The 63308-nt window shown below is 38.9% G+C and overlaps 2 protein-coding genes across 2 annotated transcripts; one reads left to right on the top strand and one right to left on the bottom strand.

The window, feature by feature from the left end:
* Nucleotides 1-6845: 6845 nt before the first annotated feature.
* On the top strand, nt 6846-16387 carry LOC108674548 (phospholipase A-2-activating protein). Its single transcript, XM_018162509.2, has 12 exons — nt 6846-7069; nt 7327-7511; nt 7973-8187; nt 9007-9170; nt 9522-9698; nt 10437-10583; nt 11126-11340; nt 11689-11875; nt 12071-12278; nt 12648-12928; nt 14957-15129; nt 15712-16387. The coding sequence occupies exons 1-12, from the start codon at nt 6924-6926 to the stop codon at nt 15951-15953; spliced, it is 2340 nt and encodes a 779-aa protein (XP_018017998.1). The 5' UTR covers nt 6846-6923; the 3' UTR covers nt 15954-16387.
* Nucleotides 16388-16588: 201 nt separating this feature from the next.
* LOC108674547 (peroxidase) lies at nt 16589-30838 on the bottom strand. The gene is made up of 17 exons (XM_018162508.2): nt 30722-30838; nt 28835-29193; nt 27917-28107; nt 26619-26778; nt 26071-26204; nt 25594-25730; nt 24841-25049; nt 24064-24234; nt 23024-23249; nt 21963-22117; nt 20989-21186; nt 20573-20720; nt 20187-20343; nt 19213-19383; nt 18213-18356; nt 17634-17794; nt 16589-16954 (listed from the first exon to the last, which is right to left on the bottom strand). Exons 2-17 carry the CDS (start codon nt 29007-29009, stop codon nt 16870-16872), a joined length of 2622 nt encoding a protein of 873 aa, XP_018017997.1. The 5' UTR covers nt 29010-29193; nt 30722-30838; the 3' UTR covers nt 16589-16869.
* Nucleotides 30839-63308: the final 32470 nt, after the last annotated feature.

Here is a 63308-nt window from a genome sequence, read left to right as displayed (position 1 = left end):
TTCTACCAGCAGTATAGTCAAATGGGGTAAGACAGGATCGCAGCCTTCATGGGGTAAGAAAGGACCAGCCCATGGCATGCATTCTAATTGCACTGAATTCAATTTGACAAAATAATATGTTAGAGCAATCATTGCCTGTCATTTCAGTGTTTGTGGCAACCCTCTTCTGCAAATAATGAATTTCTGGCTAATTTTTAAAGAAAACCTATTTAAAGAAGGGTCACAAAATAGTTAACCCTGTTTGGGAAATAAGCTCTATCTAATGACAAAAAATTTTTTGGCCAGGTTTGTGGATGTAGGCAGGTAACCTCAAGTAATAGGCAACTTTTTAGACATACTAGGCATTCCTACCTGCTACCATCACTTTAGTCAAAATTTTTATCTTTTGCTCAAACTTCATTATAACTTGTTAGCTTTTTAAATTAGAGAAATTTAGTGCAGTATTTTAAATTGCATCAAAGGGATATAGAAAATAGGGATGTCTCTTCCCATTAGTGAGCTGCAGAACGAGTATGTGCAAAATTGGCTGGGGGAAAAATCACTGTGTGAAACATGAAAAATAATTATGATCACAACTCTGTGAGAGGGCAAGAGTTAAGTTTGAAGAAGTGCACCACAAATGCAGTTAGCAAGAAAGCACATGATGTCTGATAGGTACCCAAGTTATTATCCATTGGTTTTATTACCAATTTGATCAATTTTTCAGACAATGACACTAATGGAATATCATGAAGCATTTAGCGGTGCTCTACAATGAACCAAAGCCAACCCACTATTACTATGCTGAAAGTTTTCTCGTGCAAAAACTTCAATGTGACTGATATTAGAGTTGACTTCCTGCAACACAAAACAGTAACAAGTGGTTGTTTAATCAAATAATGCATGTCTAGATGGATAATATTGAATATCAGATTTGTACTTTTATTAAAAACCTTGTAACATAAGAATTACCAGTTGGTCCTGTCTTACCCCATGCCTGGTCCCATCTTACCCCAGTGGGTCAGGGGTAAGATGGGACCAGCATCTTATCCCATCAGGGTTAAGATGGGACCAGCTCACCATTTTTAATCTGTATAGAAAACTATGTTAGATGCAAAACATCTGAGTTGTAGCTTAGAAGCCCATTGCATAACTACACCTTGTGATAGGTTTATGGTTTTTAGTTATTCTTGGTATAGATGCTACAGGCTTGTTAGTGATTTCGGTCCTGTCTTACCCCATCTGACTATATTAGATGCGTGCCCGGGTTCCCAGTGTGGGTAATGAGCGTTAAAGTCCCCCACTATTAATGATGAAGGTGCTACTTGATTTAGGTAATGTTCATACTCTGGGAGTGATATTGCTTTGTTAGGATTATACAAGTTGATGATTGAGATTGGAGGATTGTTTTTCAAAAGTATTTTTACTCCCTGTACCTCTAACAAGGATGGCAAGAAGGGCTGCAGTGTAAGGGGCAGATAGGATACATCACTTCTAATAAGGATTGCCAGACCCCCTCCCATGGCCCCATCCTCCCTATGTTTGTAGATTGGTGTGTAGTTAATAAATTTTGGTTCATGCCCTGCAGATAGCCATGTTTCACATAGGCAGATTACATGAGGTTTTGTTGTGTATATATGTAGTTTAAAGTTGCTTAGTTTGTTCCTTAGACTTCTACAATTCCACTGGACTATTTTTATTTCTTTTTGGGAAGGCATTTTGTGGAAAAGTTTTGAGATGGCAGTTTTTTACAGGTATTTCCAGCATCTTTCGTCTTGCCACATGATGACTTAGATGCTGTGTTCAAAGCAGCATCTTTACCTTTGATGGTATTCAACTTGTCCTTGTCCAGGTTTCTGCCAATTCTTGGTGAAGGGTTGAAGGGCACTTCAATAACTTCTGGAGTAAGAGGAGCTGGAATAATCTGTGATCCAGGACTGTGTAATCTTGATATTTTGCGTGGTCTGCTCCTTACTGAGGGGCTGTTTTGGTTTGGCAGAAGTGTCTTGTTGAGTGGTTGGTCAGGTATCTCAGGATCAATAACAGGAGGTTGCATATGAACTTCTATTGCTGCTGAAGTTTGATTTTTGAAATTAGGAAGCAAGTTGTTGTGGGGGAGATTGGCAGATACGTTGACTGTTTTAGGTTTAGTTCCACATTGTTGATTTTGCATTGTCTGGGCTGGTACTGTAAAAGTTTCATCAACTATCTGGGTAATTTGATCAGAGATATTTGGGTTATCAGAGTTTTGGCATAGGTTTATAAATTTTGAAAGGAGTTCAATGAGTTTAGAGACTGAATTTTCTTGAGAGTGAGTCTGTGGGATGTTTTCATCAGTTTGCGTGGATACTGAAATTTTTTCTGAGCTGGCTTGTGTTTTCAAACTCTTCATGCGATTGACCTGAGGTACTGAGGTAGTTGCTGAAGGGTTGAGTGGTGAACTCAGGGATGTGCTTCTAGCTGTGTTGCTGGTTGTGGTGATAGTTGTAGTCTCTTTTACATGTTTAAGGGCATCTCTATATGACATCTTTTTTGTAGAACGAGTCTTCTCAACTAACACTTTGAATTTCATTCGAGGGCAACCCCCATAGTTAGCAGTATGTGTGCCACCACAGTTGCAGCATTTTGGGGTCTGACTCCTGGAAGTAGGGCAGTCTTTTACATTATGAGGTCCCCCACAACCTACACATCGGGAGGGGCCTCTGCAGTTGCTGGCATTATGATTGAATCCCTGACATTTATAACACTGCCACGGCTTACTCACAAATGCTTCCACCTTGAAGCATTGGTAACCAAGATAGAGGTAGGAGGGTAGATGATCTGATGCAAAAAGTACCTTGAACATAGCTGTCTTTATTTTATCCTTGCCTTTGTAAATTCTAACTGCTGAGGCACCATTGTATCCGGCCAGGTGTAACTCCTGGGTGAGCTCTTCCTCTGAGGTCTCATCGCCAAAAGGTCCTATTACTCCAGCTGACACAGNCAATTTTTTCGTTTTGCCTTCGTTTGTGAGTTATACGGCTATACGTAAACGGCTCTTTGTTAAACCAGCCGTTAGAAAAGCCGATCGTTTCTCCTATATCTGTATAACTTGCGAACGAAAGCGAATAAGGAAGTGTGAAATCAAGAATGATGGTAAAATGAAAAAAAATCTCGCAAACGACGGTAAAATAAAATTTTTTTCATCTAAAAAACACATTTGGTAGTTAGGAATGTATATTCAGAATCATAGTGGCAAAGCAGAGAGTTTTTTAGACTCTTCCTCAAGTTCATTTTTGAGTCCTATAAGTAGACCAGTATAGTATCTTGGATACCAGAATTATCATACATAAGAAATCTGTTAAAATCTTGAGTAAATGAGGACTTTAAAAATGAACTGATTCTAAAAAATCTCTGGTTTGCCACTATGTTCAGAATTTCGTTCAAATCTGTTTGGTAGTTTGGAAGAAATTCTTTGATCACTGCGAATTTCGGCCTGTATCGCAATATAACTCACAAATGAAGGTGATGTTTAAAAAATTTTTGCAAGCTAAACGTCACCGTTAAGTTCTAATGAATACATGTTCCGAGTTTTATTGAACTGCATTCATTAGTTTGGGAGATATTCCTTGATAACTGAATTTGGAGATTGGTCGTGAGACCGGCCACGAGTCCGGCCGTAAATTTGCCCGAAACGTCCTAGGTTTCTAGTGCTGTTTCAATTTATATCGTGTCAACATTTTATTTTAAAAGCTAATAGTCTAAACTTGGTCTCAAAATTATCCCTATATATATTACTTTGAAAAAATAATTCAAAGTAATTTCAAAATCTTCATCTATAGTAATGGAAAAAAAAACTTTATTTAGCGGCAAAAAAATTTTTATCTGGACTATAAACAGTTATTCGCAAAGAACTTGATAACGCAAACACTTAGCAAAACGTAAATCCGTACACTTCTTCCCAGTGAAACTGTCGACAGGCGGTACAGCCTACAGGTAACAGGCGGTAGAGAACACGGACCAATATCTGCCATTCTTAGCGAGAAACCCGCTATGGGCCCGTGACCCGCAGTGGGCTCGCTGCCCCATGTTACCCTATATGTGTCTGTGGGGGGCGCTAGAAATTCACTAGGGAGCCAAAGGGGGCGCTAGCCTGAAAAAGTTTGGGAACCACTGTTTTAACCCAAAACATCACTTCTTTAAACATGCCGTTAGCCTTACGGCTTGGGTCCGCAAACCACGCTAGACTGCACCGTACATGTGAACTGTTCCGCACGAGACGTCGAGACCGCCTGGCAGCCTCATCACCTACGAACTTCGCGAAACGTGAACCCAGCAGCACTGCAGCAGTGCAGCACTGTGACTGCTCCCCAGCATCTTCAGGTCTCGGACAAATTTACTGCCGGACCTGCGGCCGGAAAGGGTTTCTTAGTGTTTTTATGGGGTTTTCAAGTTTTTTTTGTGTTTTTAATGGAACCTGTAAGTAACTGAACGTGAACCTAACCTGCGAGGTTTCCGTTGATTGGCTAGTTTTTTCTATGTTTGGAGTCCGGCGGCCGCGCAGGCCGTAAATTTGTCCGAGACGTGCATCTTCTTCGGTCTTCCTCCCCGATTAGTCTCTCCCCCATGCCACCAAGGCTGGCTCTGGCTGAAAAACTTTTCTCGCTGAATGATCATTTGAACTTGTGTGCATGATGCTTGTAATTTGCTTTTCAATTTTGTCTAATTTTCCAACCACACGAAGAACATAAGTCTTTGATGATAAGTTCTTAACTTCTTGCATGACGAGGCTGTTACAGTGTTAGTGTTTTAGAAGTAGCGACTAGCGAGTACCGTAAATAATTCAATCCTAGACGCTTCAAAGTCAAACTGCCAACAATGACATAGAGTAGACGCTTGGAACTTGGAAGAATGCACTTGTTTAAACAAAAAAAAAAAAAAGGGGAGCAAGGGCTTTTTAAACAGTCCAATTTACTAGCTAGTCTCTACCCTACAGTCTACGGTACACCTGTTCTTTACGAGGTTAATTATTAGTGATTTAGTAAATTTGTGCCACAGTGCCAGTACCAAGTTCAACTTTTCACCCTCAGCTCAGTCAGCTGTTGGCGATTGTTGCTTATACTTATAACTTAGCCTATACTATAGTGATGACTTTGAGGCTCCAGACTGTTATTTTTTCAATTGGTTTGTTGTGCATTTTATATTGTTTGTATCATGTTCCAATTCCATAACTGATACGGACCAATAACCAACAAAACAACATTAAAATTGAAAGTATTCTCACTCCCGGGCTCCCCTCAGTCCCCTGGGCCTGGCCTTTACCATCCCCTGTTTCTTTTATATTTCCATTAACTTTTTACTTGCATCTAAAACTTACACAAACCATCTCTGCACTCTAAAATCTAAATCTTGTCTCAATACCTTGAATCCTGTACCTGTCAGTCTGTCTCCTCTTTTTTCCCCCCTCGTTATGCCAAAAATTAATATTAAAATGAATGCGTGACATGTGCCATGTGGCAAGGTGGCAGCTAGCTGATACAAAGGCCTGTTGTCTGTCACCACACTCCAAATGCAACCATTATTCATTTTTATATACAATGAATTAGCTATATTATAATGTGTCAATAAATTAAACAAGAGATTTTCTAAACAGGTGTGATCATCTGACAGATGTCAGACTGACCCTTTCTTTCACAAATTCACACAATCACACGTCAGACAGATGATCACAGATCAATGGTGTAAAATTACCAGTTACCAGTATGTAGTACTGTAGTAGTAGTGTATCCAATATCATGAAAGTGGCTGTTCTTCTTTTCCTGCAAGTTTAACTCTATACAGGTACAGCCCAATGAGCCTGTTGCCACATTTACGCCATCCTTTAAAAACATTATTTTCAATACGGTAGTTTCTTTTTATTAAGCCTTTAAGGTGACTGAGTAGGTTAAAGCTGAGGTGGAAAATTGGGCAGAAGCCACCCATGAATTGGACAAAACAGCAGTGAATCTGGCCAGTTTAACTTGCTCCTGTAGCCTTTTCCTAATTTATTCAGTGAAAAGACTTTACAGTAAGAAAAACAATTATTGTTTGTCCAACAAATTGTCCATGAAATGATTGTTTTTGATGTCAGAGTAGCAAGTTGAGACTTCTAGATTGAGAAAAAGAACATGTTTTGACCTATTTAAAACATCTAGCAACAATTCCTGATAACAACATTGCCTACTATGAGAGAGCATGTTTGAAAGGTGGTTGTATGGTACACCTAGGACAGGTGGCCATAGAGGGCTAATGAATAGCAGTTTGGTTCCATTTGCTGATCTGCAGGGTGTAATTCTTGGAATGATAGTTCATGTATTTAAGATCAATCTAGCGTGGTAACTTGCTCAGTTCCAAAAAATCACCTGAATTATATAAGAAAATTCTAGTTTTAGGGTTTTTGATCATGATGTAATTTGATATGTATACCCATTCATACATTAGCACTCCTGAGTCTTGAACAGGAATTGAATATATTGCATTTTAAGCCCAAACCAGAGCTTCTGCACCATTTTTAAAGTCACAAGTTTGTTACTAGATGAATTTTATACCTCCTTTTTTATATACCTCCAATTGTGCTAATAGATTTGCACAATCCAATAGATTTGCACAATTTGGCTGCAAGATACTAAATGTATTGAAATTTTGTCATTTTGGTTCATAATATTGCTTTAAGAACTAAATAAGTAGAAAAATTCCAATTTACTTCTTGAAGTTGACATTGAACTCATTTTCAAGGTCAATTCGCATAAACTTGTGTAGGTATTTTATTTTGAAATCTTTTGGCTTGGAATATTGTGTACATGATTTTTGATTTGTCTGAGGAATATTTTAATCCAAAACATGCATAGCTTGTCATGATAATTTTTTTTACATGATAATTTCTTTTGCCATGTGCTTTTTAGATCCTAAGCATAGTTCTACTATCAATGGCTTTGGCTTCTGAAGAATATAGACTACATTGCACACTACGGGGTCATCAGTCAGATGTGAGATCTGTTGCTACCACTGCTGCAGGGAAGATCCTCACTGCTTCTAGAGACAAATCTGCAAGACTGTGGCTGCCTCAGAGTGGGTAAGATTGAGTCCAGGAAGATTTATTGTGCAAGATAATGACATGTGTTTATACTTTATACACCTTGTTTCCTATTTTCATTTTGCCATTCTATGTTTAGTATAACTGAAACTAATGATGATGTTTTCCACCAATAACTAATATTCATTATACTTCATACTTCTTTCAAATGATCTTTTCTATACTCTGATTATTTTAAAGATGAAATTATTTCTAGGTGCACGTAGTTTATTTGTTAATGAATTTAAATCTTGCAGGGGATATGTAAGTGAGACAGAGTACACTGGCCACACTGGCTATGTAACTAGCATTTGCTCGCTACATCCAAGTGATCAGTGGCCAGATGGGCTCACATTCACAGGGTCACGAGACAGCACAATATTAGTCTACAACCCTTCCTGTGTTTCGGCACTTCAGCAACTCAAAGGACATACAGATACAGGTAATTTACCTAGTTTTCAATTTGGTTTGGTCACAAGTTTGTATGAAATTATTTGCACATGTCTGATTTTTATCAGTAAAATTCTTTAATAAATTTCAGTTCAGTAGTTTTTTGAATAGATGAAGTTCAGGCCCCTGCTGGTTATCCTTTAGGTATATACTTTATGAATATGATTAAAATTATTGCAATTGAAATAGGCTTTGATTTCTGCATTATTGAATTCATTTTTTAGCTCTTTATATACGGTATGTAGCCTGATTCATGTATATATGTTAGGTTTCAATTTGAATTTAACATTCCATTATATTACTGACAACCTTTATTAAAATGTCGTTGTAAAATTTACATTCCAGCTGTGCTGAACATGTAATGAACTCCTGAAATTTTGTGCACTTTAGCCTTAATTTGCCCGCTACTTCAATTTTTCTGATATATCACTAATTCTATTCAATGTATTTCAGTTTCATGCCTGGTCAGCAGTGGAGGCTTGCTGGTGTCAGGGTCATGGGACCATACGGCTAGGTTGTGGAGCACAACAGCAGCTGATGCTTTCCCTTGCATTGCTGAGCTGAAGGCTCATGCAGGGCCCTTGTGGGCTGTGGCTTTGCTACCTGAAGGAGGTGGTCTACTCACTGCAGCTGCTGATAAACTCGTTTATCTCTGGCACCAAAACAAGGTCAATATTAAAAACAGTTTGAGTGATTTCTTGGAACGTGAATCCTTTCAATTTTGTCAAAATTCATAGTAACTTTTTTATCTCCGCTGTTTATAGAAGTTCATGCTAAAGTTTAAACTGAGTTAATGCTCCTTTAATGTCAATGTTGGTCATACATATACTTATGTTCATTATGCTGTACAACAAATTAAATCTAATATTTGTTTGGATCAAAAAAGTTTTTTCTGGAAAGAAATTTTAGTTCATTAGGATATTGTACGTTGCAGTAAAAGAATGATGAAAGTTGATCACTTGAATGCCTTGAAGGAATTTCATTAGATTTTGAAATTAGTTAGTAGCATAGTTGACAAGTATGAGAGGTGAGTTCAAACTAAACTGAATGAAAAAACAACTATTTGCTTATTAGGCTTATTGGGCTTATGGGCTTGTTTTATAGCTATTGCACTATTTGGGTCTAATTAGCTCTAGATATCGACTTAGATAGCGTTCTAATTACTGATGCTGATGCCATTTTATAACAAACTAGAGAACTTTTCTAGTTGTGAGAGATTTGAAGAGGACTTTTTTCTATCCTTCCCACAAAATTGCCTTCAAAGTTGAACTTTTTTTGTGCACAAATTACACATATTATTCTTCTCAGCATCTGTCTTGACATTAAGAAAACACTCGGAGAAAAGCGGCTGTTCTAAATGTCTTCTGAGGTTGCATTTCATTTTCTGAGGTTAATATTAATATCACTGGAACTTTGTCTAAATATGTTGCCAAATCATTGGCATTTATCTGCATATCTGAGATCGTGTCACATGTATCTATGTCCAGGTTGCTGGTAAGTTCAGTGGTCACACTGACTGCGTTCGTGACCTCGCAGTAATCAATGCTTCTAGCTTCCTCTCCTGCTCCAATGATGCATCCATCAGGCGCTGGAACATTGAAACTAGCCAATGCATTGACATCTTCTATGGCCATACAAACTTTGTTTATTCGTGAGTCTGTTTGTTTAGAATGCATGAAAGTCTTTTATATGAAAAAAATTATTTTCCATCTTTTTTGTATTGTGGTGAATATATCGACTTTTCAACCACAGCCCATTAAAAATCGCGTTATATAGCTCACTATTTCTTGACCAGCCTTCTTTTTTACTACATAACAACCCCGTCCATTTGTGAATTAGAAAATGTTGAATTACAGAGAATTAAAATTTCGTTTATTGTAGCAACATTTGATTGCTGTATATCGAAATTTTGATGGCTGTAGCATCATTGTTCATATGGATTGTAAGGAATGTTGTTTTGAATATCAGCACCATCTAAGAATTGTTCACCTACTGACGACAGCTTGAGTTTGATCAGCGACACAAGCGGGTCTTTCCGAGGCTTCGTGAGCGGCTCCGAGGACCGGACGCTGCGGGTGTGGAGCGCCAGCGGTAACTGCAGACAAACTGTGCACCTGCCTTGCCAGAGCGCCTGGAGCGTCGCCGTGCTACCCAACACAGACGTCGTTGTCGGATGCAGGTTTGGGGTGAAGTCTTTGCACAGGCGTGAACATGAGAACTATTGCAGATTACAGCTACCGTACTAGAAATGTAATTTGATTTTAGGGGATGCTTGATGTTGAGTGCTGTGAATACAATTTGTGGCGGGAATTTGAATTAATAATAAAGTGTTTTGGATAGGTTTAAATGTATTATTTTTTGGAATAATATATATATAATACCTATATATGTGGAGAAGAAATCAAGAATTAAGAATTACATAATAACTGCATTATTTTGAACGTGTGTAATTGACAAGAGTGCCACTGCGCACTCTTGTCAATTACATAATAACTGCACACATTCATAATAAGAAATCAAGAATGATGTTATTAAATGAATGTGATTACTGCGAGGTCACGAACGCAGTCAGTGTGACCACAGAATTTACCAGCAACCTGGATATAGATACATGTGACACGATCACAGATATGCAGATAAATGCCAATGATTTAGCAACATATTTAGACAAAGTTCCAGTGATATTAATATTAACCTTAGAAAATGAATCTTACGATGCAATGCAACCTCAGAAGACATTTAGAACAGCCGCTTTTCTCCTAGTGTTTTCTTAATGTCAATATATTCATTATATATAAAATATATAATGAATATATTATTAAGACTTTCCCTCCCTTGGAGTTCAAATTTAGTCTCATGGTACCGTGAAATAATTATTGTTATTTGTTATTGTGAATAATTTGGTCATTTGACCCAGCGACGGCACATGTCGCATCTTCACGGCGTCTTGCGAGAGAGCAGCAGCAGCAGAGGAGCTACAGGCGTATGCTGACGAAGTCGCTGCCGCCGTCAGACCTGCTGCTGCTGAGCTCGGAGATATCCAGAAGGATAAACTTCCCGACAAGTAATGATTTGAATTATATCATATATCTCTTAAATCACCACCATCTTCGTGCTAGTATTGCAGATAAATTTTAGTTGAATATTTCGTTAACTATTAGGAATCCGAAACTTCTGCCGCCCTGTGCAATGAAAAATGAATGTGAAAAACATATTTCATCAATTCTCCAGGAGGTGTGTCGAGCATTTACAGGTCAAATAATGTCAAGAATAGCTACATTGAAGGCAGTACCTTGCCAAAGATATATACGCATCATTCAACTGTTAGAGAAATATTGTTTCTGAAATACCTGAAAGAAGACTTCCTTTTCTCCACTTTAATATTAACATGCGATTAACAATCTGCATGTAAAATTTTTAATATAATGATGATGGGTTCAATCAGAATAAGTTCGGGTATTTTACAATTATATGTATTTCTTTTTGCTTTAGATCGACGTTGTTCCATAGGAGTGCAATAGACACGGTTGATATTGTGATTCAATGAAATTTCAATTTTATATTCACATGATATTGATGCACATGATATATTTTTTTTTGTATTAGATCGGCGTTGTTACGTCCAGGACAGAAAGACGGTCACACGATCATGGTGCGGGAGGAGGGCAAGGTGATGTGCTACAGCTGGAGTGTGCTGAAGGGGACCTGGGAGGCTGTAGGCGAGGTCGTGGGAGGCACTGGCGGCTCCTCTGCCACTTCAGGCAAGGTACTCCACCAAGGCAAGGAATACGACTATGTCTTCAGTGTGGAGCTCGACGAAGGTGAGTTAATTGCAAATGATCGTGATCCATTATCAGTGAAAAATATAGTTTTAATAAGATTTAGCTCAATTATCCAAGTTTTGAGGAGTAATATGTCTGATAGATTCATGAATATTTGAGCATTTTCTTTTCAACCGCGGAATCATATAAATTAGTTATGCAAAACTAAAAATATCTCCCATGTTTCTTAGAATAAAAGAATAAAGAAAATAATGTGAATAATAAAGATATGCAATCTGTTGATGGTCATATATATCCTTGAATTTTAAATTCTTTTCACTTGATTCACACAGAACCACATAAATTTGATAGAATACACTTTCATTTGGTGCATTTATTGTTGGTCAGGAGGCTCCCTGAAACTGCCTTACAACAACTCCGAGGACCCATACATGGTGGCGCAGAAATTCATCGACACACACCAGCTGCCGCAGGACCACCTGGATCAGGTGGCGCAGTTCATCATCACGAACAGCAAGTCTGCTCCATCTGCAGCACCTGCGTCGTCTTTTGACCCGTTCACGGGAGGCAATAGGTGTTTAGCTTTGGATTTATGATAATAATGGCTATCTGCTCTCAGCCTGTTGATAATAATGCAATCCTTATGCTTTATAATCTTTTCATTGAGATCAAACTGTTTTCGCGTCTGAATTCGTTATGTTTGTTCTTTCAGGCAGAGTCTAAGTTATTAGCTAAGTATTATTTTGTGTATAAGGTTAAATTTGAGCAGGTATATTCCGGGGAGTGGGACGAGCAACGGCACCAGCAACAGCCCCAGTGGGGGTGACCCTTACACCTCAGTCTCCTCCTATAGCGGGGCTGGGCGCCCCCACGCTTCATCTCACTATCCTCAGCAGAAGCCACTGCTGTTCGAGGCCTGCAACGAGCAGGGCATCACGGCCAAGTTCAAGGAAACCAACAAACTTGTTGCAGAACAGGTTGATTAGCAGTTAAATTTGTTGACTTTAACTCCAGACGGTATCGATTTGACTGTATTTTACTGTGGAAGGACAAGGTTTTCAAAAAACAATGTAGGACCTGATAGCACATTTCATTAACTACTCTTCATTTAGCCAACACATTTCTTTGAGACAGTCTTGTGATCCTAATTTTGAGTGACTCTAACTGGTTCAACGTATTTGTTTTCAATTTCTTAATTATTTTCTTAGTTTCTCATCTAGTTCATGGATTTATAAATTATGTTTTCAAACAAAGGCTGCTGATGGCATCATGGCAGTGCTGCTGTTACTTGCCACTAACCTTCTTGTCGCGAGACTTATCACGTTGATGTCTTCTTGTGTTCGCAGGTAAGATTATCAGAAAGTGAAGTTGATGATCTCCTTAAAGGCGTTTTTGGATCAGAAAACGCAACGATTGTTAAGACTGAGAGCTTGGGGCCGTTAGAGAAAGCCTTGCAGTGGAGCAACGCTGAGGTGTGGCCGTCCTTAGACCTGTTGCGGCTGAGCCTTCGCTCCCGTGAGCTCCAGGAGCGCTGGATAGCCGGCAATAAAGGCTCTGGCATCGTCAACCTGCTGCTGATGCTGTTGAAGCCTCCCTCTCCAGCCAACACGCAGCTCCTGGCTCTCAGGTACTACCAAACCTGTGACATCAACTTGAGAAAGGTTACTCGCGCCGGACAAATACGGCATTACTTGAAAGGCTTTTTATATTATTGAATGAACATATCAATTTTTGGTCATTAATGCATGGAACTTAAGTATCGCCATTGCTATCAAAGAGAACTTAACCCATTAATGACGAGAATTATTTACTGAATTTTTTGGGGGTTCCTTGTGAGAATATTATCAATTGTGATGGTAATAAACAAAAAATATGTCCATATTTTTATTTTTCGTTGTATGTGAAAAAATATAGCTTGGTTCCATATGGAACCGCTCGGCATTAACATAACGTTTCTTCAAACAATACTTTTTCCGATAGTAAATCAAGCAAGGTTATTCATAATGGATAATAGGTAATATACGTATTCATAATGGACAATACTGATGATGAACCAAACGTGGCAGAGTACAATTTAAATTTTAGCATAGAATGCTTCTATTCATTCAAAATGAATAGGAAGGTTGCCCATTTTATGAATGTTTGTGGGTGCGTTGTCAACATTGTTTACGAAGCACTGCATTTGCAGTGCTTCTGATGTCTCTTTGTTAGCCAATGTTGTCGATTGTTGTATTGCACTTCGTCAAGGATCGAAGTAGAAGGGTGCATTATAGACCCTGATTGTTTTATTTAGGGTCTCCTGCATTATTGCATTTCCTAACCGATCTTTTTGAAAATTTATTGCAATAGCCATTCTTTTTTTCAAAAGTTTTTTGAGAAGCCAAATGAAACCAGAATAGATATCTTATATAATATGTTGGCTTGGGACCAATAGTATCATGTTTATGGGACCAATCCATGTTCCAGCCCATGAATAAGTTTCTTTTTCTATTAGATTCGCCGATTAGCTTCTATTGCAGAAAAATATCATCTGATTTATCTGCAGCCCAAAGTTTATAACTAAATCTCATGGGCTAGCCACGTATATGTCTTATTATGATGTGGCCATGTCGACCACAGTTGACTTTCTTCTCTGTCGATAGTCATTGTTATCACATACGGTGATTACTGTTGCTACAATGACTATTCTCGATAGGCGAGCAGCAGAATTGCTAGTGGCTGCGTCATCTGAGTTATCTGAATCTCAGTATGTTTCGTTTGTTGCTGCTTCTGTGAAAGGTTCAGTAGCAAATATTTGATCTTCGTGTTATTCTTCTCTCGAAATCTCAATTCTTTCATGTGATGATCTGCCAAAAAAAAAATTAGAAAAAAAGTGACTTGGGATGAACAATCGTATAGTGTTCAACGTACCTACTTCCAAATATTTCAAATTTCGGGATATATATTCCTAACAGCTCTAAAGATAATGGTTCACTAATAAATAACAGAAAAACTTATATCTAAGATCTAAATAAATAATTTCTAAGTACAAACAAGTTTTTGAAATACAATGCGTAACTATATCACATAGTAATCTACTAGGAAAATGAGATGACCGAAATGCTTACACTACTGCCGAGCGGTTCCATTTGGAACCAGACAAAATATTTCATGATCTAAAAGACTTTAGAAACATTATATCACGTAATGCCATATACAGGATTAAAAGTACTCTCTTTATCGATAAAATTCTGCATCTAACTTATAAATAATATATTCTTAGAACGAACTGCTTACCATTCTCTGCAATGATGTCAAGCCCTTCTGTCTGACACCCGGTACTTACAATATTTTAATGTTAACTGAGCAGAGAGTAGTCGGCGCAGCAGAACCAAACTTTGCCAGAACATGGACAAGATGTGTATCAAACCTACGCATCCACTAGTATATTGATTTGACCATACAATTTTATTATGAATCCATTTTTTTCTGCTGGTTCCAAATGGAACCGCTCGGCATTAATGGGTTAAGATGGTACTTTCATATGTCGTTGACGTTTAACGATATTGTAGCCTTTATTTTATACATATTGTGTTTTTGTACCGTACGAAAATAAAATGTTTATTAATGTTACAGATAGCTAACATTATCCAAATGTTAACTATCTCCCTATCAGGTGCTTGGCCAATCTTGCCGCTCATGAACCAGGCAGTCAACAACTGTCAAATTCCGCGGATGTGATCGTGTCAACTGTCACCGAGTTGGCTTCTTTTCCCAACAAAAATCTCGAGATCGCCGCTGCAACTTTACTACTTAACATTGCCGTCATACTCACTTTAAAAACTAATGGTAAGGCAGTGAGGTTTTTCTACAAAATATCATCGTGTATAACTGTATATGATTAATTTAACGAATTACTTTAGGTTGTTTTTTATTTCGATTGTTTTATTTTGTGTATAATCTATTCTGCTGTAATAATTAAAAATATTGACAAATTCAATGTTGTCTAACTGTCCATCTTTCGTTCAGGTTTTTCTTTTATTTTTTGATCAGAATTGACAGTATATTAATCATTTTGAAATTAGGAGTTTCCTATTTACAAATATATATCTACATATCACTTGGTCTCGTCGTGATACAAATGCTCTATTTCAGTTTCTGAATGAATTATGTCATAGGTACGTAGTTACTGAAGTAACTTCAATGACCCACCAACTCACAAGAGCTTCTTTTACTTTGGACCTTGCGTGATTTAACATTCTGTATATTCAGTGTAACTCACGTTAGCAGGCCTTTGGATTCAAATTCCTTCCGAAATAATTCAAGCATAGGCTATACTCTATCTAAATTATTATATAGGCTGCACCAAATAGCTAGATAAAGATTTGATGTTGAGTTCGGATAAACATTTTACTTATTGTCATTGTGCAGATTTATCCGAGCTGTGCCAAGTGCTGAGCGGCTTGTGCACGCTGCTGCTCACTTGTCGTGATGAGGAGGCGCAGTACAGAGCACTGGTAGGTGCAGGCACTGTGCTCGCCAGGGGCAGCCCCGAGTGCTCCCAGTTCGCCAACTCTTTGGACCTGAGACCGCTGCTGGACACCCTCAGCACCTCCGCTACTCCTAAAGTCAAAGAGTGTGCCTTGCATTTGACCTCAGCTCTCCCTGCATGAGTTGTGTCAACTTGAACACTGCTTCATAGAACATCCAGTTTAGATCCTTCTTATCGGTGATACGGCGTCGTTTTTTGGGGGGAGTGTGTTTTTTTTTGCCTCTGTATTTAAAGCCTCACAATTTGCACTTTCCTTTGGATTAAACTACTCACGTGTGATCATGGTCACTAGCATCAATGTCATGGTAAATTTACTAGTTTTTCTTCTTACCTGTTAATTATTGGCAAGTAGCAGCATACTCACTGATACCCAGTGAACTAACTCGCAGTGGAAGTGAATATACCCAGTTGATATTTTAAACTTAGATTGTTTCAATTTGTTCGGAAGTGGATTGTTCACTGTCAACTGTAGGAGTCTCGTGGCGTTCCTTCAAGTTACATTAATGATCCTGTGTTGATTGATAACGCAATTCCAATATACGTTTTCAAGTGAAATTCTTTCGATTACCCATTCATATTCGAGGTTTTCGTCAGAAAAAATAGACTTTCCTCCATTTATATCATTAAGATTTATAATGCAAGTTCAGGATTTTCCTTCATGGGAATTATGATTGAACTAAATACATTTGCCGATGATTTGGATTTAGTAAGACTTGTCACCAGCGGCAAGGAAATTAATCAGAGAAAGTCTTTCAATATGTGCAAGATATTATTGATATTGATTTCAGGCAAAATTACATACCTGTTGTTGATAATATAACTACCTCTTTTGAGGCTCTATGAATCTTTTCCGGATATTTTCGCAATTGAATGTTCGAACGCTTATCTAACATGAAACATGGAAATAAATTTAGAACCCGATTTAGTGCAGCAACACTATTCGATCAAACCTAAGCAGTTACGCGCGCTATAGTTCCATGTGATCTACAACGTGGCCTGCAAGAACTGCGTCGTCCTTTTTAGGGTAACTCCGGCACTCAGAGCGACACGGGCTCGTTGCGCCAGGGCTCGAGACTCATCCTGGGGATGAGGACCTCGTCTTTGCAGGAGACCCGCTGGTTTCTGGTGGAGGAGGCAGAAATACAATAAATATATTATGGCGATATGGTTTTCTATTAAATTATTTATCATGTATTATGTTCTTGGTAAGTGTTGCGTGCAAGCGAAGGACCCACTTTTATACGAAATTAAGATCGAGCCGTCCAGAGTATTTACAAATATAAGTAATTGCTGTTTGAAGGAAGCGCAGCCGTGGGTAACAAAATTGACTCGTAAACAGGCCCTGGGCCCAACGCCAACCATCAGCATGCAATATCTACACATAGCCTCAGATCAATGAGCTGTGGGTAACTTCGGCTAACAGTAAACCCGCTTCGCACAACACAGCCACTGCTTCACAGCGCCGGAGCACAACTGGCCCTACCGCAACATGCGGCGCAGGTTAGGTTAGGATAGGTTACGTTAGGAGTTGCTGTTGCGGTAGGGCCTGCTGCGCTCCGGCCAGTTGTGCTCCGGCCTGTATGCGCTCCGGCCTGTGACTGAACTGCGCTGTTGTGGTGGGCGCTTTGTGTCAAAAGTCGTGAAGATGCCCGGCTGCGTTACGCTCGGGAAGGTATATGAATCGCACTGTGGACTTGGGCTATGCTGACCTCTAGCTATCCACCCCTGTTTGAATGACCATTGAATTAGAGTTCTTAACTATAACTAAAACTATAAATTAATTTATAGCGTGATGACTCACGGAAGGTTGGCTTGGATAAAGGCCAGTGGTTGGATTGTCTGTATATCATCGGAGTTGTCGCATATGATCCGCGACATGCTCGTCTTGCGGATTTGATCCAACTGCGCTTCCGAGAAAGAAGACGGCAAGCCTCCATTCTCGTAGAAGAAACGATCTCCGAGCTGCAAAAATAAGGATCCATGTTCAAAATTATTGCATGTATCATTTTCCTGGATACCAAATATGCACCCAATGGCCCATTTGCATTGAAAAATTATTATTATGTATTTAAATTAAAGAAGTATGGACGAACAAATTCTTATTGAAATTAGTATTTTTACTGCAAACGGCTGCTCTTTCTACTTTCCACTGAATAAAGAAACTATTCCGAAAATTACTATCGAGTATTATTACCCACTAATATTATCCATCAGCTGAAACTTTCCCAGTGCACAGGCACCTTTAGCTCTCAACCTTTCGACTCCAGCAAAGAATGAGAATAGTAATTTGATACATTTTAGCGATGTAAATATTTCTTCTTGCTTAAAGTCTAGACGGACTAGAACCATGTCTGAGCTTATGATAGCCACTGCCACCTACTTTGAGTCTAGCGAATTGATCTCCAACGATGCAAAGGAACGTGTGGCCGAGCAGTGAGCCAGCTTTGGGCGTCTCCATCAGTCCTCCAATGAACAAATCGACGTCGTCCACGTTATCGTACAGCGTTGCCAACCTCTCCACGTTCTGGTCAATGTTGAGGAAAACTTAAAACAGTGAATCAAGCTATTTTCATTTATCATGAGAGGATACAATTTAAAATCGAATAATAAAACTCGGGAAGTATTTTATCTGAAATAGCGGTTTCAGCATTTACTAGGCCGTAAACCTATCGAAGGTTCTTAATATCGCAGAACATTCGCAGCTGGTTGCGGTTTCGCTCTCGCAACTCACTTCTCCAATTTTGCATTGCTTAACAGCCCGGCCTCCTCGCCGATTCTAACCATAAACAGACTAACCAACACCAGGGGCCACGGCAACAAACTAAAAAAACTGCGCTGCAACTTCTCCACGCGACAAAATTTCTTCTCGCTTCGAATCACCGACATGTAGAACAGCCTCCCCGATGACATCGTTGGCGCTCCAAGTATGAACGCGTTCAAGAACAAACTAGAATCACTAGATAAAGCTATAGAAAAATATATGTTCAGATTTGAAATGCCTAGCACCATATCGAACCCGGTGGAAGTCTAGTAGCTACTTGAAACAATCGTCAGTCATGGAAAGATCCGGTCAAATGAAACGATATTATATATTAGATCTTCTGTGAACAAGGAACGAAAAGGAAAAGAATCGGCGACAGGCCACATCAGGCCTACATTTCAGCGCCGAGATCAATATGTTATGTTATGTACATAGCTGGGATCAAACCCGCACCTCTTTACTCCAATCCTGGTACTCTGAGTCTCTGAACATAGTGCAACATCAATTGAACCACTTAATTATTATTCACATATTAGCACAAATGTTTGCAAGTAAGCATAAGTCAAAACTAAAACGACCAAGAAAAGTATTTCCGTAATGAGCGATACTGAATATGTACCTCAGGCTGAATGACGTCAGTGAAGTCAGAGAACTGCTGAGCGGTGGGCAGGTGGCAGATTTTCCGCCACTGGTTGTACGCGGGTAAGCCGTGGTCGCGGCCGCGCTGGATGTTCAGCGCTATCAAGTCCATACCGAACGAACCATTTTGAGCGAACAGGCGGTTTGTCAACTGCAAGGGGAAACATTTCTCACTGGAACCATTTAGAATCGATCCCGGATAATTTGAAGAGCAATACCAAAAGAATTAATTTAGATTGTGCGAATGTGAACTATATTTTTCACAAGTGCCACTGGTGAAGTGAGAACGTAATTCTGAACGCAATCCCCGAATCTAGTAATCACTATTACCTCAGTCCCGAATCCTATCAACCCGAAACATGTTATATTAAATCCCATTACCCTGAATTCATTGCCCCGAATTCCCTCTTCCCGTTTAAGGGCCCGTACCAACAGGTGATGGGTATCATTGAACTCCCTTGGTATCATTGAACCCCATAGGTGATACGTATCATTGAGGGGGCCCTTGGTATCATTGAACTCCCATTAAACTTCAGGGTTGAAATGTAAAATGAAGTTTTTGGTAATAATCGAGTTGAATTTACACTTTCCAAAGTCAAAATTACGTTTCAACTTTCTAATCCGACTCCACCTCCTCATATTTCAATGTTTCATGATTCCTCAGTTAAAAATAAAAATTTTCACAGGTAAAATTGCAACACGATAAATATTGTGCATATGCATGCAAATAGTGAATACTCGTATAATTACGGTACGAAGCTTTACTGCAGCTACGAAAGTTTTACATACGAAAGTTTTAATTTTGATGATATTACCCATGAACGTTTACAAGTATGAGGGCCTCACTCGGTCATTGCTTAGTACCAACAGATTGCTGAAACAATTCTTTTCTGCAAGCTATACTATGGAGTAAACTGACTACACTTGATCTTAAGAATAATTGTCAGCACTCACCTCCTCCGTGAAGATGTTGTCGAATTTTTGGCTGGGTTGGATAGACAGGCCTCGTAACATGGAGTCCAGCGTACCCTTCTCGTACAGGAAGAACGGAGAAAACTGAGAATGACTCAGTTTTAAGTCGCGGTCGACGTTTCCGAACTTCGAGTATCCCCTGTGATGCAGAAAATAATAACAAAAAATAACCATTTGTTGCTGAATATTTTTTTTTTTCGAACAATTACTTGAACATATGTTTTGTTGCACGGAACTTCGTTAGAACCATATTGTCTCATCTAGAGTATCGACAACAGATGAGCTTCAATCTGGACTAAGACAAGAGGAACATAACAGGGATACTTTTGGATAAGTATTCATTGAGGGATGATGGATGTGCTACTTACTGAATGTTGCTGGTGACGAGAGTGTGTCCGTATCTGAAGGCGGCGGCGGCAAAGGCGTTGTTGATGGAGGCATCGACCTTGTCATTGTAGGTATTGGCGAATCCACTCGGAAGTGGCACTAAGCCAAAGCTCACCATGAAGTCTTGTCCTGACAATCAAACGTAACATAAGTTATTTGACAACAATTGAAAAAATGTTATTCAGAGGAAATTATTAGGTATAATTCAACGTATTTATCTATTACTAATATCTAAAAGGCATACCAATGAAAAGAACAATCTAATCGTGGATACATACAAAATACTCAAGGCACAACTCGCATAACGAACAATGTGATCACAACCTATAACCATCCAACGGAGACAGAGATAGTCACATTTTTATTATGAATTTAAGTGATGATAGTATGGATGTACCGAGAACAATGGGCAAATATTCGTTGTAGGTAATGTGTTGCATCTGCGCCACGACAATCCTACGAGCCTCCTGGAAGAGCGCCTCGTCGGTCCAGCTCGGGTTGAGGCGCGAGAGTTCGGCCACGATTTTGTTGTGTTGTCGCATCCAGATCGTGTGCAGCACAACCAAATCCGGCTGCTCGTTCACGCGCACATCACCTGAGGAAGCGTTCAGCTCATGCAAAAATTTTTTTCCGGTCATGCATTCTCATTTTCGATCAGTGATGCGAACATGATTCATTACTGATAAACAATTTTTACTTTTAAATTCCCTCAACATATGACAGAAAAGATCCATTATTTATCTTGTTACAAATATTAAACCTGTTATTACTAACAAGTGTTTCTTGACAGCACAATGATAATCATTTGCTGTAAGTAGCAAAAACAAATCTAACGAAAGTTTCGGGGTACTTTTATTCCTGATTGATGATCATTGGGATCAATTCCTTTTAAAATACATCAATGTTTCGCGGAGTCGGCAGCGATTCGAACGAAAAATGCAGGAGTAAGTTAACTGCTCTGAAGCAGGGAGGTCTGGTGGGCCAGTACCCCAGAGCTCGCTGGTCCCACTTACCTGCTTTAATGCTGAGAGGCCTGGTGGTCCGGCCCCTAAGGGCCCGTTGGTCCCATCTACCTGCTCTAAAGCGGCGGTCTCGTGACACGGCACCTCGGAGCCTTCTAGTCCCACTTATCTGCTCTGAAGCAGAGAGGTCTCGTGGCCCGGCACTCCATTACTCTATGGTTCCATCTACCTGCTCTGAAACAGAGAGGTCTCGTGGCCCGGCACTCCATTACTCTATGGTCCCACCTACCTGCTCTGAAGCAGAGAGGTCTCGTGGCCCGGCACCCCAGGGCTCTATGGTCCCATCTATCTGCTCTGAAGCAGAGAGGTCTTGTGGCCCGGCACTCCATTACTCTATGGTCCCATCTACCTGCTCTGAAGCAGAGAGGTCTCGTGGCCCGGCAACCCAGGGCCCGCTGGTCCCCCGGCAGTAGATCCCGCTCGTCCTGCCTCGTCACGCGCAGCCTCCCTCCTCTGCCCTCACGCAGTCCTTGCTGCACGCTCTCACTTGACCCGTACACGTTGCTGCAAGATGACAGTGATGTTGTTTCTATGGAGTCTGTTTGGTGACGTTATTTATAAGGTGTCTGATTGGTGACGTTATTTATAAGGTGTCTGATTGGTGACGTTATTTATATGGTGTCTGTTTGGTCAATTTGGTGACGTTATTTATATCTTGTCTGTTTTGTGACGTTATTTATATCTTGTCTGTTTGGTGACGTTATTTCCATGGTGTCTGTTTGGTGACGTTATTTATCTGGTGTCTGTTTGGTGACGTTTGTGTTCTTTTAAATATTTGATTCATTTGTTCTTTCATTTTTTTTAAGGACTGACACCACGTAAGTTTGCTCAGGTGTTGTTTATATTTATATTCATATATATTTTTTGTTGTTGTTTATATGTACAACGCATTTTTTCTAATGAGAAAATTATTTCAAAATTATTAATGATAATCGTAGCTACAAAATAAGTCACACGAATTGCAATATATACTATAATAGCTTAAAATATTCCGTATAAACGATTAGCAAATAGAAAATAATCAAGACTCAACGGATCAATATTACAAGCACAACACTGCAAGATATCCCGATAGAGAAATGTGCGGCGATGTTAAACTCATAGAAGATTAGCAACGCAGCGACATTTCCACTTTAATTTCTCATTGAACAGAACCAATTTAACATGGGGGATAGGCCCTGATTTGGTTGATCACCATGTGTCACTATAAGCCGCGATTCATTTAATTACATTGCGTCAATATAATCCACAACTGGCATTCGTTACCTTGCGTCAATATTATTCGTAATTGACGTTTATAACTTTGCGTAGATATAATTCACAAATATCATTCATTACCTTGCGTCAATATTATTCGTAATTGACGTTTATAACTTTGCGCCAATATAATCCATAATTGTCATTCATTACCTTGCGTCAATATAAGCGGTGATTTGGTTCATCTGCTCGCGGGGCCCGAACTTGCATTCCTTCCTGATGGCGGGAGCGGAGCGAGTGAACTCCATGCAGCGCTGCGAGAAGCGCGCGTAGAACGCGTCGTCCTCGGGGATCTCGATGGGCATGCACTCGGGGTGCAGCTCCTGCGGTGGCCGCATGGCGCCCCGCGAGCAACACACGATGTCGGCGAAGTTGTCCCCTTCACCAGAGCACAGTAAATTGTTAAGCATATTCAAGCAGGGTGTGAATAGGAAGCTTTGGTTTCAGATGGCAGTTGATTTTCGATATTTTCTAGTGAGAATGTCACTAAGTGACTTTTTCTCAGAGTGGCGTTTTGTCACTACGACAGATAATCATAACATAACATAGTGATGTCGGCGCTGAAGCGTAGGCATGATGTGGCCTGTCGCCGATTCTTGATCTTTTCGTGCCTTGTTCACAGAATATCGTGTCATTTGACCGGATCTTTTCATGACTGACGATAGTTTGAAGTAGCTACTAGACTTCCACCGGGTTAATTCTTTCCTATAAGTGGCGTGTATCTGCCGTACATATCACAGACATGAGTCAAATGTTTTAAAGTAACTTTTTACGAGTTTTGTGTTTCCGAGTGGCGTAATATTAAAATGACAGTTTTTCAAGATTCAGGTTAATTTACAGCAATAAAGATACTGCTCTACCAAATGGCGCTGATGAAAAGAAAAATGTTGTCGTTCAGATAGAACTATCCGATACAGATTCCTGCTGTAATTTTTATTGCAGAAACCAACTTATATCTAAATTAAGAAATCTATTGAGGATCTAAAAACAATATGTAAATTGAAAATTAATGCAATTTCGGGCTGAGCTCACGTCCAAAAGCACAGAAGTACTGGCTCTTATAGATGTCTCTGTACAATACTGACCTCCTCCCAGACACTAGATTCTCTTTTTACGGTAAGAATAGATCTAATCTTATTATCTCCAGCAGTTATTTCCAGTATCGCGGCCTTGGGCATTAATGTGATTATTACCTTTGCTAATGGGAGTGTGCGTGATGTCATGGTCCAGGAACTGTCCCCACTGCATGATGAGCAGCGTAAACTCCTGGTAGAGGTCGTCCCTCATGACGAACATCCTTTGGCTTAGGGCGCGAGGCGAGGGAAGGGGAGAACCCGACACGCTCAGGCGGGGCGCGTTCACTCCTGGGTAATTGCGGTTAAGATATTGATTTGATCCTTAGAAGTTATATCATAAAATATTTTAACAAAGCATATTCTGTCGTTTGTTGGTTATCATAAGACATTTCAACATTAAACATTTTATTAAACAATTCCTCTTTCTTCGCATGGTTACTGGCACTCATATACGAGACATGTGCATGAAAAGTTCCTGTATTGAATAACACCTGTTCAATGAGCCGGGAAAATATTTCGAGAAGAAAGGGAAACCAAGCTGAAAAGTTGGAATATGCTGTCATGAGAGCCTAATTGGTCACCAAGATGCCACTTCTATGCGATAAAATAATACAAACTTTAAAGCAATGCACTGAAAGAAGGTGGTCGTATCCCAAGCATTCATTGTCATCCTTTGAATGATTGATGAATGATTGAGGACTCGCCGTCACTATAGTCCAGAATAATGACAGAATGATCAACCTTTTCGGCCCGTTCATTATCCCTCGTGTATTATGATGAATGATCGAAATTCACTGTCATTGTAGTCCGGAATGATGAAGCATTGGGAATGATTAACCTTTTCCGCCCATTCATTATTCCTCGAGTATGTATGATGTATCATCGAAGACTTACCATCACTGTAGTCTGGAATGATGATGCGCTGGTAAGCGGTTGCTGCCATTCCCCACTCCTTGTGGCGGATGTTGTTGCAGGATCCGTCCGCTGTCCGGTATTTAGTTTCAGGGCAGATGGGATCAGGAGGGCATGAGTCAGCAATGATCGTATCCTTGACGCTCAGTTTGCTCAGGCCAGACTCAGCTTCTTCTTTGCTGAAGCTAAACCTGAATGATATGCGGAAAATATTTAAATTTAATCGCGAAAAAGTTCGAAGGAAATCACTGACGTGTGATTCCTAGGGCGCGAGGCATTCCGACATTTCCTGCTGATTTTTGCACGCATGTCACTCCTATACCCTTGAGCCGTGCAATATCACGACTCGAGGAACTCATTCTCTAGAGCCGTTACATATCATGGCCCACTCAATCCTACCCATAAGCCGTGCCATATGATGGCCCACTCACTCCTACTCTTAAGCCGTGCCATATGTTGGCCTACTCACTCCTACCCTTTGGCAGTGCCATTTGATGGCCTACTAACTCCTACCCTTTGGCCGTGCCATATGATGGCCCACCCACTCCTATCCTTTGGCTATGCCATATGATGGCCCACTCACTCCTACCCTTTGGCTATGCCATATGATGGCCCACTCACTCCTACCCTTTGGCTATGCCATATGATGGCCCACTCACTCCTACCCTTTGGTTATGCCATATGATGGCCCACTCACTCCTACCCTTTGGCTATGCCATATGATGGCCCACTCACTCCTTGACTATATTGAGGGTGGTCGAGAGTGCGACGGCCGCCGTTTTGGCCTTGTCCACCACGTTGGGGCTCGGGTCGAAGAGGCGTGCGTGTAGGAACACGGGCGTGTTTTTCTCAGCAACGATGTTCTTAAAGACCTGAGAAAAATATAGGCATACAGTTTTGATTATTATTCGCAGGCTCATTTTATTTAACACAGTTTATAACTCTTTTATGGAGTGTATAGTTCATATGCGGGATAATTTTATTTTATTTTATTTACGCCATTAATTTCAAAATATTTAATTCACATACAAGTATATATCTAATATCCATTCACATTCGAATATTTACGACTGATTTTTCAAACGAATTATTTAAAAGATGCTTGGTTATTCTTAAGTGGAGATTGTATTAAATAAATTATTGTTATTAAGTTTCAATTCCAATGCATTTGAATAAAATACATCCCAAGATATTCATATATATATAACTCACAAGTTCCCTCTCGAATTCGATTTTCCTCTTCTCTTGCTCCTGCGACTGCTCGACGGCAAAATTGATCTGCTGAGGCTCAAGATTTGGTCGGGCGACGTCCGCGGGAGGAGGTTTATCCACGATGCTGTTGGTGTCTGTGAGAGCAAACCATAATGTTAATAGATTTATTGAGTAAAATTGGTTGGGTTTCATTGACATGAAGGAGCCTCCAGCAGAGATCACAAATCACCGAATGAGTTCCATTTGCCTTCTACCTTTTATAGATTTCCGGCTGAAAGAACCGCATGGGGCTATGTGATTTTTCTTTCGAAGTCATTTCACAAAATTTAGTCATAAAATAAGCAATTACCTTATTTTATCATATTATGCGCTTGTCGCAAAGTTAGCAATGGCTATGTTTGTCATATGAACAGTAGTCACAAAATTGGCAATAACTAAATTTTCTCATGCAATGAAATAATACATAGTAATCATTCATGTTATATAATATAAATCTCGTATAATTCTCATATAATTATATGATTTATAAAATATTTCTTGATCGTGACCCTGGGTGGGATGGGCGACCACGGGGCAGCAGACGCCCGACTTGTTGGCGTCGATGGCGCACGGCGAGCGCGACAACACCGCGATGTCGGCGAAGAAGGTGGCGCACTGCACCAGCAGGCGGCACAGCCCCGGCTCCCCTGCGGCAGTGACGCAGCTTACCTGCGCGAGTGGTTCATGCCATTAAAAAATCTAAATAAGTGCATTCATTAATTCAGAAGCAGTTCACGTGCATGCGTGGTTGATGCACCTACGACTTTCCGTGATATCGATGTCATGTATTATGTGGGGAACATCTCCAAATGAATAATTTGCAAACACACAATTCTGTTGGCATGTCTGAAAAACTAGTCACTACGACAATTTAGCTCTCACACAACAATTTAAATGCTAATTACGTTTGCCAGAAAATTTATTTTCAACTAAATGTTTGAAGTAACTAAGAATTAAAGCGTAAAAAGAAGCCAATTAATTTTATTGTATTTTCATTGAAAGCGTTTTAGAGACCACCTTCATCATCAGTTCTAATGAGTTCAAGAAACCTAGTCTAATCCACATAACGATTAAATTTACACGGAAGAGAAAAATACTTTTTTACTGAAGACATAACAATCTACGGCTTAACAAAATCAAGCAGATACTAATTATAAGTATTATATAGAGAATGTTTCATTTTAAAAATTACACAGCGATTGCATGACACACTTGTCTGAAGAGGTGGGAGTGCCAACAGAACTCTATAACGAAATATCCTTCCACGGTCAATTTTATGTCGAGGTTTCGCAAAATCATTACGACTTATGTGATGCACATCGCGCACAACTGTATACTTCGAATATAGCGAGGACAGTTTATGTGTGGAAATAATATTCTTTTATTCTTAAAAATAAGGAATTTAAGCTCGTATTAAATTTTAATGAATGACCAGCAATATATGCAAGTTATCATCCGAAAATATTTCATGAATATAATTTTTAATTTGTTAACATTTCCGGCAAAATATTGATTTTTGGCATAGGTTTGAGGATCTTGGAATCATTATATTTTTTAATGTGACCCTTCCCTTGACAGCACTTATATTTCTTATCCGTCTGTATCGATAGGTTTTTACGTGTATTCGGCATTTTGATTTTAATCGCTTCCATTTAAACATGGTCGTTCTGTTGATTATAATTGCATTCTTCGGTTTTTAAATTATTGATGGACCTGGTAACAGAAATTTTTCAACGTTAATATGACAACTTTACTTGGTGACATATTTGCCGAAATTTGATCAAGTCATGCTCCAAGATTTAGCGACCTTTGGCAATGGTTCATCTCGCGGGAAGAAGAGTCCAATCCCGCTGTTGGCCGCGGGCTTGGGGCTGTTGAATTGGGCGACGTTTGAAACATGGCCTCCTCCCGAGACATGGCCTCCTCCCGAGACATGGCCTCCTCCCGAGACATGGCTTCCTCCTACGCGGGACGCAGTGAGACTCACCGAAGCCTCATCTTATGGAAACCAAAGAACACGTAGCAAAAAAAAAAATATCACATCCTAAGAAGTACGTACACCGGACAAATTATATTCAGAATAGGAATTTTTTAAATTAGCCCACGAAGAATTTCACGGCTGTCACTATACAGTCAAAACCCCGAGGATAAAAAAGATAATTCAATCACTTATTTGATGAATTACTAAAAGTAGTAGTAGTAGAATGGTTTGCTAGCGCTTCAGCTAACAAGCTATTTCGCACCGATGGTCAAAATGTAACATCGCCAGCGAGGCGGAAGGTCTCAGTTATTCAAAATCTCAAGTTAATCATCACCCACAAGGGGCGGAAGGTCTCAGATGTCCAGCCCGCTGAAGCTGGCTCGAAAGAAACAGCGTTTGCATCTCAAAAAGACGAAGTGACAAGGAGGGACAGGTGAAAAGCAACAGAAACGAAGACACTCGAACAAGAGGTCGCTTACACGGGACGTCGGACGCCCGCACGAGAGAGATAGAGAAAGGAGATGCAAGGAATCCTACCTACATAATAACGTAATGTAAGGAATCCTACCTACATAATAACTTAACCCCACAACTGAGACCTGCAGTCAGTCACCGCTGCTCAGCGGTGGGGCGCTCAGGAATAATCCCCCTAGGAGCGCGAAATCCCATAGGACTTCTGACGAGCACAGACACGCGTCAGAAGTCCCCCCTGAGGGGTGAATTACTATAACCCTATGACCTCACCTTCAGTAAGAGCTGCCAATCGTGTAGGGTTATCAGCAGTGAGAGCGACAGCCGGTCGGGCGGCAGCAGGGGGAGTCTCATCCTTGGGGAAGACGATCTGGGCGCTGCCCCCCACCAGCGACACCCACAGCAGGGGCAGTAGCCCTGCCACAGCCAGGGTTGACAGCCGAGACATGCCGGGGTCCGGGATGCTCTTCCTTTATTTTATTGTTTATGTCTCGAAGCTAAACTTTTCTTCAATGCGTTTTAACACGAAGCTTCATGAAATACAATTAATGCAAAACCCTTGTTAGAAACTCTTGGAACTTGTCATTCACTTCGTGCGTTGCAATGCATCACACACTTGTTCTGAAAATATTCTGAAACGAGAAAAAGATTTTGAAAATTCAAAATTTTGTTTCCAAAATATTAAAAATTTAGAATGATCACTTTGCGTGCCATGGATGACGAAAAAAATAAAATTTATAAAATATTACAGAAAATATCCTTGAGTGCATTGTGACTACAAATTAATTTGTTAATTAGTCATTTAATTAAATTAATTAAAAGATTTTATTTATTAATTTAATTAAATTAATAATTTAATTTAAACAGACTAAAATTAATCAATTAATTAATTAAAATTAACTGAAAATTATACATGGAATCAGCATCAATCAACATTGGGTGATGAAAACTAACTGCATTACTGAAACAAGGAGAATCACTAACAAACAAAAAAATCCTCCTTATATATAATATTCTCCATTCACAATATATATCTAAAGTTCCGAAACCAAATTATAAAGGCAGCCATGATTTTCTACTCGTTGTTCTTGCAGCGTACAGTCACTCATTGTTAATTGTTGCTCTGTATTTTTCTTACTTCAAATAAGTTTCTCATGTTATATTCAAAAAAGGTCGGTCCAAAGTGATTTCAACTTGAAAACCCTCAATGTTTTCCAAATCTTGTTGAACTGGAAAAATGGTAAATTTTGGAAAATGAAACGGTGCTGTTTGATTAAATTAATGCATCTTAGAGAGCAGCTCATTTCCTGCACTCACAGCTTCCTTTTTTTACGTAAATTTTACGCTAAAAAGATATCGCTCTTTTCATCGTATTACAATATGCAGTATTCATTCACTCTTGCGCTCATTACGAGGGTTCATGGCCAATGCATGGCTAAAGAATCCAAACACTTCCGTGAGCTCAAGCCACATTGCCACGGCTCGGCATGCAGACCCAGATGGATATAGGAACTAATGACCGTGACCTTATTTGTCTGTACAGCAACGAATACAAACCGACTAAATTTTGATGTAAAACGAAAACGAATATGAAAAAAGTACAGTTTCCGCCAACAAGAAGTCAGTCTACGAGAAGTGAAGGTCCAGTCGTTTGTTTAATTATTTTACACGCATCGTCCATTTCAACACAGTTTAGCTGCACCGTTGACATGGACTTTAAAGTCTCAATCGCAAATTTACACAAGTTATATAAGTCCTCGCATGTGCCTAATTCAAGAATAATTGATCTTAATCACACTAACATATTTGAGCTCAATTGCTTCAGAAAAATTATTTGCAAATTAACTAGCATTTATGTCGATTAAACATGACGGCAAAAACAAAATGCTTGAAAAAAATTATCTCATTATCTATCGCACAGATTTAAAGGCATAAAACAGATAAAACGGTCTGATATTATATAACACATTTATAAAAGGTTATCATCATCTCTGATTGAAAATAGGACCGAACGCTCTGGATTTGCATAGGATTGTCGAAACTAAATTTTGTTTCGAAAATCTTGGAAACGAAACAAAGTTATTGCGGTCGCACCAGCGTTGATCATTAACATAAAAAAGCTACTTTCAATCAACGTGAACAAACGTCACAAAGAACTACCTTCATTAGCCGTGTGACCTTGCCGATATGAATGTAAAACAAGCCTCATATTTTGCACAATTATTTAATTAAGTTGGGATATTTCCGCGCAGACACAAAACGAACGCCACTGAACGAAGCCAGTCGGCCGAACTGGCATCGCAGCGTGAGCCCTTGCGTTATATGCACAGGCTGCAGACAAACCTGTTTGTGCTCACAGATTTTCTGTGTGTTGACATCGCTATTTTTTAGATGCGGCCGCGGGGCAATGAAGCGTGAACGGGAATCCCTATCCGAACAATATGCCTCGGCGCGTATCCTGTTTTGTAAATAGACATCGACGACGATTATAGGACATAATGTAGTGTCGCGGTCACGATCGCGGTCGCCCTGAAAATCGCTATTGGGTTAGGATGAGTTTCGTTATCTGCTAGATTCCCAATTCTACTCCGACAAATTACAGATATAAGCAATTTGCTATTGATTAGATATTTTTACGAAAATTTCACAACATAGCACGAATTTAATATAGTAACAATACATGCCCGTTTTGACGACATTTAGAATCCACACTCGGCCCCGGCAGCTGAAGGTTAAAGTAAGGCTCGGATAAAACGCCAAGCCTCGGACACTGCCGTAAAGATGATCATAAGGCCTGCAATGGCCTTTAATGGCCAATGCAACAGCCTGAGCAGTGGGCGGTCAGTTGCCAGCGCCAACGTAACGGCACTTTAAACTCCAATGAAATATGCCTACGAAATATCGACTTCTCCATTTCGACGCCTGCACAGCTTAAGACTTCTGGATTTCACGTTCTTGGTGGCGCTGAACGTACGGTGGCAGGCATAGCCTATCACATAAAGTAAATTTATCACGTTAGTCCGGGCGAGTGATGACGAACGGAATCCGACCAAATTTATAATCTAATAAATAACCGAATAAGAAAATCTGGCCTTATTTCTTCTTGCATGGCAGATGCGTGTGGGCAGAGTAAAAAAGAACTAGACTATTCTATCAGAAACTATTCAGGTGCAGTACCGTAATGATGTAACTTGGGTTCATTTTTTTCTGGTGCAACATCTTTTAAAAGCAAATCAACTTAAGTAAGGCTAGGGCGAACACCATTCCGCTAGCGATTAGTGGTGATCAGAACAACTTCTACTGAAGGAGAATTGACACACCATTAGAGGAATGGTGATCAGATTAACTATACAGAAATATGATTGACACACCATCAGAGGAATAGTGACACAGTTCTAGACCACGTAGCTTGCGGAGCAGGTCGTGTTGAGATGGTAGGTGAGCGTCGTGGTGTTCACTGTTCAGGATAGTCAATATATAGTAAATATGAAAAAGAGACTATTCTTTATTCACACAGCCGAGTAGTATAGCCTCTTAACTGTCCTATTTAGGGTGTTTAGGACATTCCGATAGGTGGTGTACGATCGATGAAGAATTACACCCAGAACGGGAAGGCTTCAGAAGTTTAAGTTTCTTCCTAATGGCAGACTTAATCTCAGCAGTTAACCATGGAGGCCTTGCTTTTCTTACAGACATAACTTCACAGGAAAGGATTCGTTATAAGTTTTGGAAAGCTCGGATATAAAAAGTACATTGCTAAGTTGGGTTCATTAATATTTGACAAAATTTTCGATGGGAAGAATCGCGTTTTCTCCCTAAACTGTTGAATATTGTCATCATTAACTAAGCGAACTTTTTTTCAGAGGTGGAGCGAAAGAAAAACCGGTATCAACATAAAAGAACCTCGTCAAATGATCATACAAGTCACAGTCAATTACAGCTGATTCGGGATTGGATCCAAAGGAAAAATTGCACCAAATGTGATCCAGTAAAGAGTATGGAGTAATAGGATTTTGAGGGGAAATTCTACTTGGTTTCGTTATTACTGGATAAAAATTACTGCACAGCATGTCATAAATAAAGTTGTCAGTTGAGAATAAATTAGGAGAGTTGTATAGATTTATATTGAAGTCCCCACATACGATTGATTTACTAGTTCCCTTCAATTTTGCAAGAACCTCGACTGTGAACAACTCGTTGAAGGTTCGTATACTGTTAGATGGTGGTCTATAAACGCAATAAACAGAAAGCTCGATCAAGAGTAGATAGGCTGACATAAAGATTCAACAGTTAATATTCACTTTTCACCCAAGTGAACTCATCATTTACCCTAGCGCCGAACTTGTCGTCTACGTAGGCCGTTATACCTCCCCCATGGCTGTTGCGATAAATGCTATATCTAGAATAACCTGAAATACTAAACAATTGATCGGAATTTGGAGTTAACCAGGTTTCCGTTACTAAAATTAGAGTAAATTTAAATTTCACTGTGCTGGGGAATATCACGAATTGTTCAAAATATTTTCACATACTCCTAATGTTAACACAAACAAGAGAAAAAGATTCATGGTTAAAACTACTGGCACGGTTTAAGAAAGCATCGCAATCGTAGATTTCACAATTGGTATCAGGAACATCAGCCACAGAAAAATCCCTTAGAGACACATCAGGATAAGTAATTTCGGCCATCGTTGTGAAGTTGTGAAAATTATGTACAATATGATGGTTCAGCTGAAGGAACTCTGATATTTTACTCTGAACGGAAGGACCCGCCTGCTGGACGAAAGGGAGCCAGTAGATGCAGTGTACCTCGATTTTGCCAAGGCATTTGACAGTGTCCCACATGAGCGGCTGTAAGTCTTGAAGTCTTTGGGAATTGAGAGTAATGTTCTCAAATGGATCAGAGATTTTCTAGTAGGGAGGCGACAACGTGTCAGTATTAATGGGTCGGTTTCAGACTGGGCTTCAGTGCGCAGCGGCGTGCCACAAGGAAGCGTTCTAGGGCCTATTCTATTCGTTGCGTTTATAAACGATCTGCCAGAAGCTGTGTCTAGCGTTTGCTCGATGTATGCTGACGACACAAAAATTTTTAATGCAGTGAAGAATACTTCGCAAAAATACAGTTGCAAGGTGATCTTGACTGGCTGGTTGACTGGGCTGATAAGTGGCAGCTGCGTTTTAACGCTGACAAATGTAAATTTATCCCACCTTGGCAAGAATAATGAACAGCAAGATTACAGTATGAGAAGACACGGTTGCAACGACAGAGTGATGATGTCGAAGTCGACAACGGAAAAGGATTTAGGAGTTAATATCGCCAAAAAAAATTGAAATTTTTTAAGCATATTGAAGGTCAAGTTAATAAAGCCAATAAACGACTTGGACTGATCAGACGCTCTTTCGAGTTCCTAGATGCAGAAACGATGAAGCAGTTGTTTGTTGCTGTCGTGCGCCCGAACCTAGAGTTTGGAAACGTCGTATAGTCACCGAATTTTGAAAAGGACAGAAATTTAGTAGAGAGTGTTCAAAGACGCGCAACAAGAATAGTTCCGGGCTTGAAAGGCAAGTCCTATGAGGAAAGATTGAAGATTATGAAGCTTCCAAGCCTCAGTTATCGACGTCTGCGCGGGGACCTCATTGAAGTATACAAGTATACTCATGACTTATACAAGGTCCCAGAAGGATTACTAGAATTTGAAACAAGAACCAACACCAGGGGCCACGGCTATAAACTAAAAAAACAGCGTTGGAACACATCCATGCGACAACATTTCTTCTCGCTTCGAGTCACCGACATGTGGAATAGCCTCCCTGATAGCATCGTTGACGCTCCGAGTATGAACATCTTCAAAAACAGACTAGACGAAGCTATGCAGGAGCATATGTTCAGTCTTAAAATGCCTAGCAAATTACGGACCAGGCATAAGTCCAGCAGCTATCTCAATCAATCGTCGGCTATGGAAAGATCGGGTTCCAAAGGCCGGATCCCTTGTGAATCAAGTCACGAAAAGTTCAAGAATCGGCAACAGGCCATGGGCCTATTTCTTCAACGCCGACACTTCTATTCTATTCTATTCTAAGACGTATCAGACATTTGAAACGGCGAGAGACTACTCCAATTTCACCAGGTCACACTCAAGAGTTTATGAATGAAACCTTATTGCTCGACCTAGTCTTAGCACAAACTTGACCTTGCCATGCATACACTCGATTCTATTGAATTGTTGGATCTCTTTAGAATTCTTAGCTTGAATAGGAGAGCAGCACGCATTTTAGTCAAATATTCATTGACAAATAGGTTTTCAGGCTTCATAATCATCACATCTTTCAGAATTCGATTCCTGGCTTCTTTGGTGATGAAAGACACTCGTAGATGGTTAACATCCTTCCCGATGACAACCACGGCCTCGATGTCAGTGGCACGAAGAGTTCCCACGCCATAATCGTTCATCTTGTCAATAAACTTCTTCTTCAGACGCTCGGTATTCCCAACCGCCTCAGCGGCGTTCCCAGTAGTGGAGACGAAAGAAGAATCAATAATTGACTGCACAACACTACCTTGGCAAGCCATTACCTTTGCAAACGAGTCCTGTTCAATGGAATCCATGCGTTTATAAAGACGCAGTATGGACGGGCCAACAAAATTAGCATCATCATTACCTGGGGCATTTGAAACGTTGCTTGAGGCAGCAGGACGGGGCCCAGTAATATGGATAACACAGGTGAGGGTATGCCGCGTGAAACTACATCAGAGTAACTTGGTACGGAGGCCTGCTTTTCAGTAAGATTGTCAAAATCGCACTTAAGTTTGGAGTGCATAGAGACAAGGTTTTCAATATTGCTCAACATTTTAACATTTAGAGAATAAATGGCGTCCATGACTTTAATTACCTTGTCCAGGCTCTGAACATTTGGAGTGGCAACATTGGTTGATCTAGCAGATCTACCACTTTCTTCTTCTCAGGACTGAAGTTCTTCAGGAAGGACAGCATTTTGTTGACTTTTTCCAGGTCTTCGGTCATCGATACACTGCCAACCCTAACGGGTGACTCCGAGTAGGTAGAACTTGTTTCACTTTCAGCATCACTTGCCATCACTTAAGAGTTTTCGTGAAATAGACAGTCACAGAGCGAGCGACGCACAACCTCACTCGACGACAGCTGGACAATAAAAGTCGACTAGACCTAGTATAGAATGTATAGACTCCAATCATTATTATTAAGATAAATATAACAAGTATATCTGTAAACGTTATAATAAATGGTATAATGGAATATTTAATGATTAAATGTTTTACTTGCCGGAAGTATTCGATGTCTGGTTAAAAATAAAATGCGCAGGAAATCAAATAAAGATCATTGGAACTTATAATAATTATTTTTTAGATACATTCACTACAAATAAACAAATTATTGATTGAAACTCGTGGGTACAAGTAACAAACAAATAAATAAATTACGTTCACCATAGTTTCCGAATACTTTCCACGTCAACGGCGTCAATGACATTTCCGTTCACGATTCTACATTTCCGGACAACAAGTGCGAATTTGAGTGGTTTGGTTATTCCGAAAGCGCCAAGTATATATATGATGATGATGATAATAATAACCATATTGATAATAACATTAATAATGAAAATAATAGTAATAATAAAAATAATAATTATACTGTACGTTATTCTTTTCTCGTCCTAATAGACAGAAAAATAACAAGTTTATCTAATCTGCATTTTCCGGTGTTGTGCGCTCCATATAGCGAGGCAAGCCGGCTATACTAGCGCGGCGTTACTCTCTCTATATTCGGCGACCTTTAATTCAATCAGAGAAGAAACATCAATGGATTTGGTGAAGTTTGAGTTATCATTTGTTATTGCTTATATGAGAGATAAATGACTCGTCCGTTATCAGATATTCGCTGAAGATCCGACGGCCGATGCCTTATTTTATAAAGTCAAGAACAACTTGGCACTGCCTGTGTACTCTGGTGCACACATGTCGTCGGCTTGTAAATTAGCATGTGCAGATAATTGCTTCCTGTGCTGCACACAAGGCAAGAACGGAAGAGCCTTTACTTGTGTCCCACAACCATTTATATGGTGTACATAATACGCGGACACATACGTAACATTATTTGGTGGACATACTAAGTGGATATAATCATAGCATTACCTGGTGGACATACTATGTGGATACATTTGCAATTAACATGAGCGTGCAGTCGATGCACGCTCATGTCACTTGAGAAACGTGCGTATCGGACCAGCCCGGGGGCCGTATTATCGAAAATAGTTACGGAAACTATGGCTCTGTCAAACAATCACTGACGGCTTTTCAAGATAAACCCGCCAATCAGAGAAGAGAAATGGACCGCTACGTGTACTTAGGCTGCTATGTGTACTTAATAAGGCCGTATTGTGCACTTGGCTGCGATGTGTACTAAGACCGCTATGTGCACAATTGAGGACGATACGCGTTCTTCAGCGAGTTTTGATAATACGGACCTTGATAATCAATTTTGGGAGAAATTTTCGAAATTAGTTTTTCTTATGTTTGCCTCTGAAAATGTATCAAAATAATCAATGTTAATTAATAGTTCTGAAGTTAATCTTAATAGATGGTGACTGGGACTCTTGAGTGACTGGGCAGGGTGGCCCAGTGGTTACAGTTCAGAGTACCAAGATTGGCGCAGAGAGGCGCGGGTTCGATCCCAGCTCTGTGCGCCAGGTTCTGGTCACAATCGGCGAGGAGGCCGGGCGGTTAAGCACAGCAGAATTGTAGCAGTGAGTTGCGAGTTCGAGACCGCAACAAGCTGTGGATGTTCTGCGATGTTAAGAATCGGCGACAGGCCTACGGCCTATTAAACGCTGAAACCGCTATTATTTATGAGCATCATCGCGTTTTGATGGAGTTAACAACTCAAACATTAACTAAAGTTGTATTTGGTTTTCAATGGCAAAATATTTTACTAAAAAGAATCAAATCGACTAAAAATTTCACAATATGGAAAAATTTCGATCTCTATTATAAATTTCGAGCAAAAGTTCTAAATCATGACTAATTTGGTGAGTGGCAGCGAACCATGCGTAGTAAGTGTCGTAAGATTAATTATCACGCCTAAGAGGTTTGCCTACTCCAAGTTCAAATATAATTATTTCCATCTATATTTTCCTCCTTTATTCAATGCTGTGGGCTTTCTGCAACCAAACCTAATCTGGAATGCTGCTCAGGTTTTGTAGTTCTCCCTGTTGTGCTTTATACATGTTAACGCACATTGAAAGTAAGCTTTGAATAGCTGCGGCAATGAATACAAATGTCATATATATGAATTAATGCAAACTGGAACACGTAGAGCTTAGCAATTATTCTATCTCGAAACAGAAAGTGTCTAATACGAGACATGTACGTCGACCAGTATTAAGGCAATGAACAATACACCATTTATTTAACTGTACAAATAGTAACTGCACATAAAGCGATTTTTATATCAGAATAAAGAACAGAAAAATTTACGAGGATGGCGGCCTTGTCCGTAATGGCTTTAAGGAACAGCGAAGGAGTGGAGGAAGAGACAGGTTATATTTAAACTCTAGTTACATAACTGCAAAGAGATTTGTAATTAAATTATGAATGCAAAATAAAAAGTGTTGCAAAACAAACTAGAGTATAGAAAATTTCAGGATGAATAGAAAGAACATATTATCACAATGAAATTTATATAAACTGTCACTCGTTCTTGTTTTAAAACAAGTAAAGATAGGTTCATCGTGTACGCTACATTATGTGTGTTAGAAATAAATGCCATATCACGTGCCTCTACTGGACTCCTATAACCGTTGGGGACGATGACGAAAATTATTGTGCCGACGGTCCTTGCGGGACTTGACGCTGGAAGATGCGTACTGAGTTGCGGTATCATGCATCTCTTTGCAGGGTCCCCAGTCAATATTATTATTCGTCAGTAATTGGCTATTCTCCATGTAATACGGGACCTACATATTCTTGAAGAGTCGCAAAATGTTCTGGAATTCATTATTCAAAAACTTTTCCTTGGACTTAGTCTTACAAGAAATTTGCGTGAAATGCTTCAATTGTGGAAATGCTCCTTCACGAAATTATACTCATTATTTCAGCTAGAAACGGCACAGTCTTCGCAACGATAACTTGCCATTCCAGAACTCATCAGATCGTGCGAGAACAAGCAGTACAAATTTTTATTTTTATTTTTTTAAAGGCCTCCCACACTCACCATTCCAACAAAAAGGGAATTAATTTTATTAAATTATTTATTAAAATAAATATTATTTATTTAAAAATATTATTTATTTAAAAGACCACAAGAGACGAGGCTAAGAGAACACATGCCTTCATGAACGTTATTTTGCTGAATTTTCAAAACATTAACATTTTTACGATTGCAACTGGCACGGCGCCTATTATGTTGCGGTCTATTCAATAAATAAGTTTAATAAAGAACGAAAAATTGTAACCTTGAACATTAAACCAACTATCATAAAGGAGGGATGAAAAAATGACAAAAACTTTAGTGAGAAGCCAAATATAAATATAAAAATGTAAACCGTGTGTTCCCTTTGCCCTTGTATTAACTTCTATAAGCTTTGCTCTGCGGTGGATCAAGAAACAATGAAAAAGTACACAGTATGTCTACATGAAGTCACGTCCGAGGTGACTTGAAACTCTCAGTGGGAAATGACAAAAATTGTAACTTTTCAATAAAGAAATACATGCACCACATTACCTAACACTACACACTACTGGATTATGCAGCTGATACAAATCTGTAACTATAACCGGCATTTAATATAAAACGTAAAAAATTAATGAATTCTTCGATGTTACAATTTTTAAAGTGCTTCAAACCTTCTTCTCGAGTGTTTCGGAGCAAGGGATTTGTCCTGTTGCAATATTAAAATCTAGAGTAAAATCAAAAGAAAACAATAAATCTAAGATAAGAAATGCCAAAAGTATATTTCGGTAAACGCATTCGTACATCTTTCCACAGTGATGAGATACATATAAATGTAGAAATGACAAGAGAAATGATTTGAAATTTATAATTTAGACTACACTAGCTATTGATCGACCCACCTTGTCTAACGAAGTGAGAAATACATTGAATCATTAACCTCAGCATCAACTTGATATTGACGACTGAAGAGTGATACACTATTTAGTGCCCTTGCAATATCTCTCCTTGAATACTGCTGCCAGCTCTGGACCCCGTTCACACCCGGCGCAGTGCGGCAACTGGAAGGGGTCCAACGAACCTTATTTCCAGGATCAGAGGGATGGAAGAGTTGAAATACTGGGGTAGGTTGAAGGGCCTGGGTCTGTACTCACTGCAGGCTGTTAACACGAGTCAACAACACCAGGCTGTCAACACGAGTCAACAACACCAGGCTGTCAACAAGAGTCAACAACACCAGGCTGTCAACACGAGTCAACAACACCAGGCTGTCAACACATGTCAACAACACCAGGCTGTCAACACAAGCCAACAACATACATAGATTTGGCTGTGTGATCAAAATAATTTGAAGTCTACGTTGAATTTTTATAAGAGAAACCCTGAATCTCTCATTACTGAATGATACAATTTTAGGAAACTGAATATTTAGCTGCTAGTTGCAAAAATACACACGCGTGTTTTATGTGAAATGAAAGGCGTGTTAAGACAAAATCCTCAAAGTAATTCAATTTAAAAAGATGTAACAATAAATTATTACGTGATCATGAGAATATATTATTAGCATATAAAATTCTCCTTTGGACAATGGGAAAACGAAGTTAATAATTCTCTCAAATTCTCTCTTGGACAACGGGTAAAAAAATCTGCTGCCAAGTGAGGGTTGAGTGATGTTTTCGAGACCGCCATCGGATCATTAGCGAAGCGTTCCGTAATGAGCGCCTATATCGAATATCGTGCACGGCTTCGCTATAAATAAATCGATAAACTTTGACGAAAACTAATATGAGCGAAGAACAATTTATCCTCTACATTGATTATTGAAATATTGATTGATTATTAGCTATATTATCAACGAGGCTGCATTCGAATGGCTTTTCGATGACTAAAATATCCCCATCATTGTTATGAAAACGATAATTTGATTACAAAAGGAATATTTGTTTAAATAAAATGTAGTTGAAGTTAGGGAATATTCTTTTGCGTTAAAAAGTCCGTATACGAACGTTAGATTACACACGTTTATTGCTATTTATTGATTGGTAACGATCAATAAATAGCATAGATAAATATATCAAGAGATGAATTAATTGATTAAAAGTTTACAACTAATCAAAATCTCACAATCCCAAAAATTTATTCACAATAAATTATGATAATTTTTCTGTTGAGTTGCTAGAATCTATGGTTTGCTAATATTGAGTGTTTTTCAACAGATTAATTAATCAATATTTTATCAATTGCAATATGTTTGAGGAGAAGCCGATTTCGAAATCACATTGATGCTTATAATCACTTTGGCATAAAACAAGATCCTTCATTGAACGCCATAAATTTGTCAGATAACAAAATGTAAATAGGACGGTAATAATTATTTTTTTAATCTTGCTTGACAAAACTTGACTTTCTGAAACTATAAAGTTAGAAAGATCTATTTAGTTCTTATTTTAAAAAGCATTAAATATGCTTCCATATTCAGTTCTATGAGGTCATTCAATCGTAAATATAAGTAGCGCTTGGTTGTACGTATTTGAACTATTCGTTGTACAGCAGACGTAATGATGGCAGCCATAGCAGACCTGTCCACCCCGTGTGTCCGGACCTGCCGGTCCAGTGTGTCCGGACCTGCCGGCCTCGTGGGCTAGACCTGCTGGCTCAGTGTGTCCGGACCTGCCGGCCTCGTGGGCCAGACCTGCCGGCCCAGTGTGTCCGGACCTGCCGGCCTCGTGGGCTCCACCTGCCGATCCGCGTGCCCATATATATGCCGGCTCTGCGCTTCCAGACCTGCAGACTGCACGTGTCGAAATGTTAAACAAACTACTGCCGCGTCCTCAACACTACCTTCATTCGCGACAGCGATGTGAGTTGGTCGATAGCTGCTGGTCTCAATGTGAGGCAATCCTTGAAGGCAAGTATTCAATACCACAACCGCAGTCTTTGAACGAAGATTGAAAACCGGTAAAAATATTATGCGTTCAAGCGAAGGATTAAAGCAATGTTGAATATAAAAATTATTAATGTTGGAATATAATTAAGATTAAGTTAAATTCAAGTATAAAACTCAGCTATTGAAGAATACATTCCTTATTTAGGTGTGATACAACAGAGATATCAACACGTAATAAAGATATCGATCACTGATACCCTCATACTATGCCTCACAGAATTTGTTATGAAAACTGCCGCTCGGATCACAGAAGTGGGAACAAGTTGAGCGCAAACTGCGCTCCTTTGATCAGTCTTCCGTGTTTGAAGTTAATCCTGTTTTTCGTTAGATAATTGAAGCTTCGTTCAGACGAATAATTGAACATCGAGCCGTGCTCACGGCGTCAGTCGGTATAAGAAAAATAAATAAATTGATTGATATATTTTAGTGGCTGATGCAACGAGAAGAATTATATTAGCATCATTAGAAAATATTCCCAACATTCCCAGTAAAAATGCCACAGCCTTCCATTCGGAAATTTCCATATTGGCATTTGCTAGTGATGCCATTTTTCGAACTGTCATTTACATTTTAATTTAAATATTTTTGTTGATTGTCAACCAAGATTACTGCAAGCTCTGCAGATTGTTTCATCATTGGTTTAATCAAGTCACATAAATTTAATTGAAAAGTTTCTTGCTAAGTAGCGTGATTCGTTGTATGTGAAAACGCAGATGACTTCAACTCCATCGCCTCGGAGCCTTCGTTTGTCGGCAGGCGGTGCTTGTGTTGGCGGTCCATCGAGTCTTTGTTTTCTACAATAAATAAATAACAGCTTTCGTCTTACTCAACTTGGTCATAATGTTTACTGGTGAATAATATCAAGTCCGTATTATTCTGCTGTCAAAGTGCCTCTATTCAGAGACATTCTACCAGCGAATAACAGCTGAATTACATCTGTTTATTCAGCTGGAAACTTACATGTGAGCTGACTCCTATTTTCTATCGAAGATCATGGAGTTTGCTCCTCACAAACACCGGCGTTTGATTAGCACAAGCGCACTGCGCGCACATCACAGGTAGTGAGTCAAGGTGTGATATGTAATAATCTGCAGCGGCAGACGACACTCCAGCTGCCCGGTCATTCACGCGCGTTGCAAAACAAGGCTTAATTAAAAATTCCTGCAAGCGTTCCGTCGCTCGCTTGACGCGCGGCAGCATCACCGCGGTGCTAACCTATCAACAACAAATGGCCTTCGCTGTCGACCCCGAAAAGTTCGCAAAAAAACCTCGGCGTAGAGTAATTAAGGTTTTGAAATGAAGTGGACTCAATGATGTCGAGATCAAACACATCTCGAAATAGTATTTCAGTGCAATTTGGCTCCTATTCTTAGTGTAGTTTTTTATAGCCGTGTTCAAATTTAGACAGAACATATTTCATGGGTTGATCAGTCTATTTTTACGGTGTTTAAAATTTGCTCTCAGCCTGTTATGAACAATTAAGGTTATTTCTAGATGAAAATATATATGAGCCGAAGTATTTATTACTGTTGCATTGAAAACCACGACAGCTTGGTGCATTTTTTTTCTATCGGATTCCTACTACTTAATAGTCTTCTATATCATTTAATTTTATACCTCTTCAGAATTCCATTAATTGGAACCACAAAAAGGATGGTAAAAGAAAAACATCGGCTGTCTATTTGACTGTCAGCGTCTGGACTGAGTGTCAGCATTTGACTGAGTGTAGCATTTCGGTAGTACATTATTATTAGCTTTGCTTTTATAATTTACTCGTAATTAACGAACTATATGACCCTTAGAAGCATTGTATTTTCAATTGTTTCATGCAGTCTGGAAAGGTTCTAGTGATCGCTTCTTCTTGATATTCCATTTATAAATTTTACATCTCCTAGCAGAGCTAATAAAAAATATAACTCGGTACTCACTGCAGTGAGTGACAGAGAACGCATTTTCTAGTCGACGAAAACGTGAAGTCACGGACAGATGGACGGACAGACAGAAGGACACGACGAGCACAATAGCGCCTTTTTCTATAAATGAGAAAATGCTCCTTAAACGGATTTCAGACAAACCTCAAGTGTACTTCTAATGGCAGGGAGTGGAAACCAGAGTGCAGTAACAAAGGTCAGCGTCGTCAGTGGAGTTCCAGCGGGCAAACGTGGATGTAGTGTCGTGGTAGCTCCTCCTGGTGCGGTGACCGGCCAAGTTCATCGCTCGCCAAAGACAAGAGTTTTGATTTATCTAAAAATATTCGAAAATCAGTCGCTGACCAACGCTAATTTTTTACGAGAAAATTGAAATACTGTATGATTTTGAAACGAGACCTAAAATTTGAATCTGTCGAAAAGATTTGATGAATATGAAATCAAAAACTATAGTTCAGATGACGAACTGTGTGATGATGTTTAGTTATTTGCTCGAATTTACAAAATGAGCTGTAAAATTCAGTTCATGCACATAGTGTTAGTGACAATGCCAATTCATTGTTTTGCCGACCCAATAGTTTGTGAAGGTGGATTCAATAATGAAATGACCTTAGAGGTCTGATCGCGACTGAAATTATTAGCTTATGTATTATTAAAAGGGTTTGGAAAATGACAGTATCGGAAATGAAATTAGTGCGTCTTGAACATTTTAGAGATATTTTTCTGCGTTCTTCATTGCTACGATTTATTTTGATGAACTAATGCAAGAATGGAACACAAAATGGTTTAGTTGAGGTTGCTCATGAACCAGTGCTAAAAATGTACCGGAGTAAGCCCCAGTTGATGGCCCAAAAGCCGCCATGTAAATGAAATATTTGCTTGTTATTAAAACTCAATTTGAGCAAACTAAAACTCGGCATTAGAAATTTTCAATGAAATAAATATTTCCTAGAGTTGATAAACGAAACTCAAATGATGCTGCGCGCTGCATTAGCGTTTCTGCTGGTGCGATGCCACGTCTTTGCAGGTGTGTTGATAAACCTCTGCAGGTGAGTTGCCACATGTCTGCACTGGGGTTGCCACATGTCTTCAGGTGGTTGTCTCATATCTGCACTGGGGTTGCCACATGTCTGCAGGTGGTTGTCTCATATCTGCACGGGGTTGCCACATGTCTGCAGGTGGTTGCCTCATATCTGCACGGGGTTGCCACATGTCTGCAGGTGGTTGCCTCATATCTGCACGGGGTTGCCACATGTCTGCAGGTGGTTGTCTCATATCTGCACGGGGTTGCCACCTGTCTCTTATACACATCTAGATGTGTATAAGAGACAGGACATGTGGCAACCCAGTGCAGATATGAGACAACCACCTGCAGACATGTGGCAACCCCGTACAGATATGAGGCTGTCTCTTATACACATCTAGATGTGTATAAGAGACAGGGGTTGCCACATGTCTGCAGGTGGTTGCCTCATATCTGCACGGGGTTGCCACATGTCTGCAGGTGGTCGCCTCATATCTGTACGGGGTTGCCACATGTCTGCAAGTGGTTTGACTCATATTGCCGCCCCAGGCAGCTTAGCCTGTGCTTGTGAAACTTTGCAAGTATCTTTGTTTATGTTGTTTTTATGAAAATGCGTTGGCACATTTTAACAGGTCTCTATGATCTGATCATGATGATCTGGAGTCGATTTCCAAACCCCATAATTTTAAAATTAAAGTAGTAGCTATTTAATTAATTTTAAATTTGTAATTCTATTCTAAGATACGAAAATAACAATCCGCATCTTGAGCGCCTACTGCAATTACATTGCAAGATCAAGTTTCACGAGAAATTTGACCAAGATTGACTGACTAAATTACTCAACGTTGCAAGTTTGTCCGGCGAGGTTACAGTTTATTTAGAGATTTAAGGCAATACTGCACAAAGGATAATATTTTGCTCTTACTCGAAATTCATATTTATATTTTAACATTCATATTTATAAAAACAGGCAGACAACTGTATTTTTTGCTTAATAATCACCAGCAAAGATAAATTGGTAACTAAAAATATTTGAATAAGAGAAAAACGGCTACAAACCCTCGGACAACACAGAACTCTCTCATTGCATGCACAAAATTTGAAGAAACAAGGCACTGGTAGCGCCGCCTTGGGGCGAATGCTTGATAGCATGGACACAATTCTAACTCTCGGCCTCCGGATGTCTGAGGACCAAATTTGCTTACCGGAGATCCGTTTGAATGGAATCATGACTTTTATGACACCAATCTGGGAAGCTGACTACCAAATGACATGCTAAACAATATAAACTAGCATGTTAGCAAAGCTTGATAATTATAAAAGTGCCGTTATTCCACTTTTTGGCATCCCGAATTTTATCTTCTCAAATCCCATCATCCCGATTACAGAAAATTATTTTAAAACTAAAGTACTGTTGTATAAGAGGAACCGTTCATAACATTCAGAACGGAACTCCATTGCAAGTCCAACTTGAATTTTAACGGAAACTCAAAATATTTATTTTTGATTGAAATATAAATTTACTTAACTAAAAATATCGTTTCTTTGCAAAATCAAACTCACTCTTCAATTTTAAAATATTGAAATTCCTAAATTCCACAATTGGGAATAAAATGTACCGGTAATATTCCGACACGATTGTATCGTAGATACTCACCCTGTTTGACCCGATATATTTTCTATGCAGGGCTTGAAATATACATGCAAACATTCGCAGCCTTGGGCAAATAGATATAAGATAAACAAGATGAGTCTTAAATGCAAGTTTTATTCTAAATGCTTTGTTCATATATGTTAATTTCATGCTTCGCTTTATCATTAGAAGTCAAACAACGTATTAAAACAATACCAATTTGGTCGTCATACCAAACCCAGATCTGATGAGCTGCATAGCCCGCTTGCAAGAGAAGACCGATCCACAGGAAATAAAATGCTGGCTTGACAAGATCACTGCACCATAAAATTTCTGGTCGCAATGTCATCTGTTTTTTGTCGTCTGAAAACGAGCTGTTATCATGGCGTGAAGAAATGATAACAGCGTGAACAGAGACTTCTTAATGTAGCGTGAAGAAGAAAGTTCTTCTATACGACTATTTTATCTGTCTCATGGGCTCATGTGATGAGTGTTTTGAGCTTCCTAATATTTTACCTAAATTTTTTTAGCCCTTTTCATTATTTGATCTGCAAGTGATGTGACTTTGGGCTCTATGTTTTACCGGATATCCTGCGTACCAGGAACATAGTGGAATCTTATTTATTTGAATACTTCTAAGATCAATATACATAAACCATGAATTAAATAATTTATTATTATTTCTCATAGTGAATTTCATTGAAAATATAATGAAATATTGGTACCAATATCCGTGGAGTATTATTATTTTGATTCTGCTTGAACTCTTTCAAATCTCTGGAAATGATTTTGACATCATGCTTAACTCGATACTGCTTATACGATTGTTAAGATATTCATCACTAGATTGTTGACCAAAATATAAGGCAACTTTAACTTCAAGGAATATATTTCAAATAAGTTAATGCACAACGACTGGGTATAAAGTTGCCATGATCTTGACTCAAGCACCTTTCAAGTTTAAAACAATAACATTCAAACAATAAATAATAAAAAATATTAATGTTGCAGTAAGCTCTTGTCATTTCACATACAATTGAAAACTGTACCACTTCAATGACCAGTTTTACAATAATCGTTTTTTTTGCATCCGCTATATTATTATTACTTTTCATTAATAGTTAATGCCGATCCCAAAGCAAATATTATAGGGCAACGTGGGGCAGCGCGCCCCCCACTTTTTTTAAACTAAATTTTTGATGAAGTTTTAATTGATACGAGGTGATTCTTTGTTTTGTTTAAAGGTGCAACTAATGAGGAATGCATGATGTGAATTAGACGCCTATAGAGTTATTAAATTTTTAATGAAACACTATTTTGTAAAAAGTGTCAAAATGGGCCCATTGCCCCACCCCTGGGGCAATGGGCCCATGGGCTTGGGGCAAGGCGCCCACCCTTGGTCCCTTTACCACAATTGCATATTTTTCGTTTAAAAATGATAAAACAACACTTTACAGTTAAAAATAAGAAAAATGTAATAAAAAATGACATTCATTCATTTATTAACAACTCAAAAATCATATCCATAGCTTGAAAAAAATATACTCTTGGCTTAAAAAATCTATCACTGACGTGAAGAAAAATATTTTATTGACATAACATTATATATCCTTGACTTGAAAAAGATATCTTTGCGATAAAAAATTCGTCCTTGACATGAAAAAATGTATCCTTGACTAGAAAAAATATATTTAGTTGATCAGAAAAAAACTTCGTTCCAGTTTCGTCCATAATCCAGATATTATGTGCAGAGAATTCGTACCTAATCGTGATTTCAGCCAACACCATAAAAACTCTCATCAACTTTTGGCTCATTGGTGTTGACTGAAATCAACTTTTGGCAAGGCAAGAGTCAATAACTCGAAAAGTGGTCATAAATACGCATAACTAGAAACTAAACCTGCTGCCTTGAGGCGGCAAAAAGAAAATCATGCAATATGAAGTGTAATTTGTAATTCAAAAAGCTATTCATAGTTTGAAAAGGACATTGAGACAAATCTAATGATGTATAACACAAGACTTCACCGTGGGCGCATTGCCCCGTGACACGCGTGGGCCCGTTGCCCCCACTAGGTATCATTTCAATTTATGTCGTGTCAACATTTTATTTTAAAAGCTAATAGTCTAAACTTGGTCTCAAAATTATCCCTATAAATATTACTTTGGAAAAATAATTCAAAGTAATTTCAAAATCTTCATCTATAGTAATGGAAAAAAACTTTATTTGGTCGCAAAAAAATTTTTATCTGGACTAAAACAGTTATTCGCAAAGAACTTAATAACGCAAACACTTAGCAAAACGAAAATCCGTACACTTCATCCCAGTGAAACTGTCGACCGGCGGTAGAGAACACGGACCAATATCTGCCATACATAGCGAGAAACCCGCTATGGGCCCATGACCCGCAGTGGGCTCGCTGCCCCATGTTACCCTACTATATGTATAATAGGGAAAATTAAAATTAAATGAGAACACACAACATTCTATCAACATGTATTTCAGTTGCAGTTTCTCTTCACTTAGCTACAGTATAAAATAAAATTAATGTGTTAATATATTAACGTAAGTTCACGTATAATCTTTAAACTTTCATATATGTAAATTAAACTTTGGCTGAAATTGTAAACAAATAAAAAGTAATGAAGTATTTAATGAAGTTAATTAAATTGATAAATTTAAATGTTATTTTGTTTGTAGTCTGAAATAAATGCAAGTAGAATACACAACATAGGCTTGGAATGCTCGACTTGGGTTTTAACATTAATAGAGAGTATCGTAATTTTATACGGGCGAAAATTAAACAACGTCTCCATATATGCTGACTGAATTAAATTTATCTTCGCTGTTGTTAATTAATTAACCTTCCCATTAAAATTATTTAGAATGTAGTAATTAATATCCTTAAATTTGGAATTGTGCTATATTAAAAAAAGACACAATAATAATTAAATTCTTTACATTTACTTCTCAAAGTTAAGACTAAATATGACTGATTACTAAAACTTAAAAAAAATTAGGCAAATTAAAGTCTAAAAGCAACACCGGACCACTGAGTTACTGCAGGCTAATAAAAAGACATACAATGAACACTTCTTTGTTACTGTCATATTGCAGACGCTGCACGTCAGTTCTCTAGCACGCCATTGGCAGGCCGGTAACGTGTCACTGGGTGCGATGTATTTTATCAGTATGATGAAGGTAATATAGCCCTGCAAAACATATATAAGGTGAATATAGCGCCAGCTTTATGATGTATTTTCTTGATATGGTTGTACTTAGCTCTTGTTTGGTTCTCTAGGAGATGGAAGATGAAAGAACATACGTCATTGGTTAAATGCACCTAACTATTATCATCACTGTCGCAAACATTTCCTAAAAGTCTTTAATGCGAAAGACTGGAATGCACAAAGGGTTGGAAAATCGAGAAAATTTAGGTTCAAAATTTTTTTATGAAACTCATGATCAAAGTGTAGATAGTCTTTTGAGACAATTTTCACTGGATGATGGGGATTAAATTGTTACTATAGAGACTCTTAAGAATTACGTTTGAATTTCAGTAGTGGCATGAATTTTAACTGAAATAGAAATTAATAGTTGCAATAACCTGTACTATCAATCGTGTGATAACCCTACAAAGATTTTGTAAAGAAATCTATTCGACATTCAGCGCAATGTTCTGAAATACAGTTCCGAACCCCAAAAGGATTTGAAACATTTTTTGACGCGCTACTTTCAACGAAAATGAACGAAGCTAACGGGAGCTGCGAGCTTTGAACAGCCAGCTAAATTGGGAGCGATCAGTGGGCGATAAAACTAGCAATAATTGGAACGTGTTAAACGCGCTGATGGGCGCCATCTCTCTTGATGGCGCCTGTAATAACCGTAAAGATATTTGACTCATGGCTGTGTTTCGGCTGCTAGGGATTCAGAACGTGCGTCTTTTAATTAACTCGCCCCGTGCATTGCGCCATAATTTATTGACATTTCACAAGGTTTTTATGGTACGACGGGTCCGAAATTATCTCTCTAATTAGAGGCTGAGGGTACAGCACAGGCTCCCCTCAGTCAGATCAGTATCGTCGGTAAGGGAATTTTGAAGCTTTGCTCTCATGCATTTTTCGAGAATCTTGATTCATCAACTAGTTCATTGAACTGTAATGTTCATTCATTTAAATAATTTTCTTAATCATAAGCGTGCGGTTTACTTATTTAGAGAGTTGAAAAAAATAGTTCTCAAATTCACTGGTTCTTGATAGAGATTTTTAGAGCGAATAGAAACCTTTTGTTTCATGGAATTATCTTCCATACCTGACCATGATATTTTAAGACCACACTTGATTGATTCGAAAGTTTTTCATCTAAAACTAATTCACACGTTATTTGATTGCATTTAGAAAATTTAGACCACTGAGAGTATATTTTTCGTGATCGTGAACAAAAGCAAGCTAGATCCCAATACGCAAGTTAATCATTGTCTCTTTAAACCTGGTCAACAACAAAGCTTTTGTTCAGTCTTTGGACTGATTAGATAACTTATTTATTAATGACCTTGCTTGAGCGAGATACTCTCGCTTTTCAAACTGCTTTCATTTACAAAAGAAATAAAAGTACAGAAGAAGTAGTGAAAATATTTATTAAACAGTAAGTTTATCCCGTTGAACCAATATTGAGTCTCTGCAAAGTTAATGCAGGGTTAACTTGAAGGATTTCTGCACAGGCTCTTGTATCTTCCTAAAAGTAACAGGACTTCAAACGTCATCGTCATCAATAGCACTTCAATCGTCATCAATAGCACTTCAATCGTCATCAATAGCACTTCAATCGTCTAGCACTTCAATCGTCGTCAATAGCACTTCAATCGTCATTAATAGCACTTCAATCGTCGTCAATAGCACTTCAATCGTCGTCAAGTGAAAAGTTTCCACCCATTCTCATGGGTCTACACAACTCGAATATTTTTGTATTGTTTTGAAAGTCGCTTGCAAATTTTTCGGCAATGATTGGCATTCGAATCAGTTTGCATTCTCAAGAAAATTGCTCAATGAGCTCCGCTATTTTAGCACCAGGAGTGTAGCAGCTACGCAAACAAAAAGTAATATTTGCTGCTAACAAAGCTCGCTAAGCTGTTGTTAATTACGACTTAAGTAATGTTCATCACATGCGGGATTACGGTTGCAGGACGGCAGTTCCCTTTCTTGAAATATTACATTGTCTCATAATTTATTTTAGAATAAGATAGCTTAACATTTTTTCTTCAGCTTACGCCTTTTTTCTCATCTACTAAAATAGCATTGTTATGAACCAGCAGCTCATCATGCAAGTGAATTAATTTCAGATAAGAATAGTTTGAAATCAACGAAAATAAAAGATTCGTATTAAAAAAAAATTCGATCCCGAACTTGAGAGAATAATATTAGGATTTTCTAAAAAAAGTTTACTATTTATAATTCATCATAGCTCAGGAACATTATTCGATGTACCGCCAATCTCCTCACTGTGCGTTCTGTATGCCACACAGCAACGAGCCCGACAGCGGCATCCGAGGCTGCCAATATTTCTATACAACGAGGCACAGTCGCTGGAGTGCACAAATGAAGAGTCCTCTGCAGTGCGTGGCGCTCGGGCTTCCTTTAGAGACCCACAAAGACTTTGCCTTCAAATTAAATGAGACTCGTGCGCTCTGTTGACCGTTGTAGGCAACTGTACCAGAGAACGGTTGAAAAATCGAGAAAATTTAGGTTGAAATATTTTTAATGAAACTTATGATCTAAATGTTGATAGTCTTTTGAGACAATTTTCACTGGATTATGTGGGAGATTTAGTTCAAAACATCAGAGACTCTTCTGCCGCTCATTTATTCTAGCAGTGGCTTAAAGTTGAGACGGAATTTACTATATGAATTTTTGTCTTTTGTCATAGATAGTGTGATTATAAATAACCTGAACCTTATAGAGTATTGTTTGAAATCTATGTATAATCGAAAATATTAAAAATTCCTATATTTCAGACAATAGTAATTTAAGTAATAAACGATTGTCTGGTTCAAAACCGCAGTCAACATAGAACTCCAATTTAAAGTCCGATTTAAAGTTAAGTGGGAATTGAAAATTGATATTTTCAGAATACAATTTTGGTTCAATTTCTAATCAAATCCCGTCCTTTTTCTCATTCGTTTCGTGTCGCCTCATCATTCCACTAATTTCCGAGCCTTCTAATATACCGATACGAAAATTGCCATATATTGATGATGCTCCAATAAATTTACATTGCCTGGCTTTGGACACAAAAACACAGACGATATATAAAAACAACGGATGAAATCAGTTCAATATTGACCTCAAACATACCGGCCAAATCTATTAACCGATGTTGCGAGGCGACGAGCAAAACAGTCTCATTATTGTAGAGAACGGCCTGGGAGCAAATATAGTTAATGGCCTCTTCATAAAGGTAATCTCACGATCATGGATCGCTCCTCAAAATCCTTCATCATTGCATTATTGCATGCATTAATGATTATTGCAGGCCTTAGTTTCTGCATACGTTGCAATTTATTTCGTTTGGAGAATGAAATTAATTATGCCCTCATTATTAGTTCATCAATTATTTCGAAAATTATGATCGCTTATATGCATGCTTGATTTCAGATATTATTCTGAAGCTAAATTCACTTTGCTACTAATATTAACCTCGCAAATCCATTTTTCATACATATTCATATAACATATTCCCAAAGTTTCAATTAATGGTCACTCCATGTGGAACCGAATGACCATCTCTGTAACCAGAACAGGAAGGGGACTTAATATTGTCTTTCTAGCCCTCACAAATCTCGCTCACTTACACAAAAAGTCGTTATTTTTGTACGGCAAAAGGCAACGACAGTTACTCAGGACGAATCATAAGCCACTCTCGGCCATAACTTCCTGACGAGACCCAACCAAACTCTGGTCACTTATAAAAACGTCGGGTCACGTATAAAAAAACTGCGGACGGGTCTGGGACCATCCTCTTCTGCTCAGCTTCCCTGGCAGCTGGGTCCTAAAAACGTTTCGTGCTCTCGTTTGCTCCTTAATTTTCACAATTCAAAAATTTAGCAGAGATATTTTGAGTCTTTTAATTTTATGGTTCTTGTATTATATACCGAAATTTTGATTGGGTGAATCTACAAATAACTATTACGACACATTACTTCACAGTTTCTTACTGAAACTAAAAATGATCCGTATATATGGGATCTGAACTAAATTTATGATATAGTTAATAGCTCTAACAACAACGCTGCGTTATAAATGAACAAACTTCTGCCAGAAATATGACTTCAATTTCGTCATATATAGTCGCTCCTTAAAAACCTGGCCGTGAATTCACCAGAAACCGCGGATTTGAGTATTTACATCTTAGTAAGATAATATGTCAGATAATATGACAGATAATATGTCAGATAATATGACAGATAATATGACAGATAATATGTCAGATAATATGACAGATAATATGTCAGATAATACGTCAGATAATATGTCAGATAGTATGTCATATGAGGGGGAACATTCACATGTATCGGAAACAACAAAGAAAGTCTCTTCACAGGTCGGTCGTCTTATCTTGGCTGCCGTTAATATTTGTACATGTTGGCAATGATCAACAAGGTGCACCTGAGAAAAAATTGTCCATATTAAAATTGCTCACAGTTTTCTCATCCACCCTTAATAGTTTAAACGGTGTTTCGTTAGTGTCAATTAAATGAATTTATTTATTTTAAATTCTTAATTGTGTCTATTTTGTTCTTTTTGTCATATTCTATTTTAGACATCCGAAGACAGATATCTATATTACACATCCACCTACGCGGGCCAGTTCAAGCGATGCTTTGTAGCAAGTTTGGCAAGCAATATCCTGCTTATGATTGCTGAATTTACATGATATTATCTTGCTTAAGACGAACATTTTAACTTATGATGATCAATTTTAATCAAAAAATTACAATGGGAAAATTTTAAACATTTTTACTGCAGTGCACTCTACTACCAAAACATCCGTCGTTGCGCAAAACTATGTTGGTAGGAGTAATACAGACGCCACTTGTTCGTTACGCGTCCTGATAAAGCCATACAATTTTCTTTTCGATTTATCAACGGCAGCTCAGGATTCTTCTTGAGGGCAGAGCCATGCATCAGACTAAACGGCTACGATAATCTCATGGAAATTCGCCGCCCGGGTCGTGGCGTCGCTCATTTGTCTCTGACGATGACTTAGGGCTCGGGGAGGTCGATCTACTCGTCAAAAATCCTGCATAGATTTTCATCCTTGATAGTAACGAGGTCTTGAACCCCTTCTAATTTCAATGAGCAATTATATTAGAACAAGTATATTGTATTGTGAATTTTTGGCGCGCAGTAAATGGGAGAGATTAAAAGTAAGTCCAGTTTCTTAACAGCCTGCCTGTACTTTAAAAGTATAAAAGTGGTTTTCGAATCTGTCCCTAGATCCAAATCGATTGAAATGATTTTCTCAGCATTGATTGATTGAAACAAATTTAAGAATTCTTGTAACAGAACCATTCGTAATTCTACAAATTGAGGCCTGGAAACCTGAATAAACGAGAGTGACCATTTCAATGTATATGTATACCTAAGATGCCTATAATGTGAGCAACACACTTGCCATCTAAATCTAAATACAATCTAACACCTATCACACGAGGCGCTGAACCAAGCATCTCACGGAATAAAACTGCATCAAAACCTCGACAAACATTTGATCTGAAGGGAAACCTCAACAAACATTACAGAAAAGACAACTTCAAAAAATTCTGTGGCACATTTGTCCCACTTGGCGGCCACAGCTCACGCGTGCTGCACAATTACAAAAATTTCTCAATTCCCAGGGATTTTCCGTAACGTCCAAACATGTTTAAGCTTAACTAAGCACCGAGTCACGCGTGAGATAAAACCGCTGAGCAATAAAAACGAGAGAGATTTTTGAGTGCACTTTGTGGAGAGCCACACACAAAAATTGTAGTTATTTTCTGAAAATAACTTATGCGAGATGATCAAATGAGTACGTGTGAAATAAATAAACTATTACTGAACGCATAAATTGAAGGAAATAATTCATACTGGAACTTACTTTAAGAACTCACCGCAATTTCTTTCATTCACTTCGCTGAAGATGAAAACCAAATTTATAGCGATTATTAATTTATATGATTAATGAACTCCGTTAACATTACCAATAACTTGTTATTGACAACAACAATGATGAGACTCTTTAGTTTTTGCCGCTATCTACTCTGTGATTTCAGCGTGATTTTAAATATTTTTGTTATGTTGCGTTTGCCAATGTAATTCCTTGCATCACATTTTATTTCTTGAAATTTCTATCTTAAAGGCTGAGAATTTACATGCGTAGTTGAGAAATCCTCAACTACGCATGGCAGACTAGCTATTATGGCAACAATAATTTTTTTCTTTGAATAAAATACTCTCAGAATTATTAATTGTTAAAAATCAAGTTGTTAATTTTACTACGTGCAACAAGAGCCAAAAATATAACAAAAACTGGTACTCTTCCATGGCGGAACTTCTGCGAGAGCAATCCTGTTATTCACTTCAAAGAACGCAACGCCCGAAGCTGCAAAACTGTAGACTTTTTCCTTCTTCAGAAATGTTCGGGCTTTAAGGAAGTGGCTTAGCATTTGGTCCAGCCTAAAAAGGCGACGTCATCCTGTTGAGGGGACTCGACCTTTGCAAGCCACTAGTTCCAAGAACCTTTTTACAAAAAATTCTCTGTTGTATTTACTTCAAACGAAATATCTTTTTGAGGCAGTATTGTAAAAAGCACAACAAGTTTGAGGGGAAAACTAAGAATCGATCAGTCGTGCCAAAAACTCAGGCGCATTGAAGGTATTTTAAATACAAATTGTGGATGGCAAATGTGTATACCCAGCAAAAGACACAACTGAAAATTATGAATACGGTGCGAGAGTTCAAGCCGCTGTTCAAACAGTACATTTAAACTAGCGTCAAATAATTCCGGTGACAATAAGAAGAGTTTTGTTTAATGTTAAAAAATACAATATTTTAAACCTCTATTTCATGTATACGAATATTAGAATTTCTAGGAAACTGTATTGTTTAATAAAACGCTCTATATATTCTGCACACTCCTGCCTGTTATTTAATTTGTTAAGAGTCGGTATTGCTTCATTCAATAAATTTAGAATTATATATAATGTAGCCGCCATTTTCCCTTTTTCTGAAACTTGTAGGAATAGAATTAGCCTACTCGACGCAGTTGATTTCACTAGCGTCATTAGCATTCATTGTTAGCCCTTGATATAGGGTAACATGGGGCAGCGAGCCCACTGCGGGTCACGGGCCCATAGCGGGTTTCTCGCTAAGTATGGCAGATATTGGTCCGTGTTCTCTACCGCCGGTCGACAGTTTCACTGGGATGAAGTGTACGGATTTTCGTTTTGCTAAGTGTTTGCGTTATTCTGTAAAGTGTTGTTTTATCATTTTTAAACGAAAAATATGCAATTGTGGTAAAGGGACCAAGGGTGGGCGCCTTGCCCCAAGCCCATGGGCCCATTGCCCCATGGGTGGGGCAATGGGCCCATTTTGACACTTTTTACAAAATAGTGTTTCATTAAAAATTGAATAACTCTATAGGCGTCTAATTCACATCATACATTCCTCATTAGTTGCACCTTTAAAAAAACAAAGAACCACCACGTATCAATTAAAACTTCATCAAAAATTTAGTTTAAAAAAGTGGGGGGCGCGCTGCCCCACGTTACCCTACGGATGCCTGCACAACCAGGGGAACCAAGCTATTCGGTTCGTTCGATTTATCGTTTGTTTTCGTGAATTATTAATTATCCTGCTGAATTATTGCTTTATCTTGGTTCATATATTTCATGTAATTAGCGTATATTTTGTCTTGTATATATTTCTTATGTATATTTGTCATTTCCTTTCTAGAAACCGTACATCATGGAATACTCGTTTTTTATCCTGCTATGATGGCGCGTCTATGAATAGTTCGGTAAACTTTCCCAAAGGACTAGCGAACAAGAAAGTCCTTTACATATAATAATATTCAAGAAAAAGTTCGGTCAGACTGATAAACAGAGAAAATTTATATGGGGGAATCGAGCAAATTTTGAGACAACTCGATCGATAATAGTTTTTTAAGAACTGGACTTCCTTTTTTCAATGTTTTCTCATGTTCGTATTGCACAAATAAATATTTATTAGAAAAGTACTTTATGATCGACAGAGAAGAACGGATTTAATTAGAAATTAAGGTATCATGTGCGTTGCGGCTCAATATAGGGAATAAGAAATACTCGTATTGAATGATCTTTATCTCGTGCACCGCAGACGTTGTAGGATTAATTTTGTGTAGAATTTAGGATAATTTATATTTTCGTGTTGACTTTTCTACAAAAATATGGTTATTCTTTTACAAAAAGTTATTTTTGAGACCTCTCGCTGTGATTGTTAGATGCTACAATGCATAATCCATTCTTGAAATGAATCATCATTTTACTACGTAACTGCTTGTCCACATTTTTGTAGTGGCGCTTATAGAGTCAGTAGGCATATCAATAAACATAAGTGTTGAGGGCTTAAAAAGTTCATTAACTGCTTTATTCGATAAATAAACTCGATATTTGGCAATATAGTTAATGACAACAATTACAGAGAACGTAAGCATGCTATGGGTGCTAAACCAAGGGAGGGCACTTCGGCTCCAGGCAATAGCACTTCTTCGACCATTTGCAATAAAACAGAAACCTCATGTTATAAATTTTAAATCCCAAAAAATAAACTAATAATGTAATAATAAACACTTTTTACACCAAACATATTACATATTTACATAGCACAAATACATAAAATACAACGTACGTACAAGTCATAGTTGAATCAGATTTGAGAAAAGTTAGGCGCCTTTCCGTAGTCACTTGGGAGCCTGCGTGAGAGATCATCTGGCCGCGGTAGCGCCCCAGGCGGGGGACGCTGACTGGCTCGAGATAATAAAAAGAAAGCCGGCAGCTTTTCGCCCAAGAGTCGACCTGCGCAATCCAGTTTGACATTTTCAAGAGTTTGACTGGAAAATGCGATGGCTTGCCAATCTAATAATGGAATCTACGAGAGCACCTCTCAAACTTTTGCGCTATTAGTTAAGTAGTTACAGATTTTTTCTAATGAAATTGCGAATGGCGGACGTTCAATCGAACTTTGGACAAGTCCAGCCTCTTGGAAGAAGCCAGATGCGTCACTCCAGAAGCAGACTTTGCTACAAGAGTCTTAATTACCTTGACTATTAATAAAGAATAGAATCTGGGAGACTGACATGCCGCGACTAATTTCGAGATAAAATATTAATCATATGAGAAATACAAGTTTAAGTGGGAAGCATATATATTTTCCTTACCGGAATAAAATTTCTCAAGTGAATATTACATTAGGTAAAATCATTAGGACATACAATAATAATATAGTTAGGTAAAATAGCAGGGCATTGCAATATATCCAATATATTGCAATGAGGTTATTGGGCCAATCTGAAATTTAAAATTTGTTCAAGAAATGTTGCAAAATTTAAAACTGAATTAAAAGTGAACAAAACAAAATGGCAAAATTATAAAATATTAAGATTTGCATTATTATTCGAATAATGAGAAAATCACACATACATAAATATCACAGTTCATTCGTTCCTCATAAAATTACTACTAAGTACCATATTGATGATACCGCCTGAATTAGTACTTCATGTGCAGCTTATGATGTAGCATCAAGTCTTTGCTCTATATATAGAGGCTAATGGCTTAATGTTTACCCAGAGCAAGCGAACTTCATCCTAAGCTAATTAAACACGATCATAAAATGCCCAGTCCCTGCTGCTCTCCCGTGAACAAAGAGTCAAATTTTCAGACGAGATAACTTCTGCAGAACTCAGAAGAAATCGACAAAAATTTATATATTTCTCTTGCATGATGCGCGGCCGAACACAACCTAGAATGGCAATCGAGTTCGGCAGGATTCAGCTCTGCGTGTAAATTGGTCTTCAAATAAAGCGTGGTTATGGGCAGTTATAATATTGGTGGTAAATGGAAATTGCATGGAAGCAACAGCTAGGTATTTCGTTGGAAATAATAAGTATTTAATATTTCAGTTTTTTCGAATAAAATGTCGAAGTTGTAATGGGAAGCGTAAGGAGAAACGACGGAGTGACGTAGATAATTAGGATGTATATATCTACATGATGTAAATTAGGGTTGAAACATCCTCAATTACATTTATATCAGTCTAGAACTTCTACAAAGAAGAATGAATCGTTAAATCACAAGGTAGAATAAAATAAATTACAAGTTTCATGGTCGAAAACGTGGCTAGAAATTCTCTATTTGAAGAGCGAAGAATGCCCCATAGTTACGACTCGAGGCTCGGCCGGCGGCGGTCATTGAAACGAATGGCGAAGGCCGCAGGGAGCGGCGTTGTTTAGCGCTGACGTGATCCACTCCGGAAATAAAAACCCTTTCTCTTTTCGCGGATAAAGCGTCTCTCTTTTCTCGGATACCCTGACCCGTTTTTACTGAAAAAAGTTATGAACATGTCAAAAAACGATAATTAAGATAAAATTCCCTAGTAGAAGCCTGAAGAAGTTCATCAATGATGCACATACGGGCGAAGGGGATATTTTAAATGCGAATGTCTTCTGTGGGCTGGCTTAAAACTGGTCGGAGCTGATCTAGAAGCAGTGATGAGTCAGCAGATGGGAAGGTATTCTGCTCGGGTGGCAAGGATCTTTAGCAGAAAAGAATCAGCCATCGAAGTCTAGAATAATCGTACGAACTTGGAGAGACAGCCAGTTAAGAGCCTCGATCTTCTGATCATCTTCGGCTGCATTGTTTATAATAAATAAAAAGTCCTTAAAATACTTATATATCAAATAAGTGATTTAAAAATTAATTTTCCTTCCCATATAAAACTCAACTCGCCCCTAAAAATGCGACCGAGATTTAGAAAGCTAGAATTGGATCATGTTTTAAAAATTCTGTGTTGTTAGCAGAAGAATGAGAAGCTGAATGAATGAGGATGAATGTGCAATTTAACATCAAGAGTTCATTAGATGAATGACTAGCCTGAACTCATATGAGCATTCAGCAAAAAACAATAGGGTTGTGGACCTCATAACAAATGTAAAACAATAACCTATGCTTCGCGGAATTGCAGAAGTATGAAGAGTCGTCAAGAGATCTTATCACGCAATTAGTCGTACTTGTCTTGCTTCAATAAAAAAAATTGTGATTATTAGCAAGACAAGAAATGAGTTTCACTTCTACGGGAGTTTCCGAGATTACTTTATCTGTTAAATGAAATTGTATTGCCACTCTCATTTCAGAGGCTAATAAAGTTCATTCGGAGGAACATTATTGCAGCAAATTACTCTTCATTTCACCAGCACCCTTTGAACATACCATCACTAGCAAGCAGGTGGTGCAGGCAGCCTGCTGCAGATGCTGACGTTGTCTCTGCATGTGTGCAGGTGGTGCAGGCAGCCTGCTGCAGGTGCTGACGTTGTCTCTGCATGTGTGCAGGTGGTGCAGGCAGCCTGCTGCAGGTGCTGACGTTGTCTCTGCATGTGTGCAGGTGGTGCAGGCAGCCTGCTGCAGGTGCTGACGTTGTCTCTGCATGCGTGCAGGTGGTGCAGGCAGCCTGCTGCAGGTGCTGACGTTGTCTCTGCATGCGTGCAGGTGGTGCAGGCAGCCTGCTGCAGGTGCTGAAGGTGCCGGAGTTTGCATTTGTGTCTGGCACAGCAACTCTGCGCTGCGTGTACAGTCTGCGAGATGCGCCGCTCTACTCGCTCAAGTGGTACCATAACAACACCGAGTTCTATAGATACGTGCCCACCGAGCGGGACGGGCCCGTCAACATCGGGCCCTCAAACATCTTCCTGCTACATGTGAGATATAATATTGTAGTAATTTGAAAATTATTGTTCGATATACTAAAGGTTAATGTTCAGACAATTTAAATAATGTTTCTCCATGTTTGTTTCTGACTTCTATGTTGGTTGTCATATATTAAGTAAAATTAAAGTTTTTTAATATACGTATGAGTCTTGTCCTTATTAATGTTGTTATTATTGATGATGTTGTTCCATTGTGCAAGTATTTTTGTCGTTTCAATATTAACAACTCGTCGTTTCTACAACATTACATGCAAGTGTGAAGTGCAAAATTTAGCCTAGAGCCTGTCGATCAAGTATATGAGCTGATAGGAATTTAGCAAGCTCTCCTACCGCTCATCCTTCGCTGCCATCAGACCAAATAATAAATGGAGAGCCAAGTTTGCAAAGTATTGGCAATTAGCCGTCAAAATAATTGCATAAGTTTTATTGTTGTGGCGGAAGTTTGCGGGCTAAGAACAAAGAAGATGACGAAGAGCACCTATAGGGCAGATCGATTCTTTTTGCTCAAGAAACTAAATCATATCGAGGCAAACCCCGGGTCTGGGCCATATACAGGCCCGCTTCCTCATCCATCGACCAGCGTTCCATGCAAGTTGAAAAATGTTGATCTTATAATCAATAGTTGTCATGAAATGAATGATTGCATACTTCTGTAATGATCAGCGCTCCGAAAGGCGTCATGATCGAATGATTAGACAATATTATCTCTCCATGAAGTCTTCCTTACTAACTTCTCCGTAGTATTGATACTGCAGGGAATGTCTTACGCGCACAATTTCGTTGCACTACAGATTCAGGAAGTGCCCCAACACGAACAATTTTGTACACCACCTTTGCACGAAGCGCGCCACACGAACATTTCGTACCACTGCTGCTGCACGGAGTATCCCACACGAACAACTTCTCAACATTGAAGCTGCACGAAGTGTCCCACACGAACATTTCGTACACTGCCGCTGCAGGAAGTGCCCCACACGAACACTTCGTCCACTGCCGCTGCAGGGAGTGTCTCACACGAACATTTCGTATTGCGTGTACAGTCTGCGAGATGCGCCGCTCTACTCGCTCAAGTGGTACCATAACAACACCGAGTTCTATAGATACGTGCCCACCGAGCGGGACGGTCCCGTCAACATCGGCTACACCAACATCTTCCAACTGCGCGTGAGTTCCAGTTTTAAATTATGATGAATTTTATTTTCCGCATTAGGATGTTCTGGTCACCTTTTTTTCTGCACAGGTATGGGAACTTTCCTTTTAGGTGTCATTACGGCATCAAGCGCCTCAGCGGAGTAATCGCTTTCGCACGAAACAATTTGCGCTGCTTGCGATGACCTTCAAAAAATTTTTTGACAGGGTGAACCAGAGAAACTTTTTTTCTTCAGAAAGCCAAGCGTTAAGAGTTAACATCAAAGAGCTGTCAGGTGGATGGATGATAGGATGACAATTAAATATTTTTCACCGCATCCTTCGGTAGTGGTGAAAAATAGCATAACGGTCAAATCCTTCGGCCCGGGCTCTCTTCAAAATTTTAAAGTTGAAATTAAAAAATTAGGAGGCGACCTGTAAAGCAAAAACTATAATAAAATGACCCCTGCAATAGTTTCAATTGTACCAGATGCTAAAAAATAAGTTTCTCTGAAGCACTCAGTATTATATTTGCAAAAATACTCACTCACAAGTTCGTAGCTCCTAATCTTTAGGAAGCGTCGTCCCACACGAACATTTCGTACACTGCCGCTGCAGGAAGTGCCCCACACGAACACTTCGTACACTGCAGGGAGTGCCCCACACGAACACTTCGTACACTGCAGGAAGTGTCTCACACGAACACTTCGTACACTGCAGGAAGTGTCCCACACGATGATGAGCGAGGGGTGAGTGAGTGGTGAGTGAGTGGCGAGTGAGGGGTGATTGAGGGATGAGTGAGGTGAGGGGTAGGTGTGTTCAAGGAGGGTTAACTCAGTGAGTAAGAAGAGAGTAATTCAACCATCCACTGCATGTCATTTAGTAGC

The sequence above is a fragment of the Hyalella azteca genome, unplaced genomic scaffold (assembly GCF_000764305.2).
Source record: "Hyalella azteca isolate HAZT.00-mixed unplaced genomic scaffold, Hazt_2.0.2 contig11104, whole genome shotgun sequence".
Taxonomy (NCBI): domain Eukaryota; kingdom Metazoa; phylum Arthropoda; class Malacostraca; order Amphipoda; family Hyalellidae; genus Hyalella; species Hyalella azteca.
Note: the sequence above shows the minus strand (reverse complement) of the source record. Positions and strands in the feature narration are given on the sequence as shown.

Excerpts from the sequence above, each read along its gene's own strand:
- LOC108674548 (XM_018162509.2), top strand. The coding sequence starts at position 6,924 with ATGGCTTTGGCTTCTGAAGAATATAGACTACATTGCACACTACGGGGT. Across the intron at positions 7,512-7,972 it reads CAAAGGACATACAGATACAG|TTTCATGCCTGGTCAGCAGT; the intron begins GTAATTTACCTA and ends AATGTATTTCAG. Across the intron at positions 11,341-11,688 it reads CAGTGTGGAGCTCGACGAAG|GAGGCTCCCTGAAACTGCCT; the intron begins GTGAGTTAATTG and ends ATTGTTGGTCAG.
- LOC108674547 (XM_018162508.2), bottom strand. The coding sequence starts at position 29,009 with ATGTCTCGGCTGTCAACCCTGGCTGTGGCAGGGCTACTGCCCCTGCTG. Across the intron at positions 26,779-27,916 it reads GAGATGAACCATTGCCAAAG|GTAAGCTGCGTCACTGCCGC; the intron begins GTCGCTAAATCT and ends CCACTCGCGCAG. Across the intron at positions 18,357-19,212 it reads CTGACGTCATTCAGCCTGAG|AACGTGGAGAGGTTGGCAAC; the intron begins GTACATATTCAG and ends AACATTGACCAG.